This window comes from Sus scrofa, unplaced genomic scaffold, assembly GCF_000003025.6.
Source record: "Sus scrofa isolate TJ Tabasco breed Duroc unplaced genomic scaffold, Sscrofa11.1 Contig1948, whole genome shotgun sequence".
In the NCBI taxonomy this organism is placed as follows: Eukaryota; Metazoa; Chordata; class Mammalia; order Artiodactyla; family Suidae; genus Sus; species Sus scrofa.
In genome coordinates, this window is record NW_018084986.1 from 1,369 (window position 1) to 66,683 (window position 65,315).

The window sequence follows — 65,315 nt, forward strand, 5'->3', positions numbered from 1 at the left end:
AGAAGAAGAAGTAACATGAAAATAAAACAAATCACTTCCAACTCAATAGAAAATCCTCTGGTAGAGATGTGGAGTCATAATGGAGGGGGCATCTTTCCTCATGAGGGGTGGGGGTGGAGGTGACTTGTAAGTGTACATGAGATTTCAAGATCAGAGTCTTTGGTTGCTAGTTAACACACCAGCTGACTCCGAGATGGAACGCCGCAGGGGGCACAGGAAGGAACTCCAGAAGAGAGAGTACAGCTGGGCTTGGTGAGAGAAAAACCAGAAGATCCAAGATCTCTCTCTCCCTCCTCTGTCGGTCTCTGCCCACCCTTCTCTCTCTTGTCCTACCTATCCCCTCCAGTTCTCTTATTTCTGCTTCTCTCTGGTCCTCTCCTTTAGGTTTATCTTAAAAGTTTCTCTGGGTCCTAAAGTTGATACAAATAGCCAATCTGAAAACACAGAGACAAGTGTCCCCCCACATGACTGATGCTCTCTGTGGACCAAGGACGAACAACTTGATTTCTGCAAGGCCAAGAGTGATTGTCTCCCCCTGGGGCATGTATCCACTCTTGGCTCAGTCAGCAGTAGAGGATGATAGTGAATCAAGCTCATGTTTTCAGGAGAGGCCATTTGTTAAAGGAGGGAATGTATGGTGGACAGATGCTCCAAATGGTGTCTTTGAGCTGGAAAACATGAGGACTGTCTATTGGTTATTTACCTTGTACACAACTCTCTACTGTCTGAAAATGAAAGTCAAGACTGCCCTGACCATTCCACATCATTTTACTCATATCCCAACCTAAGGCTTCTGGGCTGGTCCAAACTCCAGGGAGGTAAATTAAAAAAAAAAAAAAAGATGCGGTTACAGCTCTCTTTGCAACAGTTACAAGGGTCAATTGCTTAAAAGGGTTGAGTCATGTTGTGTTGTGGATGCACAAATGCTGCTCACCATTCCAGGTACCTCCTTTGAGATGTCTGGGTAGCTTTAAGATTTACAACCAGAAAAAGCACTAGAGGTTGATTTCTTTAGACGCTAAACATGCCACAGGGTTTTGGAGTCAACTAGAGCAAGAATAAACTCAGCAAAACTGGAGTAGTATTTTATGCAAAATCACTTAAAAATTCAGATGCAATGAAAATTTTAGTCTGGAGCATTCATTTCTTAGAATGTTTAATGGAAGCTGTGGACTGAGGATTTCTTTGCAAATTGCATAACTTTACAGGAATACCCTGCCCTGTGCTAGCCTTGGGGACATCTCAGCAGAGTTTTCCCTCCACATTCTTATTTTCTGTGCTGTATTTGGAGGACTTCAGTAAAAACCCAATCCTTACAGATGTGTTTTGTCTTTTAAAAAGAGTTTATTGCTCCTGACTTCATAGCACTTTGTTTTCCTACAAGGAGGCTTTGGAATAGTTTTGCAACAGGCTTTGCCTAAGCACTCACTGATGCTTTATTTAATCACAGTTTTATGAACTCTTCACCAGCCAATTTTACAGCCCTATAATCTTGCTTAGGAGACAGATACTGCTTTTTCCCACAGTCCATTTTAAAGGCTTTACCATCTGGGATTTTTTCAGTAAACTCCTAACTAGCAAATGGGTGCCATGTTTTCAGGATTTTGCAGCCCCCAAACTCTAGGGTTGTTGTACATGAAATACCTGGTAATAAATAAGTGATGTAAACTTGTTTTTCATTCTTTTAGGGAGCTAATCATCAAAATAGATGTTAATAGTTCATAACTTGTTTAATTTGATTTATTTCCTTACTTAGTGAATAAAAGACAGTGTATTATTGCAAAGGTTAGCATATTATGTCAGATTTTTTTGAGAACATTTGACCCCCCCAAAAGAATATGATTTCTCATTCCTCCCCTCCACAGCAGTTACTGTATTCATAGAAAATGGAAAGCAACAAGGTTCAGTTGACTTGCCTGGGGTCATATTTGCTAGCCCAGAACAGAAGTCACTTGAGCTAGTTGAAGTAAAAACATGTTATAGTTTGGAGACCATGGAGGGGTATCTCATAGCCAAGAACACTTGGTCTGGAGTCTAGCTGAGTTTCCCTGAAATCTGGACCTGGAGCAGCTCATCGCTCGGTCTCTTCTTAAAGTCACTTGGTCTCTTGCCCCTGTAGCTTCATCTGTTTCTTTCTCTCTCTCTCTTCAAACCAGCCTTTTTCTGGTTTGGCACCACATGTGTATCAAACATGGCTTTTTATTCTGTATCACTTCCCTTGTCAAGCACCCAATATGGAATGACGTGTCTCCAGCTCCAAGTTTCAGACTCCTGGGGAAAGTTAGTTCAGCTCTGACCAGGTATCCGTTCCTGGTCCAAGCATCTGTGGCCAGGAAGCCATAATCACATGACTAGCGGTCTGCACAGATGGAACTGTAAACCTGATGCTCAGGGGATGGAGCAGGGGAGGTGATACAAGAAGTTTCTTGCAGTGAGTGGTGAGGAGGAAATTGACTCACTAGGTGGAGAAACAGCTCATTTTCATACCCACTGCAGACTGGAAGTCACATCTGTCCTCTCACCCATCCCAGTTAATCCTGCTGATCTTTTCCTCCTTTTCATTTGGTCCCTTAATGGTTCTTTAATGACTTCCTCTCTTTGCTTCTCCTCACTTCTTTTTCTCTCCTCTGTTTCTTCATTGATGCATCAGGAAAGTAACATGATGCATCTATCTGGTGATGGAAAGAACACTAGTGATAGTAAATCCAAGACCAGCCTCTAGTTCAGATTTGCTTAGGGCTAGTCAGAGCAAGGTTGACCTAGACCTCGGTCAAATCACTTAACTTCCCTTGGCTGTGGTTTCTTCTGAAAATGATTAGAGCTGGGCTAGATGCTGGAAAAAACCTTAGTGATCACTTTGTCCAGGATGCTAAATATCTACATTTTGCAAGAGTAGTATCCATGGAAGATGTTACTAATTGATCTCAGCATGCTTCCTGCTTATCCAGGACTATGCTCAGAATCCTTCACAACATTCTGGGTCTCCACTACAAGTCTGTTTGGGGAAACTCATCTTTAAGATGTGACCACTTAGCCATCTCAAGGCAAGAAATCAAAGCTCAGATGTCTACCAGTTTTTCTTCTTTTTACCTTCCTTAGAGGGATGGGATATGTGAAGCCATTATTCCTAATTCCCTGAAACTTTGAAGAAAGAATTTAATCCTCTCCTCTGTCCTTCTCTTCCTGGTCAGTCATTCTTTTACAGAAACTCTGTTTACTTCCTGACCTCTATTCAATCAAGCCTTTAATTCTTTAATTTCTCCTGTGGCTGAAGAATTGACAGGGTTTTTTTTTTTTTGTTTTCTGTTTTGTTAAAGCAAAGATGTGGAATTGACCATGTTTGTCTGAGAGCCTCAGCATTAGACTGGCTCACTTTGCAACTGTGTGGTGGCAGGCAACAGTGAGTATTATTTTACTATTTGCAAATATGTTTTCTGCAGCTATATTTAGACTGAAGAAAGATCCTTGCATTCTCAGCTCAAATTATAGTCAATATTCATAATTACTGTCACCCTCAAATAGCACACTGAGTAAGGTCACATCTTCAATTCACATTTCTCATCTGTATTTACAAATGACACAGCTTTGGAACATCTGCTGTGCCTAGAGAACACTCATTTTTGCAGATGATACAGCTGTAATGGCTGGTGGCAGAATTGATTCCTTGACAACAATGCTAGGAAGCATTTCTCCCTTTCTGCCTTTCCTGCTGGATGCTGTTTTTAAAGTCTCCTTCTGGAGCTCATTTCCCCAGGAGGGATGGATTTAAACTTTTAAGGTAGGCCATTTCAACTATTTCTGCTGAAAGGCTGCCTCTTAGAATGGTTGCTAATGGCAGCCTCCATGGGGTGGGGCCACCTTATGTAATAGCCCTGAGCGAGGGGAGCTGTGGGTCTAGAGAGGAGACCAATGCATGTGGAGGGATAAAAGAAAACTTTTCCAAAGACCAGACCAGGGAGAAAATCCCTAGGTCTAATGCACAGGAGGCTTCAACTGACTTTCTAGTAAAAACAGTCCTTAGTGTTGGTAGAGAATCTGGCCATACCACTTTATCCTTGGAAAGGGATAGCACTCTAGGTAAATGATGGGGAGTGGTGTTATAGGCCATGTAGACTGCATTTAAATGTTTTTTTCTGGTTGTTATTTACTTCTCATTTAAAAATATTATAAGGGGGAGTTCCCATTGTGGCTCAGCAGTGATGAACTCAGCTAATAACCATGAGTTTGTAGGTTCAATCCCTGGCCTCACGTAGTGGGTTAAGAATCTGACATTGCCATGAGCTCTGGTGTAGTTTACAGATGCAGCTCAGATCTGGTGTTTCTGTGACTATAGTGTAGGCTGGCAGCTGAAGCTCTGATTAAAAACCTAGCATGGGACTTCCATATGCCTTGGGTGCAGCTCTAAAAAGACCAAAAAAAAAATAATTGTAAGATATGGAATCCCCTTGTGGCTTAGCAGATTAAAAAATCTGGCATTGTCACTGCAGTGGCTCTGGTTTCAGTTGTGGGATGGGTTTTGATCCCTGGCCTGGGAATTTCTGTATGCCACTGGGGTAGCGAAAAAAAAAGGATACACATTATCGGGTAATAAAAGTGAGGACTTGGAGTTCCTGTCATGGCTCAGTGGAAACAAATCTGACTAGTATCCATGAGGATGTGGGTGTGAACCCTGGCCTTTCTTGGTGGGTTAGGGATCCAGCATTGCCATGATCTGTGGTGTAGGTCACAGATGTGGCTGGGATCTGGCATTGCTGTGGCTGTGGGGTAGGCTGGTGGCTAAAGCTCTGATTCAACTTCTAGCCTTGGAACCTCCATATGCCTCAGGTGTGCCCCCCCCAAAAAAAAATATATATATAGATATAACAAACACATACACACACACATACACACACACATACACACACTCTATATATACTGATATATATAAAGTGAAGGCACAAATGTTTTCATTTCTGAAGGCACATATCATTTGCAGGAAATGCAGAGGACAGAGGAACATTTTGAATTGAACCATAAATAGGAATTGGCCCAATTCAGACCAAAGGAATTCTACAGGTTCAAGGGCCCAGGTGACACACTGTAAGGGCACAAAGGGAATGAAGGGAAGAATCTCGGGATTAAAAAAAGACCTAAAAGACAGAGTAAATTTTTTTTGTTGGGCAAGATTAATCTATGATAAAATTATTTAAAAAATAATTTCCAGAGTTCCTGTAATGGGTCAGTGGTGAGCAAATCTGATTTGGAACCATTAGGTTGTGGGTTCGATCCCTGGCCTCGCTCAATGGGTTAAGGATCTGGCATTGCCATGAGCTGTGTTGTAGGTAACAGATGTGGCTTGGATCCCACATTGCTGTGGCTCTGGTATAGGCCAGTGGCTACAGCTCCAGTTAGACCCCTAGCCTGGGAAACTTCATATGCTGAGGGTGTGGCCCTAGAAAAGGCAAAAAGACAAAAAAAATATTTCCTATCTTAAATCATGCCATGATGAATGGGCTCTTTTAGATGATAAGTTTGACCTTTCTGTGTTACGGAGGAGGAACCTGGGGCCCAGTCAGACAAAGTGATTTGCTTAACGTTTAAAAGGTTCGAGTTCCGGTTGTGGTCAGTGGTTATAAACACAACTAGTATGCATGAGGATAAGGGTTCAATTCCTGGCCTCAGTCATTGGGTTAGGGATTCAGCATTGTCATGCTCTGTGTGAATGCTGCAGACTTGGCTTGGATATGGCATTGCTGTGGCTGTGTTGTACCCCTTTCCACTTCAATCCCTAAACTGGGAACTTCTGTATGCCATGAATGTAGCCCCAAAAAGAATAAAAAAAAGGGAGCGAGTGGGAGAGTTATGGTAAGAATCCAGATGCCCTGGCCTGTGTGTGATGTTTCTGCTACTTTCCCCTGAGTACCATCTTTGTCATACGTTAATTTTATCTTTGAATTCATTGAGCTAGATAAAAATCACAGCAGATGTGAGTACATGTTGGAAACTACTTTGTGTTAATCAATTCTGTTCATTGCTTTTCAAGCAAAACTGTCTCTCTATTTGTCCTTTATATAGCAGCTGTAAGCAAGCCCAGGAGCTGTGACATTCTCTGAATTTTGGAGTCACAGAATAAAGTTATTCTTTTGGTTCTACTTGCTTGGATATCATAAAATCACTTCCATCATTCAGCACTATTAAATTGCTTGTAAGTTGAAATTAAGGCTATTAAATAATCCTTCTTTTTATTACAAATTTCTTTTTTTAATATTTCTTCCAGCACTGATTTAAATGATGTATTTTTCATGTGTAGCATTTTTCTTAGGGGATTCATTCTTTCGTGGCCACCCGCAGCACATGGAGTTCCTGGGCCAGGGATCAGCTCAAAGCTGCTGTTTTGACCTAAGCCTTGGCTGCACCAATGCCAGATGCTTACTCCACATTAAGCTGGGCTGGGCTGGGGATTGAACCTGTGTCCCAGTGCTCCCAAGATGACACTGATCTCATTGAGTCAGAGCAGACATTCTGGAATTCATTTTTTTTTTTACTTTTTTTTTTGTTTATTTTCCCACTGTACAGCAAGGGGATCAAGTTATCCTTACATGTATACATTACAATTACATTTTCCCCACCCTTTCTTCTGTTGCAACATGAGTATCTAGACAAAGTTCTCAATGCTACTCAGCAGGATCTCCTTGTAAATCTATTCTAAGTTGTGTCTGATAAGCCCAAGCTCCAGATCCCTCCCATTCCCTCCCGCTCCCATCAGGCAGCCACAAGTCTTTTCTCCAAGTCCATGATTTCTTTTCTGAGGAGATGATCATTTGTGCTGGATATTAGATTCCAGTTATAAGTGATATCATATGGTATTTGTCTTTGTCTTTCTGGCTCATTTCACTCAGGATGAGATTCTCTAGTTCCATCCATGTTGCTGCCAATGGCATTATGTCATTCTTTTTATGGCTGAGTAGTATTCCATTGTGTATATATACCACATCTTCCAAATCCAATCCTCTGTCAATGGACATTTGGGTTGTTTCCATGTCCTGGCTATTGTGAAAGTGCTGCAATGAACATGCGGGTGCAGGTGTCTCTTTTAAGTAGAGTTTTGTCTGGATATATGCCCAAGAGTGGGGTTGTAGGATCATATGGAAGTTCTATGTATAGATTTCTAGGGTATCTCCAAACGGTTCTCCATAGTGGCTGTACCAGTTTACATGGAATTCATTCTTAAATAGACTGGAAGTTTTGAAAATGGCAGCTATCTGATGTAGATTGGCATGAAAGGTAACCACTTAAAGTTTTAGAAATCTCAATAGAAATGTGTATTCTGACCACACAGGAAATTTAGCCAATAAGTTCATTGTACCAAAATAGATTTAGGATTAAATTGTTCAATAGTTCAATATAGTTTGAGAGAAAATCAATTTTAATGAAGTCTCTATAATAGAGATGTTCATTTCTTTATGACACATATTTATCATTGATTATTTCTCTTTCCAAAGAGAGGCAGGATTTCAGGCTCATTTTAAGTAATTAACAACCCAATCAGTGTGCCACAAGAAACATTTAATTTCTCTAGCTATTGGTGTAAAAAGTCAACAAAACATGCTACTATTTCACTGGGAATGGTTCTATTTAAAATAATTGGTTAACAATTCAAGCTAGAACATAGAATTATATGTTGTTTATCTTGTGGATAATAGCATATGTTTTTAACTTTAATGGGCTATGTAATTATACTGGAGCAAGAGATCTGGAAAAATCATAAGCTGGATAAACTCTTGGCTTCAGGAGAGCCGTTCTTTCTTTAGGGGCCATCTGACAAGGAGAGTTTCCCACCCTTTAAAAAGTCTTCACAGTTGTTTTTTCCATGATCATCCCCACTAGCCCCTTCCATCCCTTAGTGTCAAGACTGTTCTGTAGAGGCTGTGTCTCCATTGTCAGGCTCTCCTCACATTTCCTCCCTGCCTCCCCCACACCAGCAGTAACGGGTGTGAATTGCCTTCTCAGTGGTAATTACCTATGGAGAGAAACCTCAGAGCTTCTTCAAAAAAGGTAGCTCCTTGGAGTTCCCATCCTGGCTCAGTGGTTAATGAACCCTATTAGTATCCATAAAGACTCAGGTTCTATCCCTGGCCTCACCAAGTGGGTTAATGATCCGGCATTGCTGTGAGCTGTGATGTAGATTCCAGATGAGCTCAGATCTGGCATTGCTGTGGTTGTGGTGTAGGCCAGCAGCTACAGTTCCAATTCGACCCCTAGCCTGGGAACCTCCATGTGCTGTGGGTGCAGTCCTAAAAGGACAAACAAAACAAAGCCAACAAAAAAAGGCAGATCATTGATTTTCAGACTTGGAGAACTCATGGATTAGTAAAATGAAGAATTTAGGAAGCCCACTTTTGATTGCTAACTTTTGCTTTTGTCAGGTAAGGGCATGAACATAATAGTAGCTATACCTTCTATCACTGGCACTTCAAGGAGAAAGAAAATATTGACACTGAAAACAGAGGATGGTCCTTTAGACCCAGAGAGGCAGTTGGTGAACACACACACACACACACACACACACACACACACAATTAGTTATTTTTCTTATTTTGTCTTGGTAGGGTGAAAGCTTTGCCTTGGATTTGAGTTTGGACTAGCATTTGGATACCTCTTGCGAAATGATTGGATTTTTTCAAGTGACATCTTTAAAAGGAGGGCCCTTTTCAAGTTCCTTGAAGAAAGTTGAATACCTTGGGGTGACCTTATTTTATGAGGCAGGATACAATGGGGATGAAGAACATAGACTCTGGAGTTCCCTTGTGGTGCAGCAGGTTAAGGATCCAGCGTTGTCACACAGTGGCTCAGGTCACTGCTGTGGTAAAAGTTGGACCCCTGCCCTGGGAATGTCCACATGCCACAGGCACAGCCTAAAAAAATAATAATATTAAGAGAGAGAGAATGTAGATTCTGGGGCCAGGCTGCCCAGGTTTTATACACATGTGTGTGCATGCACACATGGACACACACACACACAAACACACACACGGATTTATTGTGAAGATTTGGTTCACGTGATTATGGAGGTTGTGAGTTCTACCACTTGCAATTGGAAAGCTAGAGACCCAGGAAAGCCCATGACGTAATTTAGTCTGAACCCAAAGACCTGAGAACCAGGATAAATGATGATGTAATCCCCATCCAAGGGCAGGAGACCAATGTCCCAGGCCAAATAGGCAGGAAGGGAACAAATCCTCCCTTGCCCTGTTCTTACATTTTATTTTCTCCAGGCCCCTAGGGGATTGAATGGTGACTGCCCATGATGGGGTAGGCAGCCTCCTTCACTGAGTCCACCAATTCTGGTGCCTGTTTTATCCAGAAATGATGGTAATCAGGGCACCCTGTGTGTGGCCCAGTCAATTTGACACATAAAATGAACTGCCACAAGCACCTTGGTGTGTAGTCAGTCAGCCCCAGCCTTCTCCTGGAGAAGAGTGGGATCTGTGTTGGGTAGGCCAAGGGCACAGAGTTCCTGCATTCTGGTTCCCTCTTGGGGATCCCTAGTTCTGGTCAGACATCCCAAGACTGTTGCTAGAGACTAGAAGGATAAAGGAAATGCCGTTACCTATACTGAAAAATAATGCCTAAGGGTTTTGTTATGATTAACTAAACCAAGGCATTGGGAGATAGAAAAGGAATTTCTGTTAATGGAATGAATTCAGACTTAATATAGATAAATCTGGGAGTTCCCATCTTGGCACAGTGGAAATGAATCTGACTAGGAACCATGAGGTTGTGGGTTCGATCCCTGGCCTTGCACAGGGGGTTAAGGATCCAGTGTTGCCATGAGCTGAGGTGTAGGTCACAGACGTGGCTCAGATCCTGCATTCTTGTGGCTGTGGCATAAGTCACCAGCTATAGCTCTGATTGGACCCCTAGCCTGGGAACTGCCATATGATATGAGTGCAGCCCTAAAAAGACAAACAACAACAACAAAAATATATATGTAGAGAGATAGATAAATAACTAGATAGAAAAATCTGACTATTTTATACCAAATGTGAGAACTTGTTGTCTAGAATAGAAATGTCTAAATTGTAGAATTTTTGAAAATAAATGCTATCTTGATTTGACCACATGTGTAAAGCCACATAAACTACATGAAAATTATTTGCTGTGAACATATTGTCTATCTTTTTGAATTTTGATGCTTCTCAGGGGTTTGAAAATTACTTAGAGTAAATATTTCTTTTTTTATCTTTTATCTTAGATCAAAATCAATTTGATCATTATGCAGTCCTAATAGATTCTTTCTATGAGAATCTGAATTTACAAATCCTGAAATAGTGGTATTTATATTAATGAAGATAGACTTCTGTAGTAAAATTTATGCCTAAGTCTGGCATCAGTAAATATGAATTAAGAGTCAGTAGTAATATTTTATTATTAATATTGGCAACTTATTCTGCTTCTTTGGCCTTCTATATAGATACTTGCAGGTCTTTAGTGTCTAGCTGTAAGAAAAATATCGGTATCCATGAAGCATCAAAAAGCTTTTTCTGGTCAAGCATTTTTCTTGTATGTCTGCAGTGGGGGTGGGAGGAAGACAATCAAGTTATTGGTATTATTTTACCTAAATTAACTTAATGCCCCAAGAAGGCATTAGAGCCACTCAGCATAACAATGATGGTCCTTTACATTAGTTCTAGCACTTTCCAGGTTTCCTAGTGTTCATCTTTATGTTATCTCAGTGATGTGCATCAACAGAAGAGCTCGTGAATAAGTCTGATAACTGTGAAACTAACAAACAGGAGCAGAATTTGTCAGCTGTATAATGACCAAGCGTATATTTTCTGATTCCATAATGGATTCAGTCCATCTATCTGTTCTTTGGTTTTTCTGGGTGTTTGAAATTGGTCAAGGGCAATGACTTTAAGTGCTGAAATGATCTAAGCTAGAATTCCCCCAAAACATTCTTCAGTTGGGATATAACTGGTAGGAGGCAAAAAAGAAGGAAAGTGTCAGTCAACTAGCTTCAGTGTTGTCTAGAACTTTTTTATCACACACTTTTCAGAGTCTTTAGTGCACTTGTCTGCACTGTGAATCTCCCATGAGAAATATCCTGAACTGTTTTGAACACAGAACCCCTTTCCCTCAAATCATTGCATGTGACCAGTATTTAGTGGAACAGATGTTTGGACAAGGTTATCTTTGCTTTTCCTCAGTCTTGGAGAATATCAGTCTGTGGATGTCTGTAGGATTATTTTCTTATCCATCTAACAAAATATCCTGTGAGATGCAAAGCGAATGAGGGCTCTGGTTCTCATGAACAACATTGTAGATGGTATGGAGTTGGGGCTGCAAATATTAAGAGTCTAGACTTTGGCCTAGAGTCATATTAGTTGGTCTTTAAATGTTTAAATGCAGTGAATTTCTTTCTTTCTTTTTTTTTTTTTTTTTTTGCTTTTTAGGTCTGTACCCATTGCATATGGAGGTTCCCAGGCTGGGGGTCTACTCCGAGCTACATCTGCCAGCCTACACCATGGCCACAGCAATGCCAGATCCGAGCCATATCTGCCACCTATGCCACAGCTCATGGAAATACCAGATCCTTAACCAACTGACTGAGGCCAGGAATTGAATCCCCAACCCCATGATTCCTCGTTGGATTTGTTTCTGCTGTGCCACGACAGGAACTCCAAAGTTTTTGTTGTTGTTGTTGTTGTTGTCTTTTTATGGCCACACTTGCAGCATATGCATTTCCTGGGCTAGAAATAAAATCAGAACTGCAGCTGCCAGCCTAAGCCACAGCCATAACAACATAGCAACACCAGATCCCAGCTGTATCTGGGACCTACGCTATAGCTTAGGTCCAAACCCACTGAGCAAGTCTAGGCATTGAACCTGCATCTTCACAGGTAATATGTCAGGTTTTTATTCCACTGAGCCAAAACAGGAACTCCTGCAGTGAAAATTTTACATTCTCCTTTAATGTGTATGGATGTTTTGTGCATTGCACTCAGGTGTGTGTATTGACTGTCACAAACTTTATAAAATTTTTATTACTTATAATTTGTGCATTACATAATTTATTATCATATATATGCATACATAATTTTTATATAATTGCACAAATGTATCTTGGAGTGTACTTAGATTTTGATTTTTCACTGTTATCCCCCATCCTTCCCAGCCTCCCATATATGCATATTTTTTTTGGCTTCCCTGTATACATTTACGTATTTTGATCATTGCTTCTATAATATATACTTACTGGATTTTGGTGTTAAAGCAGTACTAGTTTCATAAAACAAATTGGGAACATTTCTACATATTTCAAAGGCCTTAGTTTGATATCATTAGAATTACCTTTTTTAAAAAGAGATAGATCTCAGCTGAATATACCTAGTCCTGGTGCCTTTTATATCTAGCAGTGGCTCCTTTTTGGTATGTTAGCTTGTCTGTTTTAACTTTTTCATTTCTGGCTTAATTTTTCCTTGTCAAAATTATTCTCATCTAATACATACACAAATTTTAATACATTAATTAATTATTAATTTTAAAGTTCAACATAGGAGTTCCCAGAATTCCTGACGTGGTGCAGTGGTTAACGAATCCGACTAGGAACCATGAGGTTGCGGGTTCGATCCCTGCCCTTGCTCAGTGGGTTAATGATCTGGTGTTGCTGTGAGCTGTGGTGTAGGTCACAGACATGGCTCGGATCCTGGGTTGCTGTGGCTCTGGCATAGGCTGGCAGCTTCTGCTCCGATTAGACCCCTAGCCTGGGAAACTCCATATGCCATGGGAGTGGCCCAAGAAATGGCAAAAAGACAAAAAAAAAAAAAAAAAGATAGGAGTTCCCATTGTGGTACAGTGGAAAAGAATCCAACAAGGAACTGTGAGGTTGCAGGTTCAATCCCTGGTCTTGCTCAGTGGGTTAAGAATCTGGTGTTGCTGTGAGCTGTGGTGTAGGTCACAGATGTGGCTCAGATCTCGTGTTGCTGTGGCTGTGGCTGTGGCATAGGCCAGCAGCTGTAACTCCGATTAGACCTCTATCCTGGGAACCTCCATATGCCACAGGTACAGCCCTGAAGAGACAAAAGACAGTAAAATAAAATAAAATAAAATAGTTTGAGATCAATAGGTGAGAAGCTAAAATAAAAAATAAAATAAAATAGTTTGAGATCAATAGGTGAGAAGCTCTTTCTTGTTCTGTCTCTGCATTCTCCTCTCAGCATCTCAGCTATCGTTGCAGTTAGATATGTGAGGAATCTTGTCAAGAAAGTGTTCACTTTGCAATTGTGCTGAATAAATCATGTTCCAAACCACAGTCTTGATCATGGAAATAAACAGACTTCAGGGGAGAAATCTAATGCAGAAGTTCAGGGAGTCTTCCTAGTGCCAAGAAAGCTGGGTGGATTCCTCAGGTACTCTTAGGAGAATTATAGTTGGAGAAAGCGGGTTCATCATGAGAAGTGAGAATGATTCCTACGAAGATAGAATGGATTTCCTCACAGACATGGGGAGTATAAGACTTAAAAAGATATGATTCTGAAACCTCTCAGCTGGATTTTGTGCTCCTTGATATTGGGTAACATTTTGACTGTTACACCAGGATATGTTCCAAATACTCTGCATGGATTAATGCATTGAAGCCTGAACACAGCCTGGGAAACAGTGATTATCACCATCTTCCGCTTAGAAAGGGGGAAACAGGCACAGAGAGGTCCACGACTTGCCTAAGTTTGCACACCTGGAACAAGGCTGTGAGGCTGTGGACCCAGCTGCTCTGTCTCCAGGCCCCACAGCATAAACCATGATATTTGACCACCTTTCCAGTGAGACTGCAGTTTGTGAACCTCTGTAAGGCAGTGACCATCAGAGAAAGCATTCAGTATATATTTGCAGGATAAATGTTAAGCGATTGGGCAAATGAGGGAGGTAATTGGCTGTAATGCTAAGCAGAAAGGGAAAAGGACTTGAATAGAGCTAAAAATAGAGTTGTGGGAACAGTGGCCTCTTAATTATGGGACTATCACTTAGGAAGCAGTTTACATTACATTTAAATGTTTCAACATGGGGGAAGACCAGTAGTAAGTTGTCTTTTCACTCAACTCTCAAAGCTCCTGTTGCTGCTTTAGGTACAGAATTTCCTAGATCTTCAATATTTCTTGCTTTATGAATTTAAATGGCCTCAACTCCCCTTAGGGTTATTAGAATGAAACAGTAGGAATTGATATGAAATTTGTGGAAGATTTGCCAATGGGATTGTCCTAGTTATGAAGGTCAGTTATTGGTGGTTAATTGTGTTTTCTATCATGGAGTCAGGTCATCAATTTTTAAACTTATCAATGACCCTCTCAGCAAGATCAGAAGGAGGCCAGGGTGTAGGGGAAAGAGACAAACTCTAGGTCTCATTGATTTACTTCTCTTGATGCAGCTGATTTTCTGTGTACGTGGTGTCCTAGTGCATAAGAGGGGCCATCCCATCTGCCATATATGGATTGTGATGACAGAATTGGAAGGAGATGAGACCATAACTTGTCATGCTGAAAAATTATAAGCAACCTGTATCTTTACAGTTAGAGAATGGTCACACGGTATGATACTACATCTTAATGGAAATAATATTCCACCTTATCCAATATGGGCTTCACATCATGTTAAAAGACAAGAATCAGGTGCAAAGATGGATGTGCAGTGTGATCACAGTTCTGAAAACAAGAAAACTGAAGCTTTTCCAAGAATGAAGCCTGGGAGTATAAGTACCACAGGATGAGTCCTGGTTTTCTTTTTTCTTTTGCCTTTTTTTTTTTTGCCTTTTTTTTAGGGCCACACCCATGGCATATGGAAATTCCCAGGCTAGGGTTCAAATTGCAACTATAGTCGCCACCCTATGCCACAGCCACAATAATGCCAGATCCAAGTCTGTAACCTACACCACAGCTTATGGCAACACTGGATCCTTGACCCACTGAGTGAGGCCAGGGATCAACCCACAACCTCATGGTTACTAGTTGGATTCATTTCCACTGAGCCCTATGGGAACTCCAGTCCTGGTTTTCTTGATGTGGTTGGACAGGCACATGGAGAGGGCTGAGGGCAGCATGGATTTGTTTTCATTTTCCTCCTACTTTTCCATCTTTTCTGAATTTTCTGTAATGATCACATATACTCAGGCTTTAAAAAAAACTGAAAGTGAAGTCTATTGCTGTTATAAAGGGGTAAGATCAACTTTATTTTTAAACCTCTTTCACAAAGGATTTGAAAGCAATAAACCTTTAATAAAAGAAAACAGCTGTGAAAGAGCTTTGAAAGTTAAAATGCTTCTGTCGAAACAGTAAACAGAACCTTCTCTTTGCTGGCATCACTTCATGAAAAGGCAATTTGATTCTATTAACTGGCACATTTCATTTTAAAAAGACCCAAGAGAAATCGTCTTAGGCCAGAACATCCCAGGCACCAAACTTCAGAACTGCGGGGTGTGGGGTGGGTGCTTTAGCATAGCAGTGATACTGAATTCATCTCTTTTGACCTTCTGGGAATGGAAGCCTGACAGGTCTTGGTGATTTAGAGCTGTGCTCAGTAATGTTTGTTGAAGCTGCACCACGCACCATGGAGAGTGACTCATCACCAAACTCAGGAGAAATGTCAGCTACTCTGTGGGCTCCAGTCTGTTGGGGGTCCCTCTGGGAGCATGGAGCTTACCCCAGACCTGGAGTTGGAGGAGGACCTATTCCTTCCCACATGGAACAGAGAGCCTGGAATCTGATGTCAAAGGGGTTGAGCCATACTTGGCTTAAGGGTAACTTTCAGTGTGACCTTGGCCAAGCCAGCACTTGACCTCTATGAACCCTGATTTCTTTACCTGTCAAATAGGGGTAATAACATATATCTTCTAGCTCACAAGAACTGTGAGGAACAAAGTGGAATGAGAGTATAAAAATATTATACAAACTATAATGGCTTTCACAGGTGTGTGGGCTTGTGACAGTGCATGGTCGGCAGGCATTGCTAAGTTCTAATTGATATCTGGGTCTTCTGAGGAAGCCGCTGCCTACCCTGAGTACATCCCTGCCTACCCTGGGCTGAACAAATAATAATAATGAGAGTAATAATAATAATAACAGCAATACTAGCTAGCCTTATAGGAGCACTCTCTGCAAGGACTGTTCTAAGAACTTGACATGTATCTCCTCTTTTTTTTTTTTTTTTTTTTGCTTTTTTTGTTAAGGTCATACTCACAGCATTTGGAGGTTCCCAGGCTAGGTGTCCAATTGGAGCTACAGTTGCCAGCCTACACTGAAACACCAGATCCGAGCTGCCTCTGGGACCTACACCACAGCTCATGGCAATGCCTGATCCTAATCCATTGAGAGAGGCCAGAGATGGAACCCACAACCTCATGGTTCCTAGTCAGATTCGTTTCCACTGTACCAAAATGGGAACTCCTATCACCTCATTTTAATACTTGAAAATATTTCATGGTACTGTCAGTACCAGGAAGTAGGTAGGTACTGTAATTGTCCCCATTTTACAGATGGGTAAACTGAGGCACAGACTGGTTAAGTAACTCATCCTAGGTCACACAGTTAGCAAATAGAGGAGTGATTGGCATTTGCATCCAGGCAGTCTGACTCTGGGACCTGGTAGAAAGCTGTAGCTATTTTTCTCGACATACAAGGAAGAAGAGTTTGGGATATTTATCAGCTGGTTGCCTTAGATTCCTACTTTAAGAGCCATTGTGGATCAGGTTTGCTTTCCTTTAGGTGTGGCAATGAAGCAAATCTGCTGGTGGGCTGGGAGTGGGCCAGAGTGGCTGGGTGCTTGTCCATGACTGGGAATGCAGCTGTGCCTTACTGTTAGTAGGCCAGCTGTGGAAGGCTTCCTTCTCCTCCATGTCACCAGTAGAAAAGAACAGGACTGATTGGGAAAGGACTGTGACTGGCTGGGTTATAGGAAACCAGGAAGCCACCCAGGCCAGCATGGAGAGGTTCTGTGAACCCCAATGGAGAACACTCCTTAAATAGCAGACTTGGTTTGGAAAGGAGGGGCTCTGAAAACAGCCACCACACTGCCCTGGGGACTGAAGAAAGAGGCTCAGGTGAGAAGCAGCAGTACCTGGGGGGCCTGTGGGAGGTTAAAGGGTAGCAGCACCATAGCCCAGGGCTGCATCTTAGATACAAGAACCTAGGCTGAGAAATGAGCAGTGCCCAGGGCCTCGGGAAGACAGAGGCCTGAACAGTCCATCATGGTGCATCTTCACATTCCCACATGGGGGCTCTGAGGTCTGAGGAGGCTAGGCAGGAACTTCTCACCATTTTAATATTAGTCAGTGACAGTCTAAATGTCTAGACCTGGTCAAACACATTCTTAACTTTGGATGTTTCAGTGTGTTAATGATTTGCTCCCTGCCTCTTAGTTCAAGGCTAAGTTTAGCTGTCCTGGGACTCGATGCAAAGTTGCTGAACAACAAAAGCATTGGTACTTGACCTGTGTGTGCAAGCTTGTGCACAGTGCTGTTAATTTTCATATTCCAACAGGATGACTTATCACTTTCCTGAAACTCTGAGAACCATGATTTTATTTAAACCCTGGCTCAAACAAGCTTGGTTTAAAGTGAGTGTGTGTCAATCATCTGCTGAGTATGATTGGTATGACCACCCATTCTTGTGGCCTTGAGAAGGGAAGAGCTGAGTCAAGCCATGGCAGGTGGTACTGTAGGAGGACATGGGGGTGGGGTCACGGCAGGACTAGTGGAATGCGGGGTTGGGGTGAGAGTTGTGAGCAAGGAACTGTGCCAAGTGGTGGTGCTGCCTGGGACCCACTGTGCCCTTGGGAGATTTTATGGGCTGGAATAACAGGTATAGAACTGAGTAAAACAAATGCTAGGGTACAGTGGAATCCCAAGAAGAGTTGGCTATTTACCCCCAATCAGTTATGATTCAGTTTTAAGTAAAATCAAGGCAGTTTGTTATGTCCATGAAAAAAAAAAAACTAATCAATCATGATCACAATTTTTGGTAATAAGAGTTTTACTCAGCATTGGGCTCTATCACTTCTTAGATGGTACAATTTTCAGAATTAAAATTCCATTTCATTTCGTGGTTTTTTTTTTTTGAAATTTTGCCTATAATTGGCATTGACATAGTAAAACCAAACCAGTCCTTTCAGAAGCTACTGAGGTTAATTAGTTTATTTAAGATACACTTGTGTAATATATGCCACATTTGTAATGGTGTTCTAGCTGAAGGTGATGATGCAAAGAGTATTTCTGTCTTTTGTTCCTAGCACTGTATTGGGGAAATTCAGAAAGTGCAGAAACACTGTGTTGATGCAAATTAACACAGAATTAACTGCTTGAGTGGTATTGAAGAAGCACTGAGTCCCAGGGAAGGAGATGATGGGCTGTGATATCAGAGAAGAAACAATAGAGGTGTTAGAATTCTGTCTGGGTCTTGGGTAGAGTAATATTTGAGTATGTGGAGCTGGAGAAGTGCAGGTGAGGGGAACACAAGAGGACCAAGGAGCTCAAAATGCAGAAATGTGGGGGTGCTGGGCAGTGGGGGAGTGGGCAACAGGAAGTCTAGGCTGGGTGTGGAGGAGAGAAATGTTTTACCACCTTGCAAGAAGGTAAGTCAGCAGAAAGTAGAGCACAGCTTATTGATGTTTAGATTAACTGTAAATATAGTTTCACTTGCCATTATGCGGTAATTATTTAGCATTTCTTTGTTACATATGATAATTATTCAAATTTTCATCTCTTTGGAAACGTGTATGAAATACCTGAAGGAACAAAGTGATTGTGCTTTTTAAGGTGCTGGGAGTTTTCCCCGGAGATAAGAGGGTCAGCTTCAGTGGGTCTGGATCTCTCTGAAATTCAAACTTGAGACATCTTTCTCATCTAGAGGAAGACTCACTGACTTCATTAGAGTCTTGAAGGGTCTGACAACCCAAGAGACATTAATAATGCAGCTCTTGCTCTCCTGACTTAGAATATTTTTAATCAAACATCTGACTTTTGTCTCCCACACCATTAACTTTTTCTTCACTGGTAGATCTTTTCCATCAATGTACAAATAATGCTGTCTTTTTTTCTAACATACTAAAAAAAAGTTCTTGCTCCCAGCTTCATTTCCAGTCACCAGCCAGTGTCGTCCCATGTATAGCTCACCTCTCCTTAAGAGGTGACTGAGCTTTGAGTGATCATGGCTTCTGCCACCCAGCAGAATCTCCCATCTTGCTGTCCCTGTGGGGGTGGTGTCTCCCTTCTTGTGTCCCAGGCTGGCTGTGGCATGGGTGGCTGTCTCTGTCCGGCTCTCAGGCACTGCCCTTGGCTAGCTTCCCTCTCACCTCTCTGCCTTCTACTCTGTCTTCTTTGCTGAGTCCTTCTCTCATCTCCAACCTCTAAACTGGGAATGCACCAGCATCTGGGATTTGGACCTCTTTTCCCTCTGCACTTACTGCCCTAGTGACCTCATCTAGTCCCATGCCAGTAGGTGACCACCTGCTTGCTGATGAGCAGAAGCTGTTGTCAGTTCTTAGAATGTAATGTAGTCATCCAGCCTCCCCGTCTTCCCCACCAAAGCTCCCTCCTGAGTTTACCCCATGGATGAGCCTTGCTATCAGCCTTGATCCCTAGCTTTCCTTCATCCCACATCTTATAATTCCCCACATCCCTGTCACCATATTTGCCTGTGTGTACCATTAAAAAATATCCAAAATCTAATCACAGAGACCATTTCCACTGCTGCAGCTCCAATCCCAAGTCCCCTTTGCATCTATCCTGTATTATTGCAAAAGCCTCCAGTGAGAGATCTTCCCGTTACTGCCTGTGATTTAATTCCATCATTCTTTTATTTATTTATTTATTTATTTTGTCTTTTTCCCATTTCTTGGGCCGCTCCTGTGGCATATGGAGATTCCCAGGCTAGGGGTCGAATCGGGGCTGTACTCACCGGCCTACGCCAGAGCCACAGCAACGCAGGATCCGAGCCGTGTCTGCAACCTACACCACAGCTCACGGCAATGCCGGATCCTTAACCCACTGAGCAAGGCCAGGGATCGAACCCGCAACCTCATGGTTCCTAGTCGGATTCCTTAACCACTGCGCCACGACAGGAACTCCTAATTCCATCATTCTTAATTCTGCAAACAGACTGTTTATATCAAAATAGAGGTCATACTGTATCACATTCTGGATGAACATCCTCCACTGACTTTTCATCTCAATCAGGATAAAAGCTAAATCCCAAGAAATGGCCCACTAGATTCATCCCCTGGACCATGTTCCTGTCCTGGGGTACTCTCCCCTCACTCCCTCTTGATATGTACTGATAGATACTGGCTCTTTGCTGTTCTTGCATTGTGTAGGCAAGTTCTTGTTTCCCGGGCTTCTGCTGTTGTCTCTGCCTGCACAACTCTTTCCCTGTTACCTGTGAGGTTCATTCCCTCGTCAGTTTGGGACCTCACTCAGGTGTCAGCTTAGGCTTTCTGGAGTCACTGAGTCTAAAACTGCAGCTCTCCCCACTCCATCCCAGTTCTTTCTCCTTCATGATTCTTTCCTTGTGAGCCCTGTACCATTTCCCATCCCATGCATTTCACTCTTCTGTTTATTTTCTGCTATCTTCCACTAGAATGTAAAGGCAAGGGTTCTGTTTCCCTTGTTCACTGCTCTGTACTCAGCACATAGAAGTGGAGCAGCTGGTTCTTGTTATACACTCAGTCAATATTTACTGAATGAACAAGTCAGCTTAAAAAATAGTCCCCAGATTAAAAGTAGTTCAGAGATTCTGAGCACCCTCAGATCACGTAACAAACACTCAAATATTTCAATAAATAACCTACATGGAACTAAAAGACTAGAAATATGACAATATATAGTGAAATTACAGCACATGTAGAACTTGCTTCTTTGAGGAAATGCTTGCTTTTGACCATATCCTCAATTTTTTTTCTTGTCTCTTTAGTGCCATTACCATGGCATCTGGAAGTTCCCAGGCTGGGAGTCAAATTGGAGGCACAGTTGTGGGCCTACACCACATTGATAGCAACACCAGATCCAAGCTGCATCTGTGACCTACACTGCAGCTCATGGCAATGCCAGGTGCTAAACCCACTGAGTGAGGCTAGGGATCAAACCCACATCCTCATGATACTACTCAGGTTCATTACCACTGAGCCATGATGGGTACTCCTTTTTACTAAATTTTATAAGTGTAGAATACTGAAAAATAATACTTGAAATCATATATGATCATTATTTGAGTATGTAATAACATGAATTTTTAAAGAATATTTTTTGTCATTAAAAATGTTGGTCACCTATATGCCGAGAACTATAAAACTTTAATCAAAGAAATCAAAGAAGATGGAAATAAATGGAAAGATAGTCCAAGATCCTGGATTGGAAAAATCAATATTGTAAAAATGGCCTTACTACCCAAAGCAATCTACAGATTCTATGCAATCCCTATCAAATTACCCATGACATTTTTCACAGAACTAGAACAAACAATCCAAACATTTATATGGAACCACAAAAGACCCAGAATCACCAAAGCAATCCTGAGAAACAAAAACCAAGCGGGAGGCATAACCCTCCCAGACTTCAAGAAATACTACAAAGCCACAGTCATCAAAACAGTGTGGTACTGGTATCAAAACAGACAGACAGACCAATGGAACAGAATAGAGAACCCGGAAATAAACCCTGACACCTATGGTCAATTAATCTTTGACAAGGGAGGCAAGAATATAAAATGGGAAAAAGAAAGTCTATTCAGCAAGCATTGCTGGGAAATCTGGATGGCTGCATGCAAAGCAATGAGACTAGACCACACCCTCACACCATGCACAAAAGTAAACTCCAAATGGCTGAAAGACTTAAATATATGACAGGACACCATCAAACTCCTAGAAGAAAACATAGGCAAAACACTCCCTGACATCAACATCATGAATATTTTCTCAGGTCAGTCTCCCAAAGCAATAGAAACAAGAGCAAAAATAAACCCATTGGACCTAATCAAACTGAAAAGCTTTTGCCCAGCAAAGGAAACCCAAAAGAAAACAAAAAGACAACTTGCAGAATGGGAGAAAATAGTTTCAAATGATGCAACCGACAAGGGCTTAATCTCTAGAATATATAAGCAACTTATACAACCCAACAGCAAAAAAGCCAATCAATCAATGGAAAAATGGGCAAAAGACCTAAATAGACTGTTCTCCAAAGAAGATATACAGATAGCCAGCAAACACATGAAAACATGCTCAACATCGTTGATGATAAGAGAAATGCAAATCCAAGCTACCGTGAGATACCACCTCACACCAGTCAGAATGGCCATCATTAATAAATCCACAAAGAACAAGTGCTGGAGGGGCTGTGGAGAAAAGGGAACCCTCTTGCACTGTTGGTGGGAATGGAAACTGGAACAGCCACTATGGAGAACCTTTTGGAGATACCCTAGAAATCTATACATAGAACTTCCATATGACCCCACAATCCCACTCTTGGGCATGTATCCAGACAAAACTCTCCTCAAAAGAGACACCTGCACCCACATGTTCATTGCAGCACTCTTCACAATAGCCAGGACATGGAAACAACCCAAATGTCCATCGACAAAGGATTGGATTTGGAAGATGTGGTATATATACATAATGCCATTGGCAGCAACATGGATGGAACTAGAGAATCTCATCCTGAGTGAAATGAGCCAGAAAGACAAAGACAAATACCATATGATATCACTTATAACTGGAATCTAATATCCAGCACAAATGAACATGTCCTCAGAAAAGAAACTCATAGACTTGGAGAAAAGACATATGGCTGCCCAATGGGAGAGGGAGGGAGTGAGAGGGATGGGGAACTTGGGCTTATCAGACACAACTTAGAATAGATTTACAAGGAGATCCTGCTGAGTAACATTGAGAACTTTGTCTAGATACTCATGTTGCAACAGAAGAAAGGGTGGGGAAAAATGTAATTGTAATGTATACATGTAAGGATAACTTGATCCCCTTGCTGTACAGTGGGAAAATAAGAAATAAATAAATAAATAAAAATAATTTTAAAAAATAAAAATGTTGGTCACTTAATGCAAAGTAGAAATTTTCTTTTTTGTTGTTTTTAAAACTACTTATTTTGAAATAATTTAGATTTATAGAAGAGTTACAAAGATTGTACCTACTCTCCCCTTCATGATCCTTGTTTTATAAGTTTATAAGCCTCAAAAAGCACAACATGGATACTAAGTCAGCCTCCTAATAATAGCTTTTTTAAGGTTATTTTTTTTTCTAATAATTTTTTTTCTGTACCTGCAGCATATCGAAGTTCCTAGGCCAGGGATCAAATCCAGGCCACAGCTGTGGCAACACCAGATCCTTAACCCACTATACCACAGTGGGAACTCCTCTCACTATTTTTAGTAACCACCCTAAAACCATGAAATAACTTTTCAAATTTCTGTATTTATTTACTGTCGTGACTACATGCATAACTATTTTAAATAACTGTAGTCATAATGTGCATTTCATTTTGTTTCTAAATTATGTTACCCATGTTTACTTGTTTCATTAGAGTCTCCACCACTGTTTTTTTAAATGACTAATCATAGACCACATTGCTGATGTACAGTGTTAATAAACTCTTCTCCTCCTGTTGCTGGTTGCTGTCCAGTACAATAGCAGTTAAGAATGGAAAAGAAAATACAAGTGTAAGCAGAAGGATTTACCTTCCTGTAAGTGTAGGATAAAAAGGATGGAAAATAAGTATTTGTCCAAGATTGCTCTGAAGTATTATCCTCAGTGGCTGTAGAGAGTAGGGATCCAAGGAAGAAAACAGAGGATCAGGAAGAGGACTTTCTGTTGGAAGGAGGGTCCTCTTGAAATGCCGGGTTTAGTTTTAGGGGAAGCCTCCCTGAGCAGACACTGGCCTGTGTCCTGAGATTTGGGATGATCACACGGACCTGGCACAGCCACTCCCCCCGACCCCACTCAGCATCCTCATTTTGATGGAAGTTTTGGACCGATAGACAGTTGCAGGGTCACTCCCAACTTTGAGACAATTGCTGTGTCTTTTGTTTCATTTGAACTCCATTACTATTTCTTCTGGCTGTTTTCTAGCAACATTTTATAAAGACTTTGGTTTCCTAAAAATGAAGAGAGGCTAAAATTCCCAGTCCTGAATTAATGGGATATTAAACTTTCTTTAATACTGAGACATTTGACATAGGACATGCAGAGCTGCCCTTTCATTTTCTCTTTCTCGGCCAGAAGCAACTTCTTATAGACCAAAATTTAGAACAAAGAAGATTGGATTTAAGGCCAAACTTTGAAAAAGCACTTCGGAATTTTCTTTAATACACTTTTGGGTCTTAGTGTTACTACTAGCTACCAGAAATCCCAGAAAATCATTTGGAAAAAAAAAAAAAACACAATGCAATACAAATACAGTAACGTCATATCAGTATATACATAAAATAAATGTGATAAATATAATCTGGGGGAGGTGATATCCTATAGAAAAAAGAGCAGGCTTTGGAATTAGTTTGTGTTCACTTATCACTTTCACTGCTCTATTAGCTGTGTACCTTTAGGCAAATTAAAATGAAAAGCTTGAATTTGGAGTATGATTTACTTTCTTTCTATGTAAAATTGGAACAGTAATACTGAGATGGCAGAGTTGTCATAAAGATTAGAGAATGTAAAGTATTAAATACACAGCCTGATAGTCAGTGAACACTAACCTTTATCAGTTTTAATTAATACTTATTGTTGTCATAATATATACTTAGTTAATACTTTTTCAAAAGCTTGCCTCTCTTAAATACTTACTTTATATTCCTGTCCTATAATTAGGAGTGTGTGTGTGAGAGAGAGAGAGAGAGAGAGAAAGATGGAAAGAGAGAAAGAGAGGGAGAGGGACACCATGGAAGTTTTAACTTTTTGGCAGCTTAAATGATTTGGCAAAACTTAAAAAATTATTTTTAAAATTCTTACTGTAGAGCTTAAGCATATTCAAGTCTCAGATGGAATAATGTTTAAAGACATGTTTCTTCCCTATAAATGCCTGTCTTGTGCCGCTCTTGTAAAAACATTTGTTATATTCAGACAGTAGTTCAATAAATTTACTAGAAGTAGGAGTGAAGTTCCCAGGGGCTCAGCAGGTTAAGAACCTGGGATGGTGTCCTTGAGGATGTGGGTTCGATCTCTGGCTTAGCTCAGTGGGTTAAGGATCTGGCATTGCCGAAAGCTACAGCATAGATCAGAGATGTGGCTCAGATGGGTTTGGCTGTGGCTGTGGCTGTGGCATAGGCCTGCAGCTGCAGCTCCAATTCAACCCCTGGCCTGGGAACTTCCATATGCTGCAAGTGTGGCCATGAATAAAAGGGAAAAAATTACTAGAAGTACATTTTTTAGGAGAGTTTGTCATATTATGTAAAATGTTTTGTGATGGGAATCAAGAAAGCTAATTTTCTTCTCCTTAAAGATTATTGATTATGTTTTATAATGTTAACATTATATTTTTCATACTGTATACACATTTATCATTTTCTAGTGCCCAAGCTAGAAGAGTTTCCCTGGGTATTTAACTGGAGGAAGGTGCTTATCATCTTCAGTGGCCTCTTTGGGGAAATTTTTGGTTCGGAGAGCTAAAGAAAGTAAATATACTTTGTTGACCTGACTAGTACTTTTTAAAGAAGGCCTAGAAAGTTCTTTATTCAAATACTTGTAGAGGGAACAGTGACCACATAGACATATCGCCAGTTTCAAAGCTAAGAAGAAAATATGGATGAAAATGACTTTTTTGTTTATCAAGAAAGACGTTCATCAGGAAGGCAAAACAGGAAAAGATGAAAAATCAGAAGCAAATTTTTAAGACCAATACTTTGAATATGTATTTTGTTTTTTATTTATTTTATTTGTTGTAGTTGATTTACAATGTTCTGTCAATTTTTGATGCACAAAAATGTGACCCAACCATGTGTGCATATATACATATACGTATATATACATATACATATATATACGTATACACACATACATATATATAACAACCCCTCCAGCACTTGTTATTTGTGGACTTCTTAATGATGGCCATTCTGACTGGTGTGAGGTGGTATCTCATGGTAGTTTGGATTTGCATTTCTCTTATAATCAACGATGTTGAGCATTTTGTCATGTGTTTGCTGGCCATCTATATATCTTCTTTGGAGAACAGTCTATTCAGGTCTTTTGCCCATTTCTCCATTGGGTTATTGGCTTTCTTTCTGTTGAGTTGTATAGGTTGCTTATATATTCTAGAGATTAAGCCCTTGTCCGTTGCATCATTTGAAACTATTTTCTCCCATTCTGCAAGTTGTCTTTTTGTTTTCTTTTGGGTTTCCTTTGCTTTGCAAAAGCTTTTCAGTTTGATTAGGTCCCATGGGTTTATTTTTGCTCTTATTTCTATTGCTTTGGGAGACTGACCTGAGAAAATATTCATGAGGTTGAGGTCAGAGAGTATTTTGCCTATGCTCCCTTCTAGGATATGTATTTTGTAATAGGAGAAGAAAGATTTGTTATTGTCAAGAGCAAATACATTTTGAATATTTAAAAAATGGAAATGTTATTGATGCCAAATGATGTGCTATCAGAGGACCCATTGTATGCTGGAATTGATTCAAACCCTAGTAAGATAACTATGTTTTCCGATGAATGCCTTTCATTCTGGGTCCTTGAGAAGCAGGTATACGGCTTTGTCTCCTCTCTTGCATTTTGTACCTGGTAATAGCACAGTAGAAGTCTGCACTTAGAATTTCTCAGTTCATAACATATGTTAGTCACTTGTTACCTAAAGCATTTTCAGTATATTTTTTAAAACGTCCTGTCACTAACCAAGACATTACATTCAATCATAATTGCTCTCCCTTATGGTTTGATTACATTATTGCTAAAAAGAGTAGGTTTTCTGTATTTGTAAAATTGATTTCTTGTTTCTTCTAAGTTGCACTTAAACTGTTCATTTGGTCCAGGGACACCTCATCCATTAAAAATGATGAAATTTGGACAGTTTTATTTCAAATACTTTATGATACATTTTAAAGACAAACTCAACCACTGGTTCTTAAACTTGAACTGTATCAGAATCACCCAGAGGGCTTGATTAAACAAGGACTAATGGACCCTTCCCCCATCATTTCTGACTTAGAAGCTCTGAGGTGGGTCCCCAGAAATTCCAAGAACCTTCCAACAGGTCTAGGGTGGTACTTATGCTGGTGTTCCAGGGATTGTACTTTGAGAACCACTACCCTTAGCTAATAACAGAAGGGTTTTACTTCATCCTCCAAACAATCAAAAATTAATGATGTTTGAATTACATGCATTAAGGGTACGTTTATGACTCTTTTGTAACCAGGTTATATACCATATGTTCTGCATAGTTGGAACTAATTTCTTCTGTTATTTAAACAATGAAATAACTCTTTTGTAAATTAGAGAGGAGTTATTTGTGTAAAATAATTCCCTTTATTTTATTTTTTGTCTTTTTGCCTTTTCTAGGGCTGCTCCCATGGCATATGGAGGTTCCCAGGCTAGGGGTCGAATCGGAGCTGTAGCCACTGGCCTGTGCCAGAGCCACAGCAACTTAGGATCTGAGCTGCATCTGCAACCTAAACCACAGCTCATGGCAACACCAGATCATTAACCCACTGAGCAAGGCCAGGGATCGAACCCACAACCACATGGTTCCTAGTCAGATTCATTAACCACTGTGCCACAACAGGAACTCCATCCCCTTATATTTTTAAGTAGCATTCTTTCTGAAACTAATATAAAAAATCATTTTGAAAAGTAAGAACAGGAGTTCCCGTCGTGCCACAGTGGTTAACGAATCCTACTAGGAGCCATGAGGTTTCAGGTTCGACCCCTGGCCTTGCTCAGTGGGTTAAGGATCCGGGGGTGCCGTGAGCTGTGGTGTAGGTCACAGACACGGCTCAGATCCCGTGTTTCTGTGGCTCTGGTGTAGGCCGGTGGCTACAGCTCTGATTAGACCCCTAGCATGGGAATCTCCATATGCCACAGGAGTGGCCCTAGAAAAGGCAAAAAGACAAAAACAAAAAAAAACAAATAAATAAATTTTAAAAAATAATAAATAAAATAAAAGTAAGAACAGGCTAGTAATCTCCTAGATCTGACAAAATGAGATAAACAACAGTGCTATAGAATCTTACTTACACTACTTCCTTTAAAAGGTAATATTGTGGGTATTAAAGACTGTTTGCTAGTATATTATTTATATTACATTTTCAACTTTGTTTTATTTTTTTTTCAACTTTGTTTTTATGCAATTTAAGATATTAAAAATACTTTAAAACTAGATACTTAATATATTTTATGCTTGTGCTTTAATTAGAAACAGATTGATAATGCTAATGATATAGTAATGGTAAAACTCATGTTTCTGCAGAAATCATATTTTATTTTCTAAAGCAATAAAAGTAGCTTTTAACATAGATGGAGAGGAGTTCCTGTTGTGGCTCAGATCTGGCAATGCTGTGGCTTTGGTGTAGGCTGGCGGCTATAGCTCCAATTAGATCCCTAGCCTGGGAACCTCCATATGCCGCAGGTGTGGCCCTAGAAAAAGGCAAAAAGACAAAAATAAAAATAAAATAAAATAGATGCAGAAATATGAAAGGCAAAGTACTGCTGAAAATTGGCCTAATATTTAAGAGATAAACAATGTGTTGACTGTCAACAGATTGATCCGTATTTAGTGTATTAAATTTCCACCTGAGTTATAAAAGATTCAGTATATTATCCTTTGGGGCATGTACAAAGAGTAAATCCCATTCTTTCTAAGAGCAGGAACAGTTTGAGGTAACAAATTCATTTTTATTGCAGTTATAGTTGAAAACTGTATCTTAAATCAGTTGATCATTGCCTCTCTCACTGCTGTGTAAATATAGGCTTCCACTTCTCTGACTTTACACATTTTTTCTTTGCCTATGTGGAGCACTTATCTGTGCAATTATTAACTTAATAAAAAAGTTACCAACTTTGTGGCCTTGAACATATTTTCTTAGATCTTGTTAACTGAGTAACACTCTGGTTAAAAACAAAATGCATACCTCAACTTGAGAGATTTACCTTTGTAGGAAAAAAAAGAATGTATTTGCTTGCATTTTAAGTTTTCATCTGCTTGCTTTCCTGTATTACTTTGCACTTTGTCCAGCAAGGTGATCTTTTAATGCATCTCTTATATCCTGTTCTTATTCTGTAAAGTGTAGGTTACAATTCAGATCACTCAGAGAACTTTGGGATGTGTTTTGTTAAACTGTGGCCTTTTCCTTGTGCCCTTCTCCCCTCCTCATTTCAGTCCAAAGATGTTGGCAGCCGAAGGAGTTGATGTGGATGTGGTGCCTAGACAGGTGAGGGAGGGGGGCTGACTTGAGAGGAGGCAAGTCTAACAGTAGACTGGGGGCGGGGATGGAACGAGGTCATGACCACACAGTGCCCAGCAGGCAGAAGGGCCCTGCATTTGGCTGACCGCTCTGCTGTCGCCATCTCAAAACTCTTAATAATTTCAAAGTGGGGTCCCTGCATTTTTACTTTGCACCAGATCTCCCCAGTTATGTCACTGCTCCTATAACAGAAAACTGGAGAAAAAGAAGCAGAGATCTCCTATTTCTCCTTGGTGCATTCCTTTACCCAGTGCCAGGATGGGGATTATCTCTAAAAGGATGACTTAATAGATACTGACAAGCTGTGGGAAATTAGCCTGATTTGAAAGCTATGGTGTGTGTATGCACACATGTACTCCAGCCACTGAACAACGCATTGGATAGAGGGAGGTAGGTGTTTGTTAAAATGATTTTATGGAATTATCAAAGATAATCAGACTTCCAATAGAGATTTTACTAAGTAAATATATAATATACGCAGTTTGAAAGTATAATATATTACATAATTTTATTCCTTAATTAACCTACTGCACATTTATGCAAACAACAGTCTTTTCCTTCACCTGTACAGCCTGATACTTCATACTCAGTGTAGTACTTTATTATTTGGTAATTTTTTGTTCTTAATATTGTTATGATCTCTAACATTGTAATGGTTTCTTGCCTTTACAGTGCTTATAAAGTTTATTTTTAAAAGACTTTGGAAATTAGAATTTAGAAATTCAAAATTCTAAACTTTGTGATATTAAGGAGCCATGTCAGTTTCTTTGTGTTATCTGATAGCTACATAGCACTTCTTATTTAAGATGGAGAGATACTGTTTTGTATCACACCTACAGTTTTTTTTCCAGATCTCTCCCTTGTTAAGGTTTGCTAATTTAATTTTATTGGGTAATTAGACTAAAACCAAACTACATTTTTTTCACTTGAGTATTGTGTTCTTCTAATAAACTGTGGAATAACTGGTGTGGGAGGGGATTGTCGAAATTCATAAGGTATGTTGCATACGTAAGTGAATCAATATAAGATTATCTGAAATGTGAATATCATTTCACAGATGTCCATCAGAATTCATTATATATAAAATCACATGGAAAATCCCACTGGAGCTCAGTGGAAATGAATCTGATGAGTATCTTTAAGGATTCAGGTTCAATCCCTAGCCTTGCTCAGTGGATTAAGGATCCAGCATTGCTGTAAACTGTGCTTTAGGTTGTAGAAATGGCTAGGATTGAGTGTGGCTGTGGTGTAGGCCAAGTACTACAGCTCCAGTTGGACCCCTAGCCTGGGAACCTCCATATGCTGTGAGTAGAGCCCTAAAAGACTAAATAAATAAATAAATAAATAAAAGCACATGATATATGAATAAGATCATTACTTAGGAGGAAAATCATGGAAAAGATAGGCATGAGAAGAAGTAACTAACATCACTACTGTCTCTCTGCAGATTTACTGAAAGTATGTGCCCACTTTTATAAAGTGTCTAATTACATAAATAAGGACTAACTTTTTAAAACTGGACGAGGGGGTACCAAGATTTTTGTTATAACATGACTCTGCTAGTGGAATTTATGTTTTACACTGGATAAAATACATTTCTTAAAGACTTCGTCCTTTAAAATTATAAAGATGCAATGACACAAATTTGTTTTCAGTCAAAATATATTAGCACTTGGGAAAGCTTTTCCTGAGCTGTAAATTATCCAGAAACAGCTGTCAGGTAGCATCAGGATGAAGGTTCAAGCGGAGAGTAGGCACTTGGCTTGGTGATAACGGTGATGAGGGGGGTGCAGGTGGGGGGGCAGATGGGGGCAAGGGAGACGGGAACCCTGTTGTGTAGAGCTCCTGTGTGGGGGTTGGATGCCTGCCCTGGCCTGGGAGGGGGTTGCCTGCGTGCCTGGGGAAGGGAGCCCAGATCCAATGCTGAGGGACAACACAGCGAGGTTGGACAACTGAAGTGAGGATGTGAGCAGGGCTCCAGCGGACAGGTTCAAGGTAGGGTTTTTTTTCTTTTTGAGAAGGGAAAAGGGTGCCTAGGATGCTTGGGAAAAGGGGATGGAAGGTCCCAGGAAGTGTTTGGGGGAAAGGTGCTTGGTTGGGGAGGGACTGGCTTCAGTGTAGGGCAGGTATGAGGGTTGAGTGCAGGAGGGTTAGCTGCCAGGAGGGGAAGGGAGCACGCAGGGACTGTGGAGGGCCACCGCGAGCGTGGGGGAGGGAGGTGAGGATGGCAGCGGAGCCCCAGGTGAGAAGTTGAAGTGAGGGTTAGTTTTGAGAGGCAGGAAGAGGGTGGATGGGATCACTTGGAAAAGTGGAGGCGAGGTGCTAGGAAGGGTTGGGCCTGTGCGGGTGCGGGGAGCGTGGAGGCGGGCGGGCACCCCTTGCCCCCAGAGCGTGCGTGGGGGTTGCGTGGGTGCAGGGGAAGGGAGGCCGGAGGGAATGGAGAGGGACACGGAGAGCCTGGGGCCCTGCGGGGAGGTTGTGAGGGGCATTCTAGGGGATAGGTTCAAGGTAGGTTTTTGTGGCGCTGCGGTGGTGGTGGTGGTGGTGGTGGTGGGTGGTGGTGGTTTTTGTTGTGGGTTTTTGGTTTTTGTTTGGTTGTTGTGAAGGGGGAAGAGGGCGGAGGATGAGGACCCCTTAGCAAATGGGAGCGGAAGGATGTCAGGAAAGGAGCCCAGAGGGGTTCGTGTGGGAATGGGCCAGGGCAGCTGGGAGGGGCTTGTGGGTAGTGCCTGAACAGAGGGGAAGGGAGAGCTGAAGGGAGTGCTGAGGGCCAGGGCCAGCAGGGGGGGACTGAGGTAAGGCTGTCAGTGGAGTTTCAGGTTGCTCTGTTCGAATTTTTTTTTTTTTTTTTGTTATGTAGGTTGAAGATGGTGGATACACTGGCTCAGAAAATGTGAGGTAGTATCTCAGGAATGGGTCGATGAGTGTCTGTTGAGTTAAGGTAATGTCTCTGCTTGCCCCATGTTGTTTGTAGTCCCTTCACAGTGGTGAAGAGAGAGCTGAAGTTAATCCTCAGTGACACCGTGATTATCAGGACCTGAGCTAAGGCTTTTAGTGGAGTTCTAGTTGACAGCTTCAAATTTTTTTTTTTTTTGAGAAGGTGGAAATTGGTGGATATGATCCATCTGCATCTCTCGATGTATTTATTTTTATATTGCATCTTCTGTCTTTTAAGAATCTTATAATAGTAATCAAATACCTCTCTGAACCAGTTGAAGATGTTTACTTTGAGCTGAATTGCATTAAAATTTTATTTTTTTATATATAGGAAATTTATAATGGACATGTGTAATTGCTTCACTTTGCTGTACATTTGAAACTAATAGAAGTTATAAGTCCAATAAATTCTAATTATTTCTTTAGTTTGTTTTTGCATTCTATTAAATGAAATGAAACAAACAAAAATGTTGTATGTAGCATGTGTAAATTTTATGGAGTGTTCTAAGCACCAGTTTCTTTTTCACCAGTAGGTGTTAAAAATGATAACTTATTTTTCATTTGGAAAAACACTGATGTTCTGTAGATTATTTTGGACTAAATTATAACTTAACTAGAGAGAAAAAATATATATAGTTGTTATACTATATGTCAGTTCCTTCCAAATGGTAGTAAACCTAATGGTATCTTCTCTCTGAATGAATTAAAATATTTCCTGGAGCAATAATGTTTTCAATATCCCAGAAGCTGCTTTAATGTGTCTCAGCAAGCATAATATAGTGGCAATATAAATGATGCAGACTTTGCCTCAAAATAAGTAATAACCCACATTAATTCTTTGTGAACATTTTATACTATCAAACTGGAAACTAAAATGAAGAGATCATATCTGTTATGTGGAAAGAAGGTCTTGTTTTGCACCAACTATTTAATAAGAACCGCTAGAAGACCTAGAAAATGTAAAGTGCATGTATCTGAGATCATTAGAAACTAAAAGGTCAAGGATTTGTGTGGCTCATATTTTGAAAATGGAAGTCAGATAGCTAAACTTGAATCTGAGGTCCTGTTTTTGCTAAAGATATGGGCAGATACTAAAAACCACGTATGTAAGGCTGGTGTTACTGAGGCTATAAGGTAGGCCAGCAGCTTTAGCTCCAATTCAGCAGTGCACCTGGGAACCTCCATATGCTACTGGCAAAGCCATTAAAAAACAGATCTTAATATACATGAGAAGATGCCTAATATTACTAATTTTTAGAGAAGTGCAAATCAAAAGTATAATAGGAATCACCTACCAATGCTCAGAATAGCCATCATCAAAAATTCTACAGAAAAATAAATGCTGAGAAGATGCGAAAGGGGAACACTCCTATGCTGTTGGTGGGAATGTAAATTGTTGGAACCACTATGGAGAATAGTATCAAGCTTCCTTAAAAAAACAAATACGACTACCTTATGATTCAGTAATCCCACTCCTGGGCATATATCCTGAGAAATCTATCATTGTAAAAATACACACAACTCAATGTTCCTTGTAGCACTATTTAAAATAGGAAGAAATGAAAGCATATTAAATATCTAAAGACAGGAATGGAATAATAAGATGCAGTACATATATACAATCATCCATAAAAAGAATGAGTAGTGTCATTTCCAACAAAATGGATGGACCTAGAGATTATCATACTAAGTAGGTGAAAGACAAAAATCATAAGATATCAGTTATAGGTGGAAAGTAAAAAAAATGATGCATTTGAACTTATTTACAAACAGAAACAGACTCACAAACTTAAAAAAATATGGTTAAAGAAGGGAACAGTAGGAAAGAGTTTGATTGGATGTTTGGGTTTGGCATATGCACAATATTGTTTAGGGAATGGATGGTCAATGGGGACCAGCTGTATAGCAGAGGGAACACTACCCAATATTCTGTGAGGACCTATATGGGACAAAATGTGAAATATATGGAACAAAATGTGAAAAAGAATGGATTGTGTATATGTATAACTGAATCACTTTGTTGTGTAGGAGAAATTATCAAAACGTAAATTATCTACACTTCAATACAATTTAAAAATTGAAAAAAAAGAACCTCAATAATAGTCTGAATCATCTAATTTCTTAATAAATAACTATGGCCAGTGTTCAAGAAATATACTGACAAATATTTATGATTAATCTTTTTAAATTTAATTTTATTGGAATATTCAGTTTAATTATGAATTCAATCGCTTGACTGAACTTTGCACTTTAGAATGATGGATTTTCACTTAACACTTTTGGATTTGGTAGATAGATAATGATTGTCATCTTAATGACTTCCCCTTCAAATCTCTTTATTCAAATACTTTACATCCTATTTCTCCTTATTATATTATTGTATTAGTTGATGTAAGAAAACATGGGTAATAACTTTGAAAGGGGAAATCTGGATTTTTAGCTTCAGTGGGGATAACTGTGGTATTTTCCCATAAAAAATTGTTCATTAAAAAATGATCACCCATGGAGTTCCCTGGTGGCACAGTGGGTTAATTATCTGGTGTGGTCACTGCTGTGGTTAAGGTTTGCTCCTTGGCCCCAGAACTTCCGCACTCATAGGTATGTCTAAAAAAATAAAAACGCTTGGCTTGAAAAAAATTATCCCCACCTGAATGTCAGGGTCCTGATAGGAACAGATATCACCCGTCAAAGTAAAAACTTAATGTTATTTACAAAGAGTTCTTAAGACTAAAGAATTTTTCTAAATTGAGCTATCATAGTGGATGTGAAATAGTATCGCATTGTGGTTTTGATTTGCATTTTCCTAATGTCTGATGCTGTTGAACTATTTTTCATGTGATTTTTGGTTATTTTCTTCAGAGAATATATGTTCAAGTCCTTTCCTAGTGTAAAATAAATTGAGTTTTCCTTTATCATATATATGGTTTTTAACTATTTTCTCATTCTCTGTGTTGTCTTCATTTTCTTAACTGTGTCCGTTGAAGCACAGCAGTGTCAGTTTTTTTTAACTCAATCGATTTTATTACATTTATAGTTGTAAAAGGATCATCAAAACTGAACTTTTTATTGTTTCCATCCCAAACCACCAGGCCATCCCCCCACTCCCAAACCAGTCTCCTTTGGGATACATAATTCTTTCAAAGTCTGTGAGTCAGTATCTGTTCTGCAAAGATGATGATTTTATCCTTTTTATTTAGATGACACATATAAGTGATAGCATATGATGTTGGTGTCTCACTGTCTAACTTCACTTAGCATGATACTATCTAGGTCTATCTAATGTTGCAAATGACATTATTTCTTTCCTTTTAATGACTAAGTAATAGTCCATTTTGTATCTATACCACATCTTTAGTTTTAATGACACTCAGTTCATCTAATTTTCCTTTTGTTGTTTATATTTTCGGTGTCATATTTTTTTAAAACTTGCCTAATCCAAGATTACTAATATTTACTCCTGTATTTTATACCAAGAAGCAATGGTTTTGGCTCATGTATTTTGACTTTGATACATATGGAATTAATTTTACATATGATGTAAGGTAGCTATCTTAGTCTTTTCAGGTTTCTATAACAAAATACCACAGACTGGGTGGTTTATAAACAACAGAAATCTATTCCTCACTGTCTGGGAGGCTGGGACTCTGAGATTCAGGTATAAGCAGGGTTGAGTGAGGAATGTCTTCCACATTGCAGACTTTGTTTCTTTCCTCACAGGGCAGAAGGTATTTGTGAGCCCTGTGGACTTTCTCTCATAAGAGCAATCATCCCATCTATGAGGGCTCCATCTTCATGACCTCCTGATCTTTCACAGGCCCCGTATACTAACGCCATCACTTCTGTGGATTAGGATTTCAACATATGGATTCTGAGGAGACACAAACATTTACGTCATAGCAGTGGGAATCCAGTTTTATTCTTTATCTGTGGCTAATTGTTCCAGCACCACTTGTAGAAAAGACTCTTCTTTCCCCTATCGACTTATCTTGGCACACTTGTCAAAAGTGAATTCATCAGGAAGTTCCTGTGGTGGCTCATTGGGGTTTTGAACCTGACTAGTATCCGTAAGGATGTGGGTTCAATTCCTGGCTTCACTCTGTGGATTAAGGATTCATCATCGGTGGTAGCTGTGGTGTGTTGTAGGTTGCAGATGCAGCTCAGATGCTTACCTTAATCCCCCAGGCTCCCTGTTTCCCTCAGCTTTCTCTTCTGCTCTCCTCTCCCCAGCACACAGGCAGGCCCCACTCAGGCAACCCACAGGCACACACAGCATGCAAGCCCGGCCACGCCCCCCACGGCCTTCCCAGCACTACCGCTTCCCCCTCCCCCCATTCTCTACCTTGAATGTAACTTCAACGTGTCAACTAGAGCTAGAGTGTCCATCCTTACCTTAATCCTCAAGGCTCCGAGTTTCCCTCAGCTTTCTCCTCTGCTCTCCTTTCCCTGGCACACTCGCGGGCGCCAAGCATGAAACACCCACGCAGGCACAGCAGGCAAGCCGGGCCCCGCCCCCCACGGCCCTCCCAGCACTACCACTTCCCTCTCCCTTTTTAAGACCTTGCTTCAACTCTGCAAAGGGATCCCCTCCACCCTCTTCCAATTCTCTACTCTGAAGCTAACTGCAACCTGGCAGCTGCAGCTCGCCCATATCATCACCTTAATCTTCCAGGCTCCCTTTTTCCCTCAGCTTTCTCTTCTTCTCTCCTCTCCCCAGCACACAGGCACGCCCCACGCAGGCAACCCCACACCCGCACTGCACGCATCCCGGTCCCTGACCGCCAAGGCCCTCCCCGCACTCCCGCCTCACCCCCTCCCTTTCTGACATCTTTCCTCAGCTCCTCAAGGGATCCCCTCCACCCTCTTCCCCTCCTCTACACTCTAACTTCAACCTGGCAGCTGGAGCTAGAGTGCACATCCTTACCTTAATCCCAGAGTCTCCAGTTGTCCCTCAGTTTAGTCTTCTGCTCTCCTGTCCCAGCACACACGCAGGCCCCACGCACGCATCCCCTACGCTAGCACTGCGCTCAATCTGGTCTTCGCCCCCCTCGGTGCTCCCAAGGTTATAGATATTCTGCATACTCTAAACACTCTACTTAGTAGATTTTATTTTTTTCATTTTATATCGAAATTTTACAGTACTTAAATTACATTAGTACAGCTTAGTCAAGTGGATGCAGGATAAAACCATTTAATGTTTAATAATTTAATTCCTCTTGTTTAGAATATTTTCACTCTTTTTACAGCATTGACTAAAACATTTTAAGAAATGGTATCACTCTGAAGATTGATTTATTAGAGTAATTAAAATTTAGGAAAGGATGTAAATTGTCAAACTGATATTTCAGAACTTGACTGAAAATTTGCTGAAGAAGGAACTGGACTGTCCCCAGAGTTGAAACATAATGAAGAATGTGTGAGTAAGAAGAATATACAAGCAAGCCTTCATCAAAAAAACCTAGATTGTCAAGAGCTTTAGTCAAGGTTATCTGCATCTGAAACTTCACTCCAGAGAATATAGGCAGAGTTGGGTGAAAAGGGAAAAGCTACTCAAATGCTCAAAGAAGAATTATCAGAAGTGGAGACCATGTACCAGCATCTTAAGGCAGATGTTAAACAGCTATAACAACAGAGAGAAGAAAAGGAGCAGCATGGGTTACAACTTCAAAGTGAAATTAATCCAATAAGAGCTGTTATTTTTATTTATTGTAATTCCCCATATGGTTTCTTCTTAGTGTGTTTGATGGTTGTTTGATGAAAATATAGTTCATTAAAAAATTAATTTGTAGTTTTCATGACCTGTAGTATTGCATCAAATCTTAATTTTTTAAATTTCAAATTCCTTGAAAATGAATATTGTGAAGTATTTATGAATTAATACATATAAATTGCTTAAAGTGGTACTGGGCCCATGGTAAGTACTCAGTAGGTATTAGCTATTTAAATAAATCAAATTTTTGATAATTCTTTGTAACGTCTGAATCTTTTTTATTTCCTCATCACTAAAATTTCAAATTATTATTATTATTATTAATTTTTAGGGCCACACCTGAGGCAGATGGAGGTTCCCAGGCTAGAAGTCAAATCAGAGCTACAACTGCCAACTGACACCACAGCCATAGCAATGCAGTATCCCAGCCGTGTCTGTGACCTACACCATAGCTCACGGCAACACCAGATCCTTAACCCACTGAGCGAGGCCACGGATCGAACCTGCAACCTCGTGGTTTCTGGTCAGATTTGTTTCTGCTGAGCCACGATGGGAACACCAGCAAAATATAAATATTATTAAACCAATAATATAAAAATTAGATTTTTTTTTTTTTTGCTTTTTATTTTCTTAGGGCCATACCTGCAGCATAACAAAGCTCCCACATTAGGGGTCAAATTGGAGCTGTGGCTGCTGGCCTATACCACAGCCACAGCAATACAGGATCCTATCTACATTTGTGACCTATAGCACAGCAATGCTGGATCCTTAACCCACCGATCAAGGCTAGGGATCAAACCCTCACTCTCATGGATTCTAGTCGGGTTCATTAGCACTGAGCCACAATGGGAACTCCCTAAAAATTAGGGTTTCTTATTTTTTTTTTATTTTTAGTCTGTTTGCCATCTCTTGGGCCACTCCAGTGGCATATGGAAGTTCCCAGGCTAGGGGTCGAATCAGAACTGTAGCCACTGACCTACACCACAATGCAGGATCTGAGCCTCGTCTGCAACCTACACCACAGCTCGTGGCAATTTCGGATCCTTAACCCACTGAGCAAGGCCAGGGATCAAACCTGCCACCTCATGGTTCCTAGCCAGATTCATTAACCACAGCCACAATGGGAACTCCCAAAATTAGGTATTTTAAGAGAAGAAAACAAATTAGTCCTAACAACTATTTTTTATAGATAAATAATATCTATCAGTTGAAGTTTAAACAAAATTTTGTCTTTTCCACTAACTCAAATTTTCTTTTTGCTTCCTTTTTTTGTTTTATTTATTTATTTGTTTATTTGTGTTTCTTGGGTGCTGTACCCATGGCATATGGAAGTTTCCTGTCTAGTGACCGAATCAGAGCTGCAGCTGGCAGAATACGCCACAGCTACCGCAGCATCAGATCCAAGCTGTGTCTGACCTACACCACTCCTCATGGCAGTGCCGGATCTTTAACTCATTCAGTGAAGCCATGGATTGAACCCTCATCCTCATGGATACAAGTTGGTTTCCTTACCACTGAGCCATGATGGGAACTCCGACACTAACTGAATTTTTGAATTCTGTGTTCCAATTATTTTTATAGGTAACATTAAAAGTGGTAGAAAAATGGTAGTTTGAGGGAGACTGAAGTCCTCAGCCACTTTTTTGATAATATTCAACTCTTTTCACTTAAAGATCAGTGAGGTTTGCTTTGTGGCATGACTCCTCTGTCTTCTTAGCTTGCGATACTCTTCCTATTTTTCTTCTCCTTATAAATATTACTTATTTTACCTGTCAATTTTCCAGATATCTTTTTCTGCATATTGCCACTTCTCACCCCCACCCCCTCCAGAGATTTCTTAAGCATGTACACATCTTGATTGCTTTCCTAACTATAGTATGGTATGTTATCATAACTTATGTATCTTTCCTCACTAGACTCTGAACTCTTTGGGTGCAGAGACTATGTCTTTACTCAGTTTCTATCCCAGCTCTCTGGCATTTTGCTTGTTGATCAGCAAATGTTTTAGCGAGTAAGTAAGAAAGAAAGAAATGTAGGCATTCAAAATGGAAGGAAACAGAGGCTTGGGCATATCTGTGAATAACTTAAATATAACTTAGATACTTAACTTTCAGTTCAGATAAATAAATTGGGCAGTTCCTGTTTCTAAAAGATACCATGCCTTATTTATTAGGAGATAGAGAGATGAAAAAGGAAACAGTACCTGCCTTAAATAATTATGTAAATCTTTGCGTTGCTACTGTGGCTCAGCAGTTAACGAGCCTGGCTGACATCCATGAGGGCAGAGGTTCGATCCCTGACTGCGCTCAGTGGGTTAAGACTCTGGTGTTGCTGTGAGCTGTGGTGCAGGTCACAGATGTGGCTCAGATCCCTCATTGCTGTGGCCCTGGCATAGGCTGGCAGTTACAGCTCCAATTGGACCCCTAGCCTGGGAACCTCCATATGCCACAGGTGCAGCTGTAAAAAGAGAGAATGACAAAAAAATATGTAAATCTCATTGAGGATGAGGCAAGTACTATCCTCTATCAAAGAATATGAGTTTACTGTGGAAATTTGGAAAAGTTCCTCTCCTGTTTTCTTACCCTCCCCTCCACAGTACTTCATATTGTATAATTATTTTATTCTGTTATGTGATGAAGAAAAACTGAGAGAGAGGTGGGGCTTGAAATTGTGACTATTGGATGTGTTTGGATAGGTACCAGTTTGAAGGCATGAGGGTCTTCAGGCAGAATAGTAAACTAGGGCAAGGGAGTGTTCTAAGAAGTATTGCAAGAAAATGCTCTGATAGGGTGTGTGTAACGGCACTGGACTATTTTGATTGCAAAGCGCATTTAGAACTGTATTATGTAGGATCTTGAGCAGCAGGGGGAGGAATTTGGGTTTCATTTGGTTGTCAGTAGGTATAGAGGCATCAGGAATTTTTGAGGACCTATTCTGTATTTTTATACAAAGAAAAATGCACACATAATATTTTGGTTTAGTCACAATTCTGTACAAAGTGAGGAGGTCATACTGAAGACCTTGAAGTGATACCACTTACCTTCTTCCCTTCAGCATGCTGTCTGCATTCTTCTATTAATGTATAACTCAAATCTGTGCACTTCCTTCATCAGTGCTGCTGCCACCCTTAATCGAAGCTGCTGCCATTGCTTACCTGGGCCCCTGTATTAGCTTTTTACAAGTTTTCTTCTAGGGACTTCCTTAGTCTCTTCTCCATAAAGAAGCCAGAAGCATCCTTTTAAAAATGGGAAGGATGTCAATTTATTCCTCAGCTTAACACCCCTTGGTGGCTTTGAATTGAATCCAGCTGTCTTACTTGGTCATGGAAGCATCTGCATGTAGTGTGGCCCACACTGTGTATTCAAGCTCATCTCTTACCATGTGAAACCATGCTAATCTCCTTTCAGTTCTTCGCACACATGAATACTTCAAAGTGCTTTCCTGCCTTTTACTTGGCCTGTGTTTTTTTGTTTGTTTTTTCTTAGTGTGCTGTTTTTTTTTTCTTTTTTCCCCATGTTAAAAAATTTTATTGAAGTAGAGCTGACTTACCAGTTGTGATCATTTCTGCTGTACAAGAAAGTGATTCAGTTACACATATACCCACATCCATTCTTTTTCAGATTCTTTCCCCATGTAGATTATCACAGAATATTGATTGTGTAGAGTTCCCTGTGCTGTAGAGCAGGTCCCCATTGGCCAGGCATTCAAAATACAGTGTGCATGTGCCAATTTCAAATCCCCAGTTCCTGCCATCCCCCACCCCACCTGTCTTCGTTGGTAACCATAAGTTTGTTTAGAAAGTCTATGAGTCTGTTTCTGTCCTGCAATAAGTTCATTTGTATCTTTTTTAGATTCCACATATAAGTGATATCATGTGATGTCTTTCACTAACTTCAGTTAGTATCTATAGGTCCCATCCATGTTGCTGCAAGTGGTATTATTTTATTCCTTTTTATGGCTGAGTATTTTCCATTGTGTGTGTGTGTGTACACACACCACATCTTGTTTATACAGCATATATATGGGTCTTGTTTTTCTATCCATTCAGCCAGTCTATGTCTTTTGGTTGGAGCTTTAGTCCATTTACATTTAAGGTCATTATTGATATGTATGTTCTTACTGCCTTTTGTTAATTGTTTTGGATTTGTTTTTGTTGATTTTCTCTGGCCCTTTATCTCTTGGCCTTTTTTCTTCCATTTTGTTCTCTTGTGGTTTGATGACTATCTTTAGTGTTGTGTTTGAATTGCATCTATTGTAGATTTTTGGTTTGTGGTAACCATGACGTTTTGATATAGGAGTCTATATATACACACGAGATTGCTTTAAGTTGCTGGTCTCTTAATTGCAAATGCATTTCCAGGAGCCTGTATTTGTACCCTCCTATTCTCACAATTGCTGCTTTTGGTGGCATATTTATATGTGGATGATTTCCTGCCTTTACTGATGTTTGCCTTTACTGGTGAGCCTCCTCATTTGTAATTTTCTTCTTTCTAGTTGTGGCCTTTTCTTTCTGCCTAGAGAGGTCCCTTTAATACTTGTTGTAATGCTGGTTTGGTGGCACTAAATTCTCTTAGTCTTTGCTTGTCTGTAAAGGTTTTGACTTCTCCTTCAAATCTGAAAGAAAGCCTTGCTGGGTAGAGTAATCTTTGTTGCATATTTTTTGCTTTCATCACTTTAAATATATCATGCCACTCCCTTCTGGCCCACAGAGTTTCTGCTGAAAAATCAGCTGATAACCTTATGGGGGTTCCCTTGTATGTTATTTGTTGCTTTCAATATTTGCTCTTTGACTTTAATGTTGGACAGTTTGATTAATATGTGTCTTGGTGTGTTTCTCCTTGGGTTTATTCTATATGGTACTCGTTGTGCTTCCTGGATTTGAGTGAGTGATTCCTTTCCCATGTTAGGGAAGTTTTCAGCTATTATTTCTTCAAATATTTTCTCTGGCCCTTTCTCTCTCCTCCGTCTCAAACCCCTATAATGCAAATGTTGGGGCATTTAAAGTTGTCCCTGAGTTCTTTGAGACTGTCCTCAATTCTTTTCATTCTTTTTTCTTTATTCTGTTCCACATCAGTGATTTCTACCAGTCTGTCTTCCACCTCGCTTTTTTGTTCTTCTGCCTCCTGTATCATGCTATTGTTTTCTTCTAGTGAATTTTGTATTTCAGCTGTTGTGTTGATCATCTCTGCTTGTTGAATATTTAAATCTTCTATTCCTTTCTTGAATGTTTCTTCTAATTCATCGACCTTTGCCTCTATTTTTTTCCCCAAATCTTGGATCATCCTTACTAGAATTACTCTGAAGTATTTTTCAGACAGGTTTCCTATCTCCACTTCATTTAGCTGTTCTTCTGGGGTTTTGTCTTGTTCCTTCATCAGACTCATGTTTCTCTGACTTTTCATTTTGTAGAACTTTTTGTGTGGTCTCTTTTCTGCAGGTTAGAGGGTTGTAGCCTCTCTTTCTTGTGGAGTCTGCCTGTTTGTGGGTGAAGTTGATTGATACAGGGGCTTCCTGATGGCAGGGACTGGTGACTGCCCCCTGGTAGGTGGAGCTGGTTCTTATCCCTCTGGTGGGTGGGGCTTTGCCTCTGGGTGTGATTGGGGGCAGCCTATTTGCTGATGTGTGGAGCTGTGTTCCCACCCTGTTTGTTGTCTGGCCTGGGGCTTCTCAGCCCTGATGGGTATGGCCAAATTTTTCCAAAGTGGCAGCCTCAGGGGAGCTCACACAGATGATTATTTCTGGGACCCCTGTCTCCAATGTCCTGCCCCCACAGTGAGTCATGACTACCCCTGCTCTCCAAAGAGATCCTCCAAGAACTCCCAGTGGGCTTGATCCATATTCCTGTAGAGTCCCTGCTTTGTCCTGTGATCCAGTGCACATGAAAGCCTGTGTGTCTCCCTGAGTCCTGTGGAGCTCCTGTGCTTAAGCCTCACTGGCCTTCAATGCCAAGTGCTCCAGGGCATCCTCCTCCCAATGCCAGACCCCCCAGGCATGGGAACCCAATGTGGAGCTCCAAATTTTCCCTCCTGTAGAAGAGCCTCTGCAATGTAGTTATTTTCCAGTCTGTGGGTCACCCACTGACTAGATTGTTTATATCATGAAAGCACCCCTCCTACTATCTTGATGTGACTTCTTTTGTGTCTTTGGATATAGGATGTCTTTTTTGGTACCTTCCAGTCTATTTTGTTGATGGGTCTTCAACAGTTAGTTGTAATTTTGGTGTTTTTGTGAGAGGAGGTGATCTTGAGTCCTTTTACTCTGGAATCTTGTCTCTGTCAAATATGTTCAGTTTCCCATGTTCCCTTGCAGTCCTGTCCACACATAACAAAGTCAGGGTGGTCTTTAGCAGGATGCTATTGTTGGCTCTGAATTAGTGACCAATAAATTTTTCTTCTTCCCCCTTGTGTAATGGTGAGAATCTGAATGTTCTCTCCCATGAGATCAAGGATCTCCACTTTTCGCTACTTCTATTCAACAGTATCCTGGAGGGTCTAGCCAAGTGCAATAACTATTTATATCTTGTCCTCTGTGCCGAGTCTAGTCTCACTGGCTCATGGGCACCCAATGACTTAGTGTTCTGTTGACTTCAGTTGTTCTTAAGGCTTACTCAGGTGTTGTTTCTTCAATAAAGCCTTCTAGGACCACTTTATTTATTTATTGTAGGGCCACACCTGTGGCATATGGAGGTTCCCAGGCTAGGGGTTGAATTGGAGCTGCAGCTGCTGTCCTGCACCCCAGCCAGATCCAGCTCCTGGCCAGATCCAGCCAAGCAACACCAAATCTGAGCTGCGTCTGTGACCTACACCACAGCTCATGGCAACACTGCATCCTTAACCCACTGAGCAAGGCCAGGGATCAGACGTGCATCCTCATGGATGCTAGTCAGATTCACTTCCATTGAGCCACGACAGGAACTCCATGGACCTCTCTATTTAAATAGCTTGTTTTCCATTTACTCTGGAAATGCTTATTTTAGCAAGTGTCTTCTTTCTTCTTTATAGTACTGTATGTTGTATAATTAGTTGTTTACTTGCATATTGTCTACCATTCCCACTGGAGTGTGAGCTCTTTAATTTGAGGATTTTTTTTTTAATTCTGCACTCTATCAACCTCTATACTTAGGGCTTTCAGTAAATACTGTTTGGAAAAATGAAAGTGAACCTCACCTTAAACCTTCTTTCAATGTCCTTAAAGACTGTGAGGATGAACTGAATTTGTTTTGTTCTCTCCTGATTCCTTAGCTTCCATTTCAGTCCTGCCAAAAACAGATATTTGGCAATTGTCAACAAAGGACTTGAAAAATGAAGTAGCCTGTATTCTTCATATTCTTGTGTTCGTGAACACACTAAAATAGCCACAGATGTATAGATTGTGATCTTATGTAATTAAAAAATTAGATGTCATTAGTTTAATTTGTTAATTTTTAAAAATTTTAAACAGTTTTAAAAATACTGGCTGTATTGCCTGTGTTGTACAATATTTCCTTGAGCCTATATTATACCCACTAATTTGTATCTCCCATTCCCCCACCTCTATATCCAACTTAATTTTTAAAAATGATCTAACATGCCATCTCAAATAGCATAGTGTTTTTGTAAGTGTGGATTTAAGAACCCTGCCTGAGTTCCAGTTCTGTGGCCTACAAGCTGTGTAAGCTTTGACAAGTTATTTAGTTTGTATCTCAGTTTGCTCATCTATCAAATGAAGAAAATTATGGGTTATTCTTATTATTGTGGACATAGGGTTATTATAAGGATTAAATTAGTTAATATTCATGAAGCATTTAGAATAGGCCTGGCACTTGGTAAACATTATTTAATTATAATGAATAAAGAATTATGTATATAATTTTACATACTGAATTTCTTAGAGAACATATATGTCTATGGAAATATCTCAAAATGTAACTTTGGGAAAGACCATTCTATTAATAATACAAACATATATTATTTTTATTTTTAATTTATTCTTTTCCTTAACATAATTACTCTAAGATGGTATAGATGTTATTGCTTAAGTGACTTTGGCCTGCTTGCACCCTTGGGCAGCTTTGATTTGAGATTCAATTCTTAAAAATTAGGGATTTATTAGGAATTATATAGCAATGAATGACAAAGTTATTTATTACATATCTGTCTAGATATAAGTATATTTATTATAACCCCTTTTATAAATCTTCACTTCTCGGCAGCAGTTGCCTTTAATTTGGTGATTCTTTATTCTGTCTGCACATGAGAATCACCTGGGAGACTTAAGAAATTACAAATATCAAGGGCTTATCCTTGATTCAGTAAAATCATTATCTCTGACATAGGCCTATTGGTGTTTTTGAATGTTTCCTCTGTAATTGTACTTTGTAATTGAAACTGAGAATTGGCTGCTTTTTATTTTTATTTTTTTTAATTTTTATTTATTTTTTGTCTTTTGCCTTTTTAGGGCCACACCTGTGGCATATGGAAGTTCCCAGGCTAGGGGTTGAATCAGAGCTACAGCTGCTGACCTAAGCCACCGCCATAGCAATGCGGGATCCTTAACCCACTGAGCAAGGCTAGGGATCTAACCTGAATCCTCATGGAGCCTATTTGGGTTCCTTAACCTCTGAGCCACAAACAGAACTCCTAAAGTGTTACTTTTTGGCAAGTGATTACTGAACTTTCCTGAAATTAAGGTCATATGATTCTTGATATGAAAATATGGATTTCTGGGCTTCAGCTCAAATGTACTAAATCTAAACTTCTAGGGGAGAAGTCTGATGATTATCTCTGTGTTAATAATGATATTGGGAGAGTCTGATCCAGCAAGTTCAGGAACTAAATGGGTAATGCCTGTTTACAAGAGATGAAGCACTTAGATGCTTGAAATAGGAGTTTACTTTGAAGGCTTTCATATATTTCAGGATTGGATCCAGTTCTTGTAATGAGTAGAAGAGGGTTTGGGTAGCTATTACAGTGCTAATTCGCTGCATTTTAAGAAGAAGAAAAAGGAGAAATTCATCAGTGTGCTGGCTAAGGACAAGAGTAAAATTAATGCCTTCGCTTTGTTACTGATTGCTGTTTTAGCTAGATGAAAGTATGTTTTACATTAGAAATACACTTTAGTTTTCTTTATTAAGGATAGGATATATTTTGATACACAAGTTGTTCCATAGCACAGGAAAATAGTAGGTGTCCACTTTTCTGATATAACTTTATTTTTCCTTGCCAGCTATGAATTTTTATGGAGAAATATGCAAATATAGAGCATGTAATTGTATATGTGACACAAAGGATGTAGAGTCTTAGTATTTTGAGAGTTAACATGAATAGATTTGATTGAAAGTAATTGTAGAGTACCTGTTACTAATAATCAGTTTTGCTGAGGCGTGTGCTGAGTTTCAATTTAATGTGTTAAGAGGCTGGAGTGTAGAAGCACTCTCAGTGTATAAGCCTTGCCAAATGTCTTGCATTCTTATCTCCATGCCTCTGTTTTTTATTCTACACTCCCAGAACTTGTGCAGTAATTCTTCTAAAATTATTATAGAAGTTCCTGCTGTGGCACAGTGGGTTAAGAATACAACTTCAGTGGTTTAGGTCACGGCAGAGGTGCGGATTTGATCCCTGGTCCAGTGCAGTGGGTTAAAGGATCTGACCTTGCCAGCTGCAGCTTGGACTCAATCCTTGGCCTGGGAGCTTACATATGCCATGGGTGCAGCCATAAAAAAATATAGATATGTAAATAAGTAAAATTAATACTACCTTAATTTTTTTTAAAATAGATCCACTACTGGCCAATCCCACAAGAGAAAGTGGCTGTAATTTCTGGTAGATTCAGAGAAAATTAGGAATTTGAAAAAGTGCTAATTCTTAGCTCCAAGACAAAGTTCTCCTTTAGTTTTAGCTTGCTAGCAATTTTAAAGTTAATGAAGGAGAATCACCTACTATTTTAAGAAAATATTCTTTCCTCTGTCTTATTTAGAAATTGTGTGCCATGTCAAGGACTTGGAATGTGTTGTGCTCTATTCAGTATCCAAATGTAAGACGTCAGTGTTGGTAGTTCATAACTATGGAAAGACAAAAAGAACCACTGGAATTAAAAAAAAAAAGTACAGTGGAGGTAGTTCCCATTGTGGCTCAGTGGTATTGAATCCAACTACTATCCATGAGGATGCTGTGTTTGATTCCTGGCCTCACTCAGTGGATTAAAGATCCAGCGTTGCCATAAAGTGTGGTGTAGGTTGCAGACATGGCTCGGATCTGGCATTGCTGTGGCTGTGGTGTAGGCCAGCATCTGCAGCTCTGATTCAACCCCTAGCCTGGGAGATTCCATATGCTGTGGGTGTGGCCCTAAAAAGCAAAAAACAGACAGAAAAAAACTAAAGTGGAGTAGGACTGAGTGTGCCTTAAGTGTCTTAATTTTTAAGTTTAATTATTTTAAGTTCCTTAAGTGATTACAACATTTATGTCTTAACAAGAGCCTCAAGTTCCCTTTTTTTTTAAAGGGAGCAAAATACCTAAAAACTGATGTTCGATTATAGCTTTATGTAATTCATCATCAGTTATATGATTAAAAGTCAGTTGGATTTCAGTTTCCTCCAAAGTATCATGAAAATTAATATGTTTATGTTGGTGAAAAATAAAACACTGGAAAGTAGGTAGTGGTATTGATGGTGGTGAGTATACGTGTGTTTATACATATGTACGTACTTTTTGCCTTTTCTACAGTTACATAGCAAACTTCTGGAGACAGAGCGCCATCTAGGGGAAGCTCATGGTATGCTGAAAGAACAGGCAGCTTTCAAGTGGAAAGTTGATGGATAAAGAACAAGTGGTTGATCTACACCTCAAACTTTCTCGTTTAGAAAAAGTTTGTATTTAAATGAGTTTTTTTTAGTACATTTATTGTTAGATTTGAGGCGTCTTAAATATTTTTGTGTTCAGTCTTTATTTTCAAGTGTTTAGTTGGGTTTTTTAAAAACATTAAGTTGTGTCTTTCACTTCTCCCCAATAATAACATCCTGCTTATTAACTACATTAAGTCATTTTGTTGTGTTTGTATTCCTTAAAGCTCTCATTGAAAATTACAAAAAGGGGAGTTCCTGTCTTGGTGCAGTGGAAATGAATCCAACTAGGAACCATCAGGTTGCAGGTTCCATCCCTGGCCTTGCTCAGTGGGTTAAGGATCCGGCGTTGCCATGAGCTGTGGTGTAGGTCACAGATATGGCTCGGACTGGTGTGGCTGTGGCTGTGGCATAGGCCACCAGCTGTAGCTCCAATTTGACCCCTAGCCTGGGAACCTCCATATGCCATGGGTGTGCCCCCCCCAAAAAAAAGACCAAAAAAAAAAAAAAAAGAAATGAAAATTACAAAGAGGACTACTCTTAAAATTTAGGCAGGAAAAATTCTGAGGGTGATTCTATCAGGCTGCTTGAGTCTTCTCACCCAGTATGGAAATATCCTATCCCACTAGTAGAAAACCAAAGTGAGTTTCTAATGAAACTGAAAAATGAACAGATGGTGAGGGCATTGATGACGTGTAGTTGGTGCATATGAACTTTGAATTTGCATTTAAGGATTTTTTTTAATTAAGCATGAGATTGAATACTATCCTAATTTAAGCTGTAGTTGCTGAAAATGGTAACTGTTGTTTGGTTAAACTCAAAGATATCTACATCAGATTATGTCTTTTATTAGAAGTAGAACAAATACTGATACTGTTATTTAGATTATTGTTACAACAATCTGTATGTAATCAATTCCTTGTTCATATTAGTACATAAAAACAATAATAAACTAAATGCTAATCTGGAGAAGAGAATTTTATTCTTCTCAGGGTAAGAATCTATACCTGGAATAATTTCTTAATCATAGGATTAAGATTTTATAAGTAATAAGTAATGTTGCTTTTAAAATTGATTCTATCTATTGTCTGAATTTAGTTTTCTCTTCAAACTTTAGAATTGTGAGATTTGAAGTGATATCAGATATTTATAAATGGTAGCATTATACCTTTGTCATTTTTTTTAAGCAGAAGGAAAAAGTAACAAATTCCACAGAATTGCAGCATCAGTTAGATAAAACAAAGCAACAGCATCAAGAACAACAAGCTCTTCAGCAAAGCACTACGGCAAAACTTTGAGAAGCTCAGGTAAATTCTATTTGAATTTTTATCCTTTTAAAGAAAAATTAACCAAATAATTATCCTGTGTTGTGGTGAAATTAGTTAATGCAGAGTACTTGATTATGAAGGGTTTTGATAAATTTCATTATCTGGAAAATTAGAAAATCTTTTTCTTTTGGTTACTATGTTGAAAATTTTTTCTAAAACATTAAATGTTTATTATAAACAGATTTATTTCCTGTTATAGGTTTACTTATATAAAATTTAAATTTATTAAATTTCTTTAAACAGATTTATTAAATTTCTTTAAAATATTTAAATTCTTATTTATATGTAAAAATTAGTGTTATTTATTTAAAATACCTTTATGAAAAATTGAAAATGTAGATAAAATTTCTTGGTTTAGTTAGCAAGAAATAACATTTCCTTCATTAGAACTTACTGTTTATTGGTCATATCCTTCCCTGCTTCAGAACTATCGTATGAACATTGGAGTTGCAGGTATAGAAGATATAAGAGATTGAGTTAAATTTGTATCAATTCTATAGTATAGCTCAGATGATTGGAAGAAAAAATTTTTGTAAGGGTAAGGTGGTACCCAAATGTTTAAAATGAATTTGACCTTGACATTATATTTACTTCTTCAGTCTTTTGTTAATTGGTTGAATATTATCGAATACCATGTGTCAGGCCCTGTGGTAAGCACAGAAAATCAAGCTGCATAAGATGTCATGCCTGCCATCTAGGAAAGGTAGTCTAATGACATGCACACAGAAGCAGTACGGGAGTTTAGGGAAGTAATAAGTAACGGGCCTCTTTTTCCCTTCTGAGTTTGGATAGTGGCATGGTAATCAGATGGATAGAGATGAGAATATTCACTTATTTGTTCTTTGATTTCATTCAGTCCAACAAATATGTATTACTGTCTACTCTCAGCCAAGGAAGTGATTTTGTGGATATGGCCTCAGAGACAGCAAACAAAAATGTCTGCTCTCATGGAGCTTAGTGAAGAAGGCAAACAATAGCCCAGGTAAATAGGCAAAATGTGTAGTATGTCAGATGGCTGTAAATGCTATGGCAGTGAGAAAAGGGAAGAGGAAGTACCTGGGGAATTGAGGTGGGACTGCAGCGATAGGGTTTCCAGGGAAGGCCTCCCTAAGAAGATGAAAGGCCTGAAGGAAAGGAGGGTGTGAGCCACGTGGATATCAGAAGAGCATTAGTTCATTAACAGGCTCCGAGGCAGGAGCATGTCTAAGGAACATCAGGAATCCAGTGCATGGAGTGAGAGAGATGAGAGAGGTAGAAGTGGTGCAGAGATCCCAAGGGATCAGAACATGTTGAACCTCACAGGTAGTTTTAAGGATTTTACTGTGGATGAGATGAGAAATTTTGGGAGGGTTCTGAGCAATGGAATAGCATGATCTGACTTGTAATTTCACAGGATTCCTCTGGCCCCTGCATTGAGAGTAGACTGTAGGGGCACATGAGTAGAATAAAAGAAATTAACGAAGAGACTGCTGTAGTAATCCAGATGAGAAATGGATAAGAGTGGAAATGATACAGGTAGTGATAAACAGTCAGATTCTAAATATACTTTAAAGGTAAAGCTGACAGATGTACTGATAGATTGATATGGGGTATTGAGAGAGAAGTCAAGGATGATTCCAAGGATTTCCAATGGAGTGGTCAGAAAGATGGAGGTCAAGCATGGTGAAGACTGGGAATCCTATTGGATTTGACAACATGAGGTCATGGATGACACTGATCGATAGGAGCAATTTTTAAAGAAAAGGAGGGGCCAAAGCCTAATGGAGAGCGTCAGAGAAAAGGGGAGGAGAAAAATTGATACAGTGAATATAGATGACTCTAGTTTTACCATAAAGAGTAGCAAAGAAAAGGGTATGTAAAGCTGAGGTAGAGGATTTGGCACTGGTCTGCAATCAAGGGGTATTTCTCATAATGTACCCCAGAATGAAATTTGTTCGTTCAGTCCCAGACGAACCTGGAAATGACAGCCGTTTACTTTCTGTTAGGCAGTTTGTCTCATGAACTAAAGGGAGAGTGAAGGGCTGAGTTAGACAGTCTTAGTTCTTTATTCCAATCTCTCCAAAGAGTGGAGTTCTTATTCCCTAATGAGGAAGAAGAAAAGGATGGCACAGAGGCCAGGCAAAGTCTCCATTATGAAATAGCTTAGAAACAAATTAGAGAAATGCAGTGAGTGTAATTCTGATGTACATATGTACATACAATTATTGTGATAGTGTAGAGGATCGTTGTTTAACTCAGATAGAATCTGGAAAAAAGTTACTGAAAATTTCCATAGAAAGGGCAGTCTTTGCAAAGGTGTGTAGATGTTTCTGTGTTGCATAGGTGGTAATAGTAGTATACTCCAAGTAGAAGTTACAAGGAAAAGAATGCTGAAGCTGATATGACCTAAATGGTTTGGTTTTGCTGGAGCTTAAAGGATAATATAGAGATGAGTTAGAGAAGAGGCCAGAGTATTAGACATGGGTAAGTTTATGGAAGGCCTTTCTTGAAGATAGAAGAGTGTTGATGGTCTTAAGATGTGACCTTTAGATAGGTTATTCTTGCGATTATAGGAAAGATGGATTTTGGAGAAAATATTCTGAGACAGGATCAGTTAAAGACTAATATATGTGGTGATTTAGATGAAAAACAATCATGTCCTTAGTTTATGTGATTGTTGAAAAAAGCATCATGGGGACCAGTATGAATAATATTTTGGAGATAAATAGGACTTACTGACTTAATAGCTGTAGGGAATCAGAGAGAAAGGGAATGACTTCCAGACTGGTAACATTGGGTGCATGGTGCATGGAAGTATCATCACCTGTGTTAGTGTATGTGAGAAAGATGGCTGTTTTATAGGACAGTATGATGAGTTCTGTTTTGGACATGTCTTGAGCCACCTATGGGATATACTAGTTGAAAGCTTGAAGGAGATATAGTATCTGTGAGAGATATCTGTATATATGGGGTAAATGGAATATTACATGTGATGTGAGAGTATAGTGAGAAAAGTGGACAACTGGTAACACAAGAATTTTGGGAAACAGTAGCATTTAGGGGATGGACGAGTGGAGGAAGAAGAGCCCAGAGAAAGAGAGAATGATCAGAGTAATCAAGGAGAACTTGCAGAGGGAAAGCCCAAGGACTAGGGAGAATCAAAAGTTGGGAGTAATCAGCAACTTCAGATGTGGGTGTGTGGTGAGGATGCCCAGTATGATAAATGAAAGATATCCATTAGACTAGGCAGTTGAGAATGAGTGACCTTGTTAAACATAATTTCAATGAAGTGATAGCCAAGAATGTCTGATTTTTTGTTTGATGAGTAAGTGAGAGGTGAAGGAGTTGGGAAAGTAAATATGCATTACTTTTGAAATTTAAATGTGAATTGTATAAAGACTGGGCAGAAACTGAAGTGGGACTTGGTTTAAGAAATGTTTTTGAGAACCACAGATACCTGAATATGTTTATAGTCTAGAACTAAGGGAATGGTAGAGAGGTAATAATTGAGGATATTGGAGAATGGGAGGTGACTAAAGAAATAAGGTATTGATGAGTTAGGATGTCACTGATACAGTGGGTAATGGTAAGTTTGAACTTAGCCTGTGAAAGATATCCTTTGAAGCATGAGGAAATGTGTATGTATTTGAATAAATTTAAAATTATGTATGTGTATATATAATTTCATAGGTAAGGGGAATAAAAACTATAGTTGATCATTCCTGAAGATTTGCTCCTCTCCCCTTTTTGGATAAAGTTTGAGTAGTATAGCTAGCTGAATGTTAGATAGGCGGAGATTAAGAATTTGGAGATTAAGTTTTTACGTGGTTTTTCAGGGGAATGTTTGAAGATGACAACCCATTCAAGTGACAGGATTGAAAAGGTGATTCTGAGTATATAATAGAGGACGGAATCTAGAAATTTGTGGTGGCACCAATCTGTGGAAGTTTGTGATTTTGCTCTAAAAGTGTTTAGAAATGTAGGTGTGGAGAAAGCAGATTGCAACACTGATCTAGGATTGGACTTTTATGGGGCAGCTGTGTTGGAAATTTGGGGGTAGAAGGAAATGGAGAATGTAGATGAAAAACAGTTAAGCTTAGTTCACATCCATACATGAGGTTCAGCAAGGGAAGCTAGGCATACGCTAAAAAAGCTAGCGGAAAATTGAGGTCAGTGTCTCTGACACTGGAGAGCAGAAACGAGGTCATGAACTTGAAAAATGGTCAGGAAGGTATGGTCACAGAGTAGGATAGATTGACGTTTTTTATCTGGAAAAATTTCAAGTGTCTGTAAGATCCTGCATGTGAGTGATTGAATGGAATGCATAGAGGTCCAGGAAATTAAGATGATGTAAAGGTTGAGGCTGTACTCTTAATTCTCTATGTATTTTGTACTTCCCAGGAAATTGGCAGAAATTGGGATTGAAAGAAAGACTAAATCAGGTCTCAAATCTTCAGTGAATGAGGTAGGGATATATAGATAGCAACACAGGACAGAGCGTAGAATAAATGAATGACGTACTTCCCAAAGCATCATTAAGCTTTTACTTGAGGTTGAGAATAATGATGATAAAAAAAATATCTAGAAAAAGTGAACCCCTCCTGCTTGCCCAACAGAACGGTCCTTATGTATCAGAAGGGGCTGTTGGGGAATCAGTACCTGTAAAGGGAGAACCAAATTTCAGGTAGACTTGGCAATAGAGTGCTAGTTCTGGAAAAAGCTCAGGCCTGCACTGTGGTCCCAGAAGATTAGTGCAATGTGCAGAAAGGGGTCATTAGTGGCAGGAACAGAGGATGACCACAGAGTAAACCTGGTTGCTTTTCATTGTTTTGTGATGGAAGCATAGATGAGAAACATGTTTGAAAGTAACTGTTTTCACCTATTTTAATATTGGCACACATTGTTGAGGGTATTATGTGGTTGCTGACTCTGTCTCGGCAAGGTGGGATGGGCTACTGTAACATTTGCAGAAGGGCTTGTTAGGGCCTTGTTCTGGGTGGAGGCTCTCTGGCTCTCCTGGAATGATGGAGAGAGAGGCAAAGGCTGTGGGTCAGGTAGCCCCAAAACATGCAAGGGTGTGGTTCCAGAGGTGGGCTGTTTGTACATGTGCTGGGTAACATGAAGGCCCTTGGTAAAGTAGAAAAGAAGGAAAGCTTGATGGAGCAATAGAAGGGTCCTCCTGGGTTACTGGAAAGCACCTTCATGAGTGTATGTCTGTTAGACTGCAGCCCTTGTTTTTCCATTCATTCAATAAATATCTTAGAGCTCATGTGTATTGGATACATAAGTGAATAAAACAGGCAAAAATCCTCATCTTCATGGAGTGTATGTTCTTGTGAGGGGGTGGAGGGAGGCAGATACACATGGAAAATAAGTAAATTATTTAGTATGTTAGAAGAGATAAGTGCTATGGGAAGAAAAAACTCTTCAGGAGAGGAAGCATTGGTAAAGGAGCATTTGTGTTTCTTTCTTAGGGCTGCGCTCATGACATATGGAAGTTCCCAGGCTAGGGGTCAGAATGAGAGCCATAGCTGCTGCCACAGCCAAAGAAACACAGGATGTGAGCCTTGTCTGCGACCTACACCACAGCTCATGGCAACACTGGGTCCTGAACCCACTGAGTGAGGCCAGGGATTGAACCTGCATCCTCATGGATATTAGTCAGATTCACTTCCACTGTACCACAATGGGACCTCCAAGGCTGCGATTGTAAATGTACTGATCAGGGTAGATGTGATTGAGAAGCTGACATTTGAGCAGATATTTGAAGGCCAGGGGATGAGCCACGTGACTCTGTAGGGAAGGTGCCAGGTAGAAGAAACAGTGCAAAGGCTCTGAGGTGGGATTGTGCCTGGTGTGATCAGAAATAATGAGGAGTCCCATGCGTCTGAAATGGATTAAACAGGATTACAGTAGGTGGTGAGGTTAGAGTGTTAGAGTAAGCATGTGGTTAATCGAAGGGATTTTTGGTTAAATTCTAGTTTGTTAGTAACGTAGATTTAGGAGTTCTTGTGTGGAGCAACAGACTAAGGATCTGGTGTTGTCACTGCAGTGGCTTGGGTTGCTGCTGTGGCTTGGGTTTGATCCTTGGCTGGAAAACTTCCACATGCTGTGAGGATAGCTCTCCCCCATATATAAATATATGTAAAATATAGCGTTATGTTGTTAACTATATTGTCATAATTATTTACTTATATTTGCCATATTAAAATGTAATGATTAGTAAACATGTAAGACTAAAGGTATGAATCTTAAAATTTATTATGAGTCATTTTGTTTGAGGAATAATGAGGAATAACTTTAAGTTCTCTATTTTTAACGTAGTAATTTTCAATTCTTTACAGAATGATTGGGAAAAAGTGCTTCGTCAATTTGGTGATAAGGACCAAAAGATCCAGAACCTTGAAGCCTTATTACAGGAGAGTAAAGAAAATATTTCTTTCCTAGAAAAGGAAAGAGAAGATTTTATGCAAAAACTCAGGCTGGTGAAGGAGAGACCGCTGTTCTTAATCAGTTGCAGGAAGAAAACCATATATTACAGGAACAAGTAAGCTTGTCTAGTGTATTCTATTTCTAAAATTTATTTTTAATCTCTCTAAATCTTACAAAGTGCTTTATGTAAATGATTCTGTTCATTTTAGTGCTTGTAAAATTATTATGTATTTCTGAAAAAAACCGTCTCATTTACCTTAGAGGTGGGTTGCTATTGCAGTGAAAATAAGTTATTTACCATGATTTGATAAAGGAAATCTCAGTTCACACCCCAGGATGTAACTTATTACCTGTGTGACCATAAGCAAATCATTTAACCATGTTAACTCATTGGAAAAGTATAGTTAGTTCACACTGGGAAGTTAGACTTACTTCTTGGCATTTTGTGATGTTTTGAAAAGGAAAAGTAAGGAACAGAATATATTTATAAACTATATCAGGTGTTAGTTATTTCTGTGTATTGCTTAATATCCAGACGTAGTGGTTATACATATATTTGATAATGTACATGTCTTTGGGATATATAGTTAATAACAATTTTGATAAGCAGACTTCTTATTTTAACATTTGTATGTTAGTTTAAGTGAAACATAAAATTTATTAGCTCAATATGTTTTCAAACTGTAAAGCATTTAGTGTCACTTTTGGGGAAGAATTGCCCAATAGGTGAATCATAATTATCTAAATGAAAAAGTTTTAAAAGTATCAGTAGGCCATATCACTTTTCTAATTTAGGTATTAGAATATAACACAAAACTTTTTTCTGCATTTCAAAGTTAGCCTTGGCTACCAGTTTTATGAGGAATTCTTTAGCCTAGTTTTTAGTTGGAAGTTGCATACAACGTAACATTGCATGTTATACAAATGTCAGAAAAGCCTATACAATTTTTTAAAAAGAGTAGGTAAAAATAAATCTATGTCCTTCTGCTTCTAGCTGTGTTGGAATAACTGGCAAGCTATTTAGTCCTCCCACTTTAAACAGCCAGAAAAGTGGGAAAAACTATAAAATAACTGTTTTCAGACATTTTACAAGAAATACTATAGGGGAGTTCCCCTCGTGGCTCAGCAGAAATGAACCTGACTAGTATCCATGAGGATGCCGGTTCGATCCCTGGCCTCGCTTGGTGGGTTAAGGATCCAGGTGTTTACCATGCGCTGTGGTGTAGATCACAGAAGTGGCTCAGATCCTGAGTTGCTGTGGCTATGCTGTGGAGGCTATAGCTGCAATTCAGCCCCTAGTCTGGGAACTTGCATATGCTGCAGGAGTGGCCCTAAAAAGCAAAAACAAACAAACAAACAAAAAAACAAACAAAAATCACTATCGGGCTTTCATCTCAGAGAAGAAAAGCAGGTGAAATGAACATCTCCAACTTTTGACCTGGAGACATTTTCCAGCCTGGTGCAGGTGGGGGAATCCACAGAGAGCACAGTGGTCTCACTGAACTAAGGAATGAGAGGTTTAAGTTGAGGGAGGTTGAACTCAAATTTGCAGGGTAGAAGGGGAACAATGAGAGTATGGAACAATATAGAGAAAATTCTCCAGAAACCTACATAGGGATCCACTTGAGCCTTTAGCTGAATGCTGAGCTTTACACTTATAAGGAGGAATTCCATGAGGCCAGGCAGTGGAACAAATTATTAGGAGCTGCAGCTGAAAAATGATCAGAACTCACAGAGCTGGGATATGTTCAAGTTCCAGCCAGTCAGAGAAGAAAGACATGGTTGAACACTTGAGGGCATTCAGTAAAAACCCCAGAAATGTCACACCTTAAGAATAAAGCTAAACTAGCCCTAGAGTAAAAGCTAGCATACACCTCACCTAACAAACATAGGAACAAGCCTGGAAGGAATCCAGCTGGACCACCAAGTGTATTAACTGCCTGCTGGGGCAAAATTCAACCTTCGTTGAAAGAAGACAACAAAATCTAGCCTCATCACAAACATCAAAAAATTACTAGACATACAGAGAAGTGGAAAACATGAGCTATAAGCAAAAGAAAAATGATTCAATGGAAATAGAACCTAAAATGAGAGAGGATAGTCATCAGACAAGCACTTTCACACAGCTTTTCAAATATATTTATGGATACGAACAGCTCATACAACTGAACAACAACAAAACAGCCCACCCCAATTGAAAAATGGGCAGAAGGCCTAAATAGACATTTCCCCAAAGAAGATGTATGGATGGGCAGTAGGCACATTGAAAAGATGCTCAGCATCACTAATGGTTAGAGAAATGCAGATCAAAACTACAGTGAGGTACTACCTCACACCAGTGAGAATGGCCATCATTAATAATTCTACAAATAACACATGTGGAGAGGGTGTGGAGAAAAGGGACCCCTCCTATACTGTCAGTGGGAATGTCAATCACTACAACCACTATGGAAGGAACAACAGTATGGAGGGTCCTCAGGAAACTAAATATAGAACTATCATGTGGTCCGTGTTTATTTATTTTTGGAAAGATGGGAACAGTTTTTCTCAAAAAGTTGAGATAATCTGTCAGAGTAATTTAACATTCTCATGTTGCTTAAATTTGGGTTTCTTCGTTCTTACTATATCATTCATGACCTTTATAATTAGAGTGTTGCCTATATGGTAGGTAACTCAACTAAAGGCCCAGGAGAATTTGCATGACCAGGTGCAAGAGCAGAAGGCACTTCTTAGAGCTGCACAAGACTGTCCTCTCCCTAGAAGCCAGCATCAATGAATTAAATAATCAATTAAATGAAAGAAAGGAGAAGGTCTCCCAGCTTGACATACAGGTAATATTGAATTATGTGACTTAATACGAAGTTTGTATGAAGAAAGCATGTTTTAGGATCACATTTTGAACTGTTTCTCCCCCCTCCCTACCCTGTTCTCCTGCCTTACTTATTAATGGAAAAACAAATAAGAATAGGAATTAAATTAAGGTTCTGTTTTGAAAGTTTGTTGAACTTTTCTGTTTGCCTCTCTCTCTCTCTCATTCTCTCCTTCCCCCTCCCCCTTCCTCTTTCTCTCCTCTTGAAACCACCAAGTCTTTTCACTTTTCTGTTTTCATGAATCCCTTTTTGTTGTTTTTGAAGTTTAAAGCAATTTGATATTATACCATTAGATCTCTGTTACATTTCTTTGAATTATTTTGAATTTGATTTTTAAATTTTACTTTAAAGTTTTGATTAAAAAAAGCCCTTATATGGTACCATTATGTATATTAGCATATTTTCTTTCAGAAGCCAATATGGAAATCTTGCTCAGTGAGTCCATCGAGGAGTGGGAATTAAGATGTATTTCTTTCTCCATTCTCATCATTGGTTTCTTACTCTATACTGTAGTAAAGAAAGTTACTAGAAACATTGCTAACACTTAAATTTTTTTAGAAGAATAATTCCATTGAAAATCAGAAATAATACAATAAGTTATTCAAATTTGGAAAAAAAAGAGGATACCCATTTCATTTTTCAAAAAATATAATCTGTTGGATGAGTATCAAATAATTCAGTATGTGGATGCCCAGTGGAGAGGGAAGAGTGTTTTGGTGTTTTATAGGGATTTATTTTTATCTTTTATCCAAATATTAGGAATCTTTTCCCTTACTCATCCTTGTTTGGGGAATTATCACATACTTATTTTCTTAATGCCTGAATCTTTGTTTTCTGACATAAGATTTAAATTTTTTAAATTATTTAGTGACAGAAGTCATGTGCACTCAGGCAAGGGGGAAATCAAGAATTAAATATAAACTAAATGCTGTGTAAATTTTGTTACAGATTAAAGCCAAAACTGAATTATTACTATCAGCAGAAGCAGCAAAAACTGCTCAAAGAGCAGATCTTCAAAATCATTTGGACACAGCTCAAAATGCATTACAAGATCAACAGCAGGTAAGGGAACTTGATACGATTTTTTACCATAACCTAAAGTTTTGGTGGATAAAATAACTGAAAATGTGTAAAAATGATACTCAGTTTTATATAATATTGGAATTGACTTATTCTCCTTAATTTCTCCCTGAGTTCAGAGCTAGTTGAGTGGCAGATGCAGGAGTCAGACAGATGGAGATAAAAATAGTATCTTTGTTTTTGATAAAGCTCTACTTGGGTGCAGCTGCGGTTGGGCTTTTTAATATTGTATTTCTCCCATTAATTAGACCTTGGCACAAAGCTAAAATATTTACTCCTAAGGGCCAATGATTGGGAAAGAAAGCTAGACTTCCACACCTGTTTTTAGTAGGTAATCAAGCTATGATCCAGGTATGTTTCCTACCTGGAAGCAGGAAAAGAGCATTGTGTGTTCCATCTCAGTAATTAAAGTTACTCTCTTTTCTTGGGGGTAGGAGTAAGTGGGCCAGGAAGGGATACATAAGTTAATCTTCTCAACAGTTCCACAGAATAAAAGCTTCTTACTTTAGGGTCAAGGTCAAAATGCTGGTAGATGTTTCTTTCCTTTCACCAGGTAGGAATTTAAAAAATTTACTTCTTAAGAAATAATACTCGTTGTCAGTCCAAATTTTTTTTAACAACATAGTAGTATATCAAGTTAACAAAACCATTTTCTATATTTACCCTAAGCTCTTAGATTGCATGTTTACTTTAAATTTTGATACATATCATTTCAGACCTCTATAAACACTCAACCTGTGTGTGTCTGTGTGTGTTTCTGTGTGTGTGTAAGCAAGAAGAGAGAGAGAGACCACACCCATTGGTCTTTTTTTCTTTTACGCACATTGTAGCCGTATATGATGTTGATCTTCAAATTGCTTTTTACTTACATTATTGCCAAAGACATCTGGAAAGTATCTTCTAAGCTCAATAATCAGTGTCAAAAGCTATAGTGGAAAATGTATTCATAAGAATAACCACGGAAAAGTTTAAAATTTTCCTGCTGAAAATACTACTACTAACAACATTCTACAGCAAGTAGCTAAAAGAGTAAAACATTTTCAGAAGGATGTGATGAAGGGTTAATGTTTTTGATGTTTAAAGCACTTTCACGTAAGAAATAAGTGAACCTACAAAAGGATACAATCAAACCTAAATTAGCAAACCCTCAAGTTCATTAAGAATCAGTTGCAATTAAGATAAAAATAAAACATGCCCTTACCAATGTAAACTGTGTGTATGTAACACCAGAAGTGTTGATGTGGTGTAGTACAAGCCACTTTCATGCACTGCTTGTGGTAGAAGACATTAGTTTAACCTTTTGATAGCGGTAAGGGAAGCTGGTTGGTAGTATATTTATTTTAAGAACTGTAGGATTTTTCTTATTCTTTTTTTTATACTTTTTTTCTTTTCCCACTGTACAGCAAGGGGGTCAGGTTATCCTTACATGTAGACATTACAGTTACATTTTCCCCCCACCCTTTGTTCTGTTGCAACATGAGTATCTAGACAAAGTTCTCAATGCTATTCAGCAGGATCTCCTTGGAAATCTATTCTAAGTTGTGTCTGATAAGCCCAAGCTCCCGATCCCTCCCACTCCGTCCCCCTCCCATCAGGCAGCCACAAGTCTTTTCTCCAAGTCCATGAGTTTCTTTTCTGAGGAGATGTTCATTTGTGCTGGATATTAGATTCAGTTATAGTGATATATATGGTTTTGTCTTTGTCTTCTGCTCATTTCCTCAGATGAGATTCTTTTCATTTGCTGCATGCATTATGTTTTTTTTTTTTTTTTTTTTATTTTTTTTTCATCTTCATTTTTTTTTTTTCTATTGTAATGTCTGCATGCTTTTTTTTTTTTTTTTTTTTTTTTTTTTTTTTTTTTTTTTTTTTTCCATGTACAGAGTAGGTTATTATCATGTTCAGTCATTTCTTCTGTGCTATTCAATTTCTTTATCTTTTTTTTGTTTTTGATAGCCAGCTCCGATCCTCCACTCCTCCCCTCCTCAGCAGCCACTTTCTCCATCTGATTTCTTTTCTGAGGAGATGTTCATTTGTGCTGGATATTAGATTCCAGTTATAAGTGATATCATATGGTATTTGTCTTTGTCTTTCTGGCTCATTTCACTCAGGATGAGATTCTCTAGTTCCATCCATGTTGCTGCCAATGGCATTATGTTGTTCGTTTTTATGGCTGAGTAGTATTCCATTGTGTATATATACTACATCTTCTGAATCCAATCATCTGTCGATGGACATTTGGGTTGTTTCCATGTCCTGGCTATTGTGAATAGGGCTGCAATGAACATGCGGATGCAGGTGTCTCTTGTAAGTAGAGTTTTGTCGGGATATATGCCCAAGAGTGGGATTGTGGGGTCATATGGAAGTTCGATGTATAGATTTCTAAGGTATCTCCAGACTGTTCTCCATAGTGGCTGTACCAGTTTACATTCCCACCAACAGTGCAGGAGGGTTCCCTTTTCTCCACAGCCCCTCCAGCACTTGTTCTTTGTGGTTTTATTAATGATGGCCATTCTGACTGGTGTGAGGTGGTATCTCATGGTAGTTTTGATTTGCATTTCTCTTATCATCAACGATGTTGAGCATGTTTTCATGTGTTTGCTGGCCATCTGTATATACTCTTTGGAGAACAGTCTATTCAGGTCTTTACCCCATTTTTCCATTGATTGATTGGCTTTTTTGCTGTTGGGTTGTATAAGTTGCTTATATATTCTAGAGATTAAGCCCTTGTTGGTTGCATCATTTGAAACTATCTTCTCCCATTCTGAAAGTTGTCTTTTTGTTTTCTTTTGGGTTTCCTTTGCTGTGCAGAAGCTTTTCAGTTTGATTAGGTCCCATGGGTTTATTTTTGCTCTAATTCCTATTGCTTTGGGAGACTGACCTGAGAAAACATTCATGATGTTGATGTCAGAGAGTGTTTTGCCTATGTTTTCTTCTAGGAGTTTGATGGTGTCCTGTCATATATTTAAGTCTTTCAGCCATTTTGAGTTTATTTTTGTGCATGGTGTGAGGGTGTGTTCTAGTTTCATTGCTTTGAATGCAGCTGTCCAGGTTTCCCAGCAATGCTTGCTGAATAGACTTTCTTTTTCCCATTTTATGTTCTTGCCTCCCTTGTCAAAGATTAATTGACCATAGGTGTCAGGGTTTATGTCCGGGTTCTCTATTCTGTTCCATTGGTCTGTCTGTCTGTTTTGATACCAGTACCACACTGTTTTGATGACTGTGGCTTTGTAGTATTTCTTGAAGTCTGGGAGAGTTATGCCTCCTGCTTGGATTTTGTTTCTCAGGATTGCTTTGGCGATTCTGGGTCTTTTGTTGTTCCATATAAATGTTTGGATTGTTTGTTCTAGTTCTGTGAAAAATGTCATGGGTAATTTGATCGGGATTGCAATGAATCTGTAGATTGCTATGGGTAGTATGGCCATTTTTACAATATTGATTTTTCCAAACCAGGAACATGGAATATATTTCCATTTCTTTACATCTTCTTTGATTTCTTTGATTAAGGTTTTATAGTTCTTGGCATATAGGTCCTTTACCTCCTTGGTCAGGTGTATTCCGAGGTATTTGATTTTGTGAGGTGCAATTTTAAATGGTATTGTACTTTTGTATTCCTATTCTAATATTTCATTGCTGGTATACAGAAATGCAACTGACTTCTGAATGTTAATCTTATATCCTGCCACTTTGCTGAATTTATTAATCAGTTCAAGGAGTTTTGGGGTTGAGTCCTTAGGGTTTTCTAGGTATAGAATCATGTCATCTGCATACAGTGACAGTTTTAACACTTCTCTTCCTATATGGATGCCTTTTATTTCTTTTGTTTGTCTAATTGCTGTGGCTAAGACTTCCAAAACGATGTTGAAGAGCAGTGGTGAGAGTGGGCATCCCTGTCTTGTTCCAGATTTGAGTGAGAAGGCTTTCAGTTTTTCCCCATTGTGTATTTTGTTTGCTGTGGGTTTATCATAAATGGCTTTGATTATATTCAGGAATGTTCCCTCTATACCCACTTTGGCGAGGGTCTTGATCATGAATGGATGTTGGACTTTGTCAAATGCTTTGTCTGCATCTATTGAGATGATCATATGATTTTTGACTTTTTTTTGTTAATGTGGTGTATGATGCTGATTGATTTGCGTATGTTGAACCATCCTTGTGAACCTGGGATGAACCCAACCTGGTCATGGTGTATAATTTTTTTGGTATGTTGTTGGATTCGGTTGGCTAAGATTTGGTTGAGAATTTTGCATCTATATTCATCAATGATATTGGGCGATAGTTTTCTTTTTTGGTGGTATCTCTGTCTGGTTTTTGGAATGAGGGTGATGGTGGCATCATAGAATGTCTTTGGCAGTATTCGTTCTTCTTCAACCTTTTGAAAGCGTTTAAGGAGGATGGGCACCAATTCCTCTTTATATGTTTGATAAAATTCACCTGTGAAGCCATCTGGTCCTCGACTTTTATTTGTAGGGAGTGATTTTATGACCTCTTCCATTTCATTTCTAGTGATGGGTCTGTTCAGTTGGTCTGTTTCTTCTTGATTCAGTTTTGGCAGGCTGTAAGATTCTAGAAAATTGTCCATTTCTTCCAGATTGTCAAACTTGTTGGCATATAGTTGTTCATAGTATTCTCTTATGGTTTTTTGTATTTCTGCAGTATCCGTTGTGATTTCTCCTTTTTCATTTATAATTTTGTTTATTTGGGTTCTTTCTCTCCTCTTTTTAGTGAGTCTGGCCAGGGGTTATCTCTCTCTTT

At 39.3% G+C, this 65,315-nt stretch overlaps 2 long non-coding RNA genes across 8 annotated transcripts; both read left to right on the top strand.

Moving 5' to 3' along the window:
• The first annotated feature begins 3,316 nt into the window (after nucleotides 1–3,316).
• On the top strand, nucleotides 3,317–33,728 carry LOC110258381. The gene is made up of 3 exons (XR_002341131.1): nucleotides 3,317–3,400; nucleotides 6,055–6,184; nucleotides 32,275–33,728. It is a non-coding gene; the product is annotated as an uncharacterized LOC110258381 (long non-coding RNA).
• Nucleotides 33,729–35,639: 1,911 nt separating this feature from the next.
• On the top strand, nucleotides 35,640–60,571 carry LOC110258382. Of its 7 annotated transcripts, none has more exons than XR_002341136.1 (7): nucleotides 35,640–38,056; nucleotides 48,759–48,904; nucleotides 50,062–50,181; nucleotides 51,059–51,184; nucleotides 56,526–56,728; nucleotides 59,282–59,444; nucleotides 60,432–60,571. It is a non-coding gene; the product is annotated as an uncharacterized LOC110258382 (long non-coding RNA). The 7 variants fall into 7 exon arrangements; XR_002341133.1 differs by having other exon boundaries at nucleotides 50,065–50,181; XR_002341135.1 differs by having other exon boundaries at nucleotides 48,759–48,900.
• Nucleotides 60,572–65,315: the final 4,744 nt, after the last annotated feature.